This window comes from Thermobia domestica, chromosome 2 (genome assembly GCF_964235325.1).
Source record: "Thermobia domestica chromosome 2, izTheDome1.hap1.1, whole genome shotgun sequence".
Classification (NCBI taxonomy): Eukaryota; Metazoa; Arthropoda; class Insecta; order Zygentoma; family Lepismatidae; genus Thermobia; species Thermobia domestica.
Window position 1 is genome coordinate 276,047,286 of NC_137455.1, and position 72,089 is coordinate 276,119,374.

Here is a 72,089-nt window from a genome sequence, read left to right on the forward strand (position 1 = left end):
CACATAGCTTTTTTTGTGAAGAGATGTGAATTTCATATTGTAAACATAACGATATATACGGTCTGGAAGGAGTAAGATTTTGCTTCTTGCTACCATCAAGATAAGAAATCAGTGATGTTTGGGTGTGAAGACCTCTTGGGAATTATTGCCACTGTATTATAAAGCACCATCCACATCCTCCCGGCAGTTGTCCCTCAAGAGGAAGAAGCAATTAAATGTTTTCTATTGTTGTGAATGATAAATGGAATCATCATTTGTATTGTGGATGACAGCTTTTCCAGACTACAGAGTAATAACCTTCAGACGTTGGTTTCTGTTTCCAATTGTTCTTCCTCTTTGTGGATGTAATAACCACTTGGATAATAGCAATACAACAGGCATTGCCCTCACTCGATTTTGCCTTTAAAAATAAACACAATACTATATATATATATATATATATCAAAACAAATGAGCAGAATTGTAGACTTCTATTGCCTTGAATTAAAGTCCCACATTGGGGCTATAATTATTTATTTCTAGATTATTATTATTATTATTATTATTATTATTATTATTATTATTATTATTATTATTATTATTATTATTATTATTATTATTATTATTGCACACAAATTTCTAAACAAGGTTATGTTCTCCGAGGATGCTTTGATACTTTTTCCTATTATCAGAGTAAATGAAGATAATACATTGCAACCATATTTTCGCCGGGAGTAACTGAATGTTTGTTCACATGGTTCCTGGTTCGATTTGCGTTGGGGAGAAGGACAGAATTTTCGATGTTGACCGTGCATTGTGAGCAACTTAAGGAGCCGACAGGGGCGTACGCAGGGGGAGGGTTCTGGGGTCCGGACCCCGCCCGAAATCCCGACTTTTTTGTAAATGTAGTCTACTTTTAGGGGCACATTTAGAAATTTTCATATAATTTAGGCTCAACTTGTATTTGAACCCCCCCCCCCCCGGAAACGCTTTAGACCCTTCCCGAAATAAATTCCTCCGTACGTCCCTGGGAGCCGATATGCTAACTATGCATTCCCAACTAAAAACTGTCTCACCTACCACTTAATCATAGACTGTACGCGTAAAGCAGCATTACCCAACCTTTTTCAACTTGCGGCACACTACGGGTGTAACTTGAATTCTCGCGGCACACTCATAGATATTATAATTTGTAGGTCTATATATAAAATATCGTGATTTTTTTTCTGTGATTACTGATCTCCTCCTCACAGAAAAGAAAGCTCAATCACGGTTTTTCCCCGTGGTAAATCATTATGCTTATTTTTTATTCTAATTTAAAACCAGAAAACAATTGCAATCAAATATAGGACTCAGACTTCTAAAAATATTTTTTTTTTCGAAAACTTTATCCAATATTTTACTAAGAAGGAACGCCACTAAATAACGAACGAACAAACAAATCTATTGCACTTCTAAAACACAAATGTAGGTAATTTGTATGCATGTTTACTTTGTCGAAAGGATTGAATGATATTTTAAAATTTCAAGTTACGAAATAGTCTGCAACAACAAAGAAACAATAATGGTCATAACAATGACAAGAAATATTTTTTTATTAGCTACACAGCTTTAGCAGCTACACAGTAATGAAGGTACAATAATATATTACAATTACAGTATTTTTTTCCATTGTAGGTATTCATAGTAATGTGAAATACAAATATAAAATTTACAATTTTTTATATTTTCATTTACATTTTTCTTGTCTTGCAATTTGGTTGCTATAGAATTAATAATTTTGTTTCAATTTCCTCGCGGCACACCAGCGGCCCATTCGCATCACCCCGGTTGGGAAACGCTGGCGTAAAGTAAGGAAGTTTTCCTTTTAAACTTTAGGTTAATTTGGAAACGCTACTCCTCTACGGACTGTCATTATCAGGGGAACAACAGACTGCAGAAATGACAATGATGAACCTTTTCCAACTGTATATATATATATATGGTATAGGGTGTTTCTAAACAACACCGACAACGTTTGAGAAATGATTCCTGATACGAAGATAAGACAAAAAGTATAGACCAAGGCTGCACAAATGCATCCTTTCTGAGTTATAGACTGCCGAAAACGTGAAAAAATGAACTTTAAAGGTCAATAGCTTCCATACTGTGGGAACTGCCGTAGTCGGTTCAAGACTTTAATTAGGAACTAGTATGTGCCCCATCCAAATATCCATGTTTCGAAATCTTGCAGTATTTCCGCAACAATCTATATAGAGGTGACTACTTCAAAGTATATGTGAGTAGTCAAACTGCTTCTATAAAAATTGTTGCGTGAGTGCCTTAGGATTCTGAAACATGTATTTTTGGATAGCGCACATATTAGTTCCTAATTAAAGTATTGACTCGACGAAGATAGGTTCCATAGTTCTGGATCTATGGACCTTTGAACTTTATTTTTTTCATATTTTCGTTAGCCTATAACTCCGAAAGGAAGCATTTGTGCACCCAGGTTGGTCTATACTTTTGTGTCTTATCTTGGTGTCAGGAATCACCTCCCAAACGTTGTCGGTGTTGTTTTGAAACACTCTGTACATAGGTGACACATGATATTTAAACACGAATATTGGGGGAGCTACATATACTGGTTAAGCTGATCTTAACATTATATAACAGGTCATTTTTACGTAACAATAGCCTATTCAACTTATTTGATAAAGAAAATGATTCTATGGTTACCATTAATGGCTAATTTTATTGAATTTTAATTAACGAAATTGATTTACTGCAAAGCTAATTTCAGACGAATTAAGCATATTTTAACTCTACCTTAAGGCTGACAGTAAGACTACCCAAACTGAAGAATACCTGCCTGTCTCAGAAATGAAAATGGAACTTCGCCCGCAGCATTACCAAAATATTTTTAAAGCAGTGTTAAGCGTTGACGTTCAGGTAAGTAGATGTTAGGCTTCTTATATAGGATTTTTGTTGAAGCAGATTTATTTCGCTTATGAATGTTTCTTTGTATTATTATATGTGAATGAGGACATCTTGGTTCTTTATATAAAACTAGAAGAACCACTCATTCTTCGCACGGGAAGAATACCACTTAATGAGTATAAAACGAAAATTTGAATATTTGCCAAAATTGTTCCTTTTTTTCTTTAGAAGCGGGATTTTACGAGAATACTTCAACACATATTAGCTTCAACACATTTTAATGAAGATTTTATAGATTAAATTTTACACCAACTCATGAGCATACACTACACACATTGGGTGCTTTATGAATATAAAATCAGAAATTTTAATAATGCAGAAACTGTCCCCGTTTCTTCCTTAAAAGCAAAATTTTCATGAAAGCTGAACCATGTTGCCATTTCTAAAGAATTATTCATCTATTTATTTTTACCTGAGAATTCAAATTTCACACTTACAACGCAAATGAATCCTTACACTGAGCATTTTCTGAATGAATAAGGGGAAATATTATTATTGTACAGTTGAAATTGCTCCCCTTTTCCCTCTTAGGAGCGGAAATTCTGAATTGCCGAAATACGTATTTCCATATTTTTATTTAAGAGCTGAAAATTTAAGCGAACGCTTCAACCTAGCAAATCCTTATAATGCACATTAAAAAAAAAAAAAAGTATATTTTCTCTAAGGAACGATAAAAATACGTGTTCAGTTATTTTTAATGAAAATATTTCATACAGAGCTTAATCTTCCTAATGAAGGGGATTCGCGAGATACATAATTATTCAAGAACTATTCTATACTTCTTAGGATGCGTATCTATTTCCAAAAGTTCTTCCTTGTACTTGCTTTCATGACGAAATGAATTTCTTGTCCAAATTTCACGTTTCTATCTATAGCAATATGCCTTGAACGATGATATGTGAGTCACTTTTGTATAATATTATTGAAGTATAGATATAGACTGGAATCATTTGGCAAAGAAACATTTTGCCCAAAAATATTGTGGACTTTTTGTCTACGACTTTTGGAGGCCTAGTTTCTCGCTTCCTATCTGGGTCCAGTTTCTAGTTTCTCGGTTCCTATCTGGATCCAGTTTATAGTTTCTAGCTTCCAATCAGTAGAGAAATCAAAATTTTCGCATTGCTTTGGATGTATTCTTTATTTTATGAAGATAAAATTGTTGTGGAAACAAATATGAGTTTTACGAATGTAGCGTTCATGGAGCAGCACCTTCTACCCCATCACTGAAGGTCTCTAAATAACAATGACAACTTTTAAGAAATTCGAAAGTGAAAAAATGGAAGAAGGGATTTTGTTGTTGTTTGGAATGATTAAGGTGACTTGGATGGAAGCAATTAGGGTCTACTTCTTGTTGTTAATAACCCATTTGCTCTCTATCTTATACTTTGTAGGACTGTTGCTATCAAAATTAAATCATTAGAGTTAACTTCCTAGTTTTCATTTCTGTTTTTTTGTTAAGTGACACAATATTTTTTCAACGTGCGGTGTCTTCATTATACTTACAAGAGCGACCTTCACGAGCAATATGTACTGCACACACGTACTATTTCTGCTTCCCAATCTTTTGTCTGCCGTCGTATTGAAGTGGAAAGTGTAATTTTCGAAGTGCATGTAGAGTGCAGAGCATTTTTGCACGGAAGGAATGGAGGTGTTATAGAGAATAAGAGTGAACATGTTTTAAATATGTCCTTTGCGTGTGACATGGACTCTGCACGGAGGAGTCCTTGGCCGTCTCACCTGTTGTATTCATACGTTCTTCATGACCTCAAAATCAAAGTATGGAGGCGAGAAATGTTCTGTTATCATGTAATTTGCCTATTTTAATTCTTAACATAAAAAAGATATATATGAGTGTATACGCGGTTATTCAGTGATAACGATTATCTTATTCATGGTCAGAGAGATCTTATTGTATTCTCGTTTGGAAAGGTGTCACGGGAATAAAACTTCTCAATATCATTGTTTCTTAATATGTATATGGTCATACCTATTCCGTTCGGACGTAAAAACGTAAAATGTCAGAATTAAATCACCGGTCTTCAGACAATGTGTTAATAACCAATCAAAATTAAGAAAAGAATGTAGTATTTATTTTAGATTATGTATAGGGTGTTCCAGGCGCGTACCTAGAATTTTTTTATGAGAGAAGTCCAATACTACGATCCACTACTTTTATGTAGTATTAAACAGTTATTATTCTGCATCCGAAAACACGATAAGTAATTGTAAAATACACTACTTCCACCCATGGACGCCCACAGAGGGGGGCAAGAGGGGGCAATTGCTCCTCCCTGGATTTTCGAAAGAATTTAATATTTATAGGCTCTTCTGGTGACAAAAGTTTGCTTTAAAAATCAACATTCAAATAAATGATTAGGAGTAACGAAATTTAGTCCAGCCTATCCACAAGATTTTAACCTACTCCCCTCCCACGTGTGATGTATGGTTATATTCAGTTTGATGAATGTAATGGCAAAGTATTTTAAATGATAGCATCCGTCAGTTGACTTGAAAAGATAATTTCGCTCTTTGTTGTTTCTTTTGCAGACGTGAAGTTATACTACGTGCTAAAATAATTGATCAGTTTGACATGAAGGATTATGTGCACATCTCTCTTAAAGTGATTGTGTGAGAGAAAATGGAATATATATATATATATATATATATATATATATATATATATATATATATATATATATATATAATATGCTTGTGTGTGTCTTGTCCCCCTTGGAAAAAATCCTGCGGGCGCCCATACTTCCACCTAAATTTTTAGGGGGGGTAATGATAGAACTAGATAGTTTTCATAAGAGGAAGAGTACAGATGAAGTGTAAGATGAATGCTTGTCATACTACATCAATCATTTGCCTGTTAAACAGATATAGTTTTATTGAGAAAGTGCACAAATGCATGTTGAGTTAGGAAGTTTGTTTAGGGGGGGAGGGTCTGAACCCGGTGGATCTCCAGTGGGGGGTGTCTCAACCAGTGATGAAATAAATCACTGGTCACTTGGGTTACAACTTCTGTCCAGGTCATCCGGGTACGGACCTTGCTTCTCAAATTTGGTTTGATCATGCGACCTGGACAAACCTGAAGGCCCAGACAGCCTCGGCCACCCGGAAGCAGTCGAAATACCATCTCTGCAGCATTACTGCAGAGAATTTTATAGTTCATTATCGATTTTCATTACTTCAACATTAATTTATTTGATATCTGGTGTAACTTTTCTTAATCAAGGTACATGTTTTGAATATTTCAAATATAATGTCATGTTGATTCGTCTTCCCATTTTGAAAAGTGATGCAGTATTTTTGAACATATAATAGACAAAAGATTTAACAGAACACTGGGCTCAACGGCATCTTTTATACTATATTCTAAAAGACAAGTTTTACAAATTCGCTCAATTAAACTTTGATGAACTCTAACAAGAAAAACAGTATAATTAGTATTTTCTGTGATTCTCCCGAGTTTGTACTCTGATAAACCTTCTTGTAATCTTTCAGTGCAATATTTTGACACACACTAAGACAAATAACAAACAAGGAATAAAATTACAGATTTAATGAGAAGAGAGGAGGACAAGAGACTATCGTGATCTTTAGAATTGCATTAGCAGCCACACACACACTCCCCATATGTATTACGATGTTTCATCGTCTCTAGATTATCCCGGATCTCTCCGAGTCATGGTTCTGTCTGAATCACTCTGAATCCTAGGTCTGTGAGGATCATTGGATTTCATGGGTAGTGTGTGTCTGATTTGTTCTGCGTCTTCCGGTCACGGGTCGCGATCTTAAACTTTTACGACTTTTTGTGGTCTTATTTCAATGATATGGATATTGATCACTTGTGGTTTCAGCACATGAATAATTGCTTTGCTAGGCTAAAAATTTTCGGCCAGAATTCACCTGCAAGGTCATATAATTTCATCCTTTGAGTGTATGTGAAATTTCAGCTTTATGCAAATAACCTCTAAACTTTAATATAGCTGAAGGAGAAAATTTGACCTGTCGTCGGTTAAATCGAGGAACAAACCCATGTAAAAGGCATAACTTTCATCGATAGAGTGACTACAGATCATATCGTGCAGCATACATGTTAGATGTTGTTTTTCATATATAAAATGGAAACATGTAGTTTTTCTAATGTTTTAAAAATATACACAATATCATGGAAATAAAATTATTTATTCATTTTATTAAATATGGTATTCTTCATTTTATTAAATCCTTTATTTAACCGGTATCGTATCGCAGTTTACCACACAAAATACGATGCGTCTGTGATCATGATTTATTACCAAAATGAGTTATTTCTCTCGTGACTGTATGGTTAGAGTACGGTTTGATTCCCGGTGGGAGCTCATGTGTTCGGATCCCATATTAAGCTGTAAGGACATGTCTTATATATCCTCGGTGCTGAACGGGATGTTATACTTCAAATCAACCGACAAAGTGAGGATATATTTATAAGGAAAGGAAGCAGTTTAATATAGTTTTTGCTTATGAGAGAAAGGTTCTCTTTTGATCTTAAATAGTTACGATAAAAACTTTTTCAAAAACCTGACCCCTTTTAGGAGTCTCTTTAGTTCTTAAGAATATATACCAATCCATTACCGATTAGACATCATCCGCCTTATGCAGAGTTGTTTTGACGTATGATTAGCATCATACTAAAAGCCTGACTACTGCAGGAAATATATGTTAGTCGAACTCTTTAGTATGGCACTAGTCACGCTTCAGAACGACTCTGCATAAGACCCATATTACTGGAGACTGGCCATTGAATTAATGACAAAAACATTATGTGTACTTCGGCACTTTATAGCACATAGAAATAAAACACCTTAATGGGCTTTCGAAACGGAAACCTCAGCTTACTTTACGGACATTACAACACTAATTAAAAGGACCGTACCCGTTTACAACTTGGGGTAGGCAATTCATAAATGAGGCATTTCCATAGTTACTTGATAATAATGACCGATAAATGTTATTTTGCTATGTTCTTTTGATTTTCACCAATTTACTGACAAAAAAAACTAGTGTTCGGTTTACAACTTTAAAAAAAATGGAAAGATCTGGGCATTATTTTGCTATAATATAAATTACAAACATAATACTTCTGTAAAATCAAGTTATTGTGCTTACTTCATAAAAAATTAGAGGTTGATTCAGTTACATTGAGCCGAATTTGAATGTGCCTCTTACCTAGTTAATACCGTGTTTTCACCCGGTTTTGTTCAATCTGCAGGAAACGTCTACTGACCACTGCCTGACATCGAAGTTTCCAATGAAGGAGACTGCGTTACAACTGAACCATGAGTATTGCATCTCACTCTTCTTTACAAGCTTTCCACAGTGGGTAGCTGAATTTAAGCGTGGCAGAAACAACATTGAAAATGATCCCCCCAATGGCAGGCCTTCAACATCGACCACTACAAAAATGTCAATAAAATTTGTAACCTGGTTTTGCATGACTGCAGAATCAAAATCCGAGAAATAGCTGAGATTGTTGGTAGTTCCTATGAGCGAGCACAAAACATTATCATAAACGAATTAGAGGTTTCTATGGTGTCCACGAAATGGGTGCCCAAATTGCTTTCAGTCGAACACAAACGCGATCAACTCACCTTTTCCCGTGATTGTTTGAAACTGTTTGAAAGTGATCCAGAGGAGTTTATTGACAGATTTATGACTATGGATGGGGCATGGGTACACCATTATATACTGGAATCAAAACAACAATCGAAGCAATAGAAATAACCTTGATCTCGTGTCCCAAAGAAAGCCAAACAAGTTTTGTCGACAAACAAGGTTATGGCATCAATTTTTTGGGATGCTAGGGGCATTATCCTGATCAATTTCTTGGAAAACGGAAAAACTGTCAATTCGGAATACTACTGCACTCTTCTGCGACGTTTATGTTTGGAAATCATAATTAATAGGAAAGGAATGCTGCTAAGAAAGATGATATTTCACCAAGACAATACGCGCGTTCACATGTCCCTTGCAATCATGGCAGAAATTCATTCCTGTGGGTTCCAACTATTGCCACACCCGCCCTATTCACCTGATCTGGCCCACTTTGACTTTCACTTGTGTTGGGGAGTCAACGATTTTCTTCGGATGCAGAGGTGAAAAGTGCTGTACTAGGATAGGGCTCCAGGAATCATTTTTTTAAGTGGTATAGAAGCGTTACCGGAGAGGCGGCGTAAATGTATCTCGGTCAAGGGGGATTACATGGAAAAATAAAACATAACTTATCCAAATATTTTTTAATTTTGTAGATCAGGCTACGAAATTTCCAATCCATCCTCATACTACAATAATAGGGTTGATAATAAAATATTGATATATGAAATATAAACAAAAATGGATTGTTATACAATATTGTTATAGAATTGTCTTGGAGAAAATCCATGTTCTTTTAATTTTTCACCCTTAAGTAAGCTACTTTTGTTTTTGGGACTAGGAAGATACTTCGTGAAACCCTCCTACAGAATTTTATAAAAACCTTAAGAGGACATTTTCCTGTTTAAGATTTACAATGTTAATGCATTAATCATACTTTGCTCGGAAGAACCATTATATTGGCTGTATTTATTATTACAAGTGATTTTGCACAAAATTCAATAATTAATTACTAAAGAAAATTAATTATGCAGTTTATTTGTTTGTTTTCCACTTCAATCAATAGCCGAAAATAAATAAAACAAAAGTATGCAACTTTCTACACATTTCTCTTTGTCATGAAATGATATTTTACGCTAGTATCGTGAAATATATTTTATTATAATTAGTTAAAGATCGAAATATATAATGCGAGGACTTTACATGTGAAATCCATGGAAGAAATAAACTTTCAATTTTAAGTGTCGTTCTCGTGAAAACTACTTAGCTTTTTTCAGTATATTTTACATTAGAACAAAGCCCACAGGCAGGCACGTAGCCAGGATTTCGTGAAGGGGGGGGGGGTCCGTGACATGAAATACTGTGGTCATCACAAAAGAGGCTCGATCACTCTAAACTATTTTACTGGAACATATATTGGTTCGTTTAGCCAGGATTTCGTAACGGGGGGGGGGGGGGGGGAAGTGACATGAAATTCTGAAGGCCCAGGAGCTCGATCAATCTAAACTACTTTACTTTCAACATATATTGGTTTGTTAGGACAATAAAATGAGGATATGTTGGCAAGTATTTTAATCACAAACCATGAAGAAATTTCGAACAAAATAATAAAAAAAAAAGTATTGAAAAAGATTTTGCAATATTTACATCCTTATCCAGTTTATTCAAATATAACAATTTTCCTTTCGTTATGACCTCAATTATTATAAAAAGTACATACTGAATACTGTTTTGTAAACTATCTTCTAACATAAATAAAATAAAGAGTTGGTTTGTGTGTTTGTCTGTCTGTCTGTCTGTGTGCGGCCTGGCCATCAGACGAGTGGACCGAGAGTTACCAAATTTTGGTCAGGGGTACCTTGGCCCAGGCCTCAGATCAAGACGAAGCGTTTTCTTCAAATTTCGAAACAGTGGGGTCTCAGGGGGGCGTTTACCGAAACCAGCTTGGGAACCAGACAAATTGACAGAGTTACCAAATTTTAGTCACGAATACCTTAGTGCAGGCTCCAGACCAGAGTTAAACGTTTTTGTCGAAATTCGAACCAGGAGGATCTCAGGGGGCGTTTACCGGGACATGTAAAAGTAGTAGAAAATGACCGATATTTATTTATTTATTTATTTATTTAAGAATCACCAGATACAATTCAGAGGCCATTTTACATTGAATATCCAACAACATTAACAATGGAAAGGATTTGGGAAGGTATCGGCCAGGGCCTGTTTAGTAGGTGCCATCCCGGCATTTGCCTGGTAGGACTGAGGGAAACCCTGGAAAACCTCAGTCAGGATGGTAGGCAGCGGGATTCGAAGCCACGACCTCCCGAATGCGAAGCCAACGCTCTACGACTTGAGCTATTAGTGTCGAATTCATATTTTCGGGGTCGCTGAAATCAATGGTGAAACTCCAGTCGCATTAACTTCCAAATTCACTCTATTCGGCTCCGGGCCGGGGGTCACCGGATGGGAGGTGAGATACCAAGACATATAAAAGTAATCCAAAATGACCGATATCAGTGTCAAATCCATAGGTTTCGCGGTCGCTGAAATCAATGGGGACACTTCCATTAGCGATGACTTGCAAGTATGCGGGCCGGGAGTCAGCGGGGGGTGGATACCGAGACATGTAAAACATAGCCCAAAATGACCGATATTAGTATCAAATCCATAGTTTTCGCGGTCGCTGAGATCAATGGTGATACTCCCACAGGGGTTGACTTCCAAACACAGCCTTTGTGCGAAGCATGTGTATATTCAACTAATTTTACAATATATGCGTTCCTTTCTCTGTTGAATCAAATGCTAACAGAACTTCCTTTCAACATAATTTTTTGTTTTTATTATTCTGTCAACTACTGTCGGTTCCAAATGACAGGTTAAAGGAGCAACAGAAAATTGTCCTTGAAATAACATGTTTGATCCCATTACTGCCCCTTGGCAACTTAAGTTGCCACGGCAATTTTTCGTTATAGCGCAGAAATTCATGGATTGACGTTGCAGGTTTTAACCATGAAGTTACTTTGGAGTCTGTTTCGTCATTGCATCGTTGCATTTTCTTTGTATGATATATTGACGTAAGGTTAGCATTGTTTTTGGCTACAATGTGTTTTGAGGAAAAAGACTCAACTGGATTGATTTCAAAGACTCCAGAAGGAAGGATTGAAGGTCTGTAAAGGAAGGATTAACTTGATTTTAATAGTTGTTTTCGCAGTGTATTTTCTCCCTCAAAATTGTAACTTTCCAAAATTTTCCCTTTTTTGAATATGTATGTGCCATTTGGCAACTTAAGTTGCCGGCCTAGAAAACAAGAAAAAATAAATACTTTTCAAAAATATTCTAATTTCTATTTTAGAGTACTATTAAGACCAAATAGGCGAAAAGAAACTTTTCAAAATACCACTGGGGAATTCTGGGCACTAATGGGTTAAAAATGTCCACACTGTTACACAACGGCACTTATGCTTTCGAAAGCTTGAAATCTCCCTGACTAGTAGCAGGAATTCTGAGAATTCCATAACTTTTCTTGAAATTTCAAATTCCCTCACACTTCCACAATACCTCGCTTACCTCGCCACCATATTGCAAGTAATACAAATCTCCTCATAAGAAAGAGTAAGCAAAAGCTTCCTGTAGTTTTCTTTTTAATTTTTAACGCCGATCCTTCTTTTTGTCATTTCATTTTGTTTTATCCTTCCTTAATTTTATTCATTTCTGGTCTCGAAGGGGGGAGTCCGGACCCCCCCTTGGCTACGTGTCTGCCACAGGTTGTTGCCACGTTTTTCTCTGATATGGACATATGAACTTCGAAATTAACAGGAAATTGTGACGCATTTTCTAAAATATGTGTATAGAATTGTAATTCTGTAAAATGAAATGTTGTGTTTACTTTATGAAAATGAAATGAAATCTTTGAGTTTTACGTTCACGTTTATGCCGGTTAGGAGACGGTGATGATGAGAAATGAATTAAAAGGTGGAATGAAGAAAGTGGGAGGAAACAGGAGAACCACGAGAATGCCCACGATCATGGTGTTTGTCCACCACAAAGTCCACACGGCGCGAGCTGGGATCGAACCAGGGACTCCAAGCACCGGAGGTGAACGCTGTATCACTGAGCCACCGCGCCCCCTTATGTTTACTTTACAACGTTCATATATAAATTATTATTATGTAGAAACAACATAAAATACTTTCTTAAAACGTTTTACGATTTCGGAATTTAATAAAACCTTTTTGGATGAATGTGTATTGTTTTTCAAGCACGTGAAAAACGAATGAATATTCCTGAAGTATAATTTAAGTTGATTGTCTGAAATGTTACTGTGAAAACATGCATGCGCAGCAACAGACAAATATTTGCTTCCCTTGTAACTCAAATAACTATAAAACACCAAAATAGACTACGTAAACGAATTTATATTGCTTTTACTGGTCTGAAGGTAAGAATTATCGTGAATTTAGGCCAATTGTCATGTAAGATAGGTTTTAGGCGAGGATCACTCAAGAGGTTCAGTAAAATCAGTTTCCGATAGATTTGCGGAACTTCATGTATAGTTTGGTGTTCCTGTTATACATACAAGGTGTAACAAATGCAGGGGTGCCCATAAGGGGGGGGCTATGACGCAAACTGCGTCATTGAAATATTTGGGGGGGGTTAAAAATCTATATAAATATGTTTGAGGGGGTGTAAAAATTAATCGAAAAGATTTTTTTTTCATGGAAGAACACCTACGGATAGACAATTGAGGGGGGTGCGTCATGGAGTTGAGGGGGGTGGGCACCACTGACAAATGCATGGCCAAAGTGACGAGGTGATTGCGGACATCCAAATAAGTAATATATATATATATATATATATATATATATATATATATATATATATATATATATATATATATATATATATATATATATATATATATATATATATATATATATAAACATGGGTCCGATGACGCTTCGTTTCTGAGATACAGGGTGTTCATATGTCGAGTCCTTCCAATGGCTCACTATGGGAAAGAATGTTCAATATTACAGGAATAATACAATCAAGTGGAATTATGCTTGTACAAATACATTTACACTAACGTACAAAATGAAACTATCACCATTTGAGGTTATTAGGTTGTCAGTGTTGCCAACCTGGTACAAAGTGTTATATTTTCAAATAGCACTTGACGTTCACATGTTAGCATATGATTACTGACATCAAAACGTTCCTAAACATAGAACACTGTCTTCCTCAGTTTATGTGTGGTGTAAACAACCGCTGGCCTCCATCGAATATTTTTCTCAATTACCTATCTTTGGAAACATGCAATAGTTGTAATCTATGAACCGTTGTTTACTATTGTGAGCCCTTAATTGACTGCACACTTGCACGCCTTGTCTTTCGAAAAAGAAGCGGAATCTGCCCCATGTTGAGGAACGTTTTGATATCAGCAATCATATACTAAAGTGTGGACGTCTAATACTGTTTGAAAACTTAACACTTTGTACCAATTGGCAACCCACTAACCTCAAATGTTGATTAGTTTTATTCCCTATGTTAGTATAAATGTATTTGCACAGTCACAATTCCGCTTGATTGTATTATTCCTGTAATATTGAACATTTCCATTCACTTTCCCGTTGTGTGCCATTGGAGGGACTCAACATTTGAACACCCTGTATCTCGGAAATGAAATGGCGTCGGACCCATGTTTATAGGAACCTTTTTACTTATTTGTATCAGCAATCACCTCGTCACTTTTGGCCATGCATTTATGTTACACCCCATATAGTGTTGGCAAACGAGTCTTTGGAATGGGATCCTGCGGTTCAAATCCCGGTAGAAACACATGCGATTGAGGTTCTACGTTAAACAGTAGGTTATGTCTTGGTGTAGAAAATGAATGCAAAAGTGAATTACTCGCTTCAGAAACGATCGAAATCCAACGCACACTTGAATTTCAACGCATTATGAAAATCTTAGTTATCATGTTCTTATTTTATATGTAAGTTAATCAATATCAATATGCACGGTAGTGCATGGCAGCCAAGTTCCGCGAAGAAAATGAAAACTGGCCTGCACTGCCGTAAGCATATTATACACGAACAAGAGTTTTGGGTAAAATAGCCGATTTCGAGGCTCTGTAAAAATGATTCTATTACGGGTAGAAACATGAAATTTAGAATTTAAGGAGATATCCGGGAGATGTACTCATATGCCAAATCTCACATTCCTACCTTCAACCTTATTTGAGTACTGGACCTCTAAAATATGCAGTTTTTAGGCTCACTGACTCACTCATCAAATTGATTAGGTACTTCTCAATGAGATAAAGACGAGAAACTTTGCATAAAGTTACCCTATAATGACTTGAGTATGGAAAAAGTCCGAAATCTGAGGAATGTACTATGGGAAATTTTGTATGGGCAAAAAACTGTCCTTAGCGAAGCAAGAAATCGTTTCACTGACTCACTCATCAAATTGATTAGGTATTTTCCAGTGGGATAGAAACGGGAAACGTTGCATAAAGGTACTCTATGATGACTTGAGTATGGAAAAAGTCCGAAATGTGAGGAATGTGCTATGGGAATTCTTAATAGGAAAAATACTGTCCTTAGCCAAGCAAAAAATCGTTTCATTGACTCACTCGTCAAATTGATTAGGTACTTCGCAACGAGATAGAGACGTGAAATTTTACATAAAGGTACCCTATAATGACTTGAGTATGGAAACGGTCTGAAATGTGAGGAATGTGCCATGATAATTTTTTTATAGGCCAGAAACTGTCCTTAGCGAAGCAAGAAATCGTTTCACTGACTCACTCATCAAATTGATTAGGTATTTTCCAGTGGGATAGAGACGTGAAACTTTGCATAAAGGTACCCTATGATGACTTGAATAGCAAAAAGTCCGAAATGTGAAGAATGTGCTATGGGAATTTTTTGTAGGCAAAAAACAGTCCTTAGCCAAGCAAGTAGTCGTTTCACTGACTCACTCATCAAATTGATAAGGTACTTCTCAATGAGATAGAGACGTGAAGCTCTGCATAAAGGTACCTTATAATGACTAGAGTGTGAAAAAGGTCCGTAATGTGAGGAATGTGCTATGGGAAAATTTTCATGGATGAAAACTGTCCTTAGCAAAGTAGAAATCGGTTCATTCATCCACTCACCACATTGATTTGCTAGTTTCCAATGAGATAGAGACGTGAAGCTCTGCATAAAGGTACCTTATAATGACTTGAGTGTGAAAAAGTCCGTAATGTGAGGAGTGTGCTATGGGAATTTTTTATGGGAAAAAACTGATTTTATCCAAGTACAAATCGGTTCATTCACTCACTCGTCAAATTGGTTAAGTACTTGTTTATGAAATATTGACGTAAAAGTCTGTATATTTGTACCTTATAATGACTTGAGTATGGAAAAGGTCTGAAATTTAAGTAATGTGATAAAGGAAATTTTTTATGGGTAAAATCTGTCCTTAGCCAAGCAGAAATCTGTTTACTCACTGACTGACTCACTCATAGCATTGATTAGGCACTTCCCAATGAGATAGGGGCACGAATATCCGCATAAATGTACCTTATAATAACTTGAGTATGGGAAATGTCCAAAATTTAAAGAATGTGTTATGGAAATTTTTTATGGATGAAAACTGTCCTTAGCCAAGCAGAAATGGGTTCACTCACTCACTCATCTCCTTCATTTGGTACTTCCCAATGAGATAAGATGTGAAACTCTGCTTAAAGGTATCTTATAATGACCTGAGTATGGAATAAGTCCGAAATGTGAGGAATGTGCTATGGGAAATTTCTTATAGGCGAAAAATTGTCCGTAGCCATTAGGTACTTCCTAATGAGATGAAGATGTGAATGTCTACACAAAGGTAGCTTATAATGGCTTTAATATGAAAAATGTCGGAAATTTAAGGAATGTGTTATGGAATTTTCTATGGGCGAAAAACTGTCCTTACTCAAACAGAGATCGGTTCATTTACTCACTCATCATTGATTAGGTGCTTCCAAATAAGATAGAGATTTGAAACTGCATAATGGTACCTACCTTATGTAATGACTTGTCTAAGTAAAAGGTTCCAAACTTAAGTAATGTATTATGGGAATTTTTATGGGCGAAGAACTGTCCATAGCTATTAGGTACTTCTTAATGAGAAAAAGATGCGAAACACTCCATGAAAGTACCCTGTAACGGCTTGAGAATGAAATTTGAAGAATTTGCTATGGAAAACTTTTCATTTGCAAAAGAAACTGTCCTTAAATCAGAAATCGGGAACGATTCCGTTATTCAACACATCGTGTGCATAGTGATAATGTTGCCAATCGTCCGAGTGGTCATATTGGTGCCCTCCTCGCTGGCTATCACGTGCGCCTTTGGAGTATGGGTTCCGGGTTCGATTCCCGGTGGAAGAGCCTTTGGAATCTTAACTCTCCTCGATGTTTCTGTGTTGGTGTCCCTGTCGTTCTAGGTTAATAGAAAAACGAGCTAAGGTCACAGAAAAATCCGTTATCCGGACAGCGGTATATTATACAAATATACGGGATCCTTATGTTTACTACATAAATCAATACTTAACATACGTTATCCACATGATACATACGTACTGCCCTCTTTCCCACTTAGATATTAGACAGTGTCGTTACAGGATGTCTGACATCTAACAGTCTTCCGTACATTACTACGTCAACTATAAGTTACAAACGGCCATCTGTATGTGAGATCCTGACTGCCTACATACAGTTCTTTCCTTCGTGCGGAAAGTACGTTTATTCGGAACACTTATACGGAAAGTATGTTTAAAATATACTTTTCAGGTATAAGTTTAGTGTACGTTAAGTCCAAAAACTACAGGATTTACACATGTAATCAACGTTTTTACGTATGCCACATACATTTTTCTGTGTGCGAGTAAAATAAGTGAAAGCTAGTAATAAATTGTTAAGTAAGTTAATGAGGCACGTTCTGTGAATCAGTTAACTTTTAAAAACGTGAGCTAAGACACGTATATACTGCCGTAAATTTCGTGGCTGGAACCCAGACAAGGAAAGCCAATATTTTTTTCTTTTTTCGATGAAGATTTTTCCTTGTTGCAGTCATTGGTATTAAATAGATATTGAAATTAATTTGATAAGTAAGAGAATGTAGAAGTGAGGGTATTTAGAATTAATGAAATTTCCGAAGAAATGAGAAATTTAATTGTTCGAGTTTATGTGAGACTAGCAACAAAATATAACCGATTTCGTAAATATATTGATACCACGAGTTGTATTATGATTACCACAGTCATTGTGTAAAAATGTTCTTGATGCGTCGTGTCTCTATCTGTGAACAGTGTGCGAATCTCTTACGTATCAGCCTTTTCATCAATTTCGAATTTCGTGCCTGTACTCTTCATATTTCCTGAATTTGCCCACCTCGGGGTTCGCCCCCACACTCCCGCCTTTGCTCGGCCTACTTCCTCACACCTCTTAAGCTCACAATTCTACCGAATTTCAAGTTTCTTTTTCTATTTCAACTATCTAAAACAAAATTTTGTATCCCAGGAAAACGCCTACTTAAATAACATGGGGATTTCTTCATCTCCCTTTAGACTCCTTAAAAATTAAAAATATTCACTTTTAGCAATTTTCCTGTAGGTTAGATCCGGGAGGCTACAATCGTGCCAAATTTCATCATTCTAATCCTGCCGGAAGTGTATAAACATTTTGAGGTGTAGAAGACGTCCAATATAAATAACATGGAAAAGGCATTTCTGCTCCCCATAAAACCACTCTAAAGTTGGAATTATTTATTTTTACTGATTACTTAGGTAATATTAACGAAAACGTAGAAGCATACCGAATTTCAAGTTTCTATTCCAATTCCAAGTTCCTAAAACATAAGATTATAAGTAAAAAAAAAAAAAAAAAAAGACCCATTTAAATAACATGGGAAAAATCTTCACCCCCCTTCATCATTTAACTTTCCACGTCAACCGGAAGCACCCCTTTAATTTATGTCAGTTCATGTAAGTTAGTTTTATATACAGTTAGGATATCTTGGTGGCAAATATAATATTGATTACAAGCTATTTGAAAGGTGTATAAGGTGTATATCATTAGAAGGAAAACTCGAGGCAGTATGAAACTGCGCAACATGCGCGTCATGTAGTGAACTCCGTAATTTCGCAATGTGGAAAGGTAGAGAACAATTAAGTATATTGAAACACCAGTCATGTCTAGTGATGTAGCGAGGATTCAGCATCAAGGGTTTTGGGCCCTATTGATACTCTTCGTATTTATGTAATGAAAAATGAGATGTTAGCGATCGTGATTTTGTAGTTCGGGTAAATGAATTAGAATCTCGTATGGACATAACTCTCTGACAGATATTTAATAGAATAAATCCTCCCCGCTGCTCTAGTGGCTAGCATGTGCGCCTTTCTTGTACGGGGTCCTGGGTTTGATTCCCGATGGGAGAGCCCTTGGGAACTAATGTTGCATGTGACATATTATGACTCCTTTATTAAATGTACAATTTTAAATTTAAATCCAACAGTATGCTTCGATTGAGAACCCCAATATACGATATTAACATGGTGAACTACAAAAAGAAGTGAAATATGAACAAAAACACCTGAGGTGCAAAAAGTGCAGCCAAGTTCGTCAGCCTCAAAAAGTGTTGAGATGAGGATGGATGAGCCAAGTTCCTTAGCCCTGCATCTGAAACGAACACTGGAACTTGGCGTGAGGTGTCAAGGAAAATGATGTTAAGGGACCTTAGGGATAGTGGTGGTGGGCATGGTGGGTTTGGGACTACCACCAACCTTAGGAATATCAACTTAGCTAAGGCGCTAAGGCACATGTACAGTATATTGCAGTAAGATTGGTGGTTTGAAACCCAGACAAGGAAAACTTATATTCCTCCACGAAGTGTCAAGATGAATGATGTTGATGAGCCTTAGGGATGGTGTTTGTGATCGTGATGGATTTGGGGGTCACCACTAGCCTTATGGCTGAAATATCCCGGCCGTGAAACTAGGAACAGACATCTTAATATATTCAAATGTGTTAGACACCTCGCGCCAAGTTTCAGTGTTCGTTTCAGATGCAGGGCCAAGGAACTTGGTTCATCCATGCTCATCTCAACACTTTTTGAGGCTGACTAACTTGGCTGCACTTTTTGCACCTTTGGTGTTTTTGTTCATATAAGGTATTTCAAGATTGGTAGTATTAATATTGACTCCATTAGTGGCAATTAACCTCATTCGAAGCAGTTCAAATCTAAATGCCATATTGTCCAACAGCCCGCAACTTTTGTCAAAATATTCGAACACTTATTAATTTAGACATTAATAAACGTGAATATAATTTTACCCATCAAAACTTTTAATATTATGACTTAAATATTACTCTAACTCAGAACATAAATATGACTTACATATTACTCCAAAAGAGCACGCTTCATCCAGCCACTCCTGACTTTACTCCAAATAAGTATTGACGTCATAGACCCTCCTGTCATCTCATGTCTAAATGTTTCAAATATCAAAAGGTTCACCTTATTTTAGGAATATTTTCTGGAATACTACAAAAATAAATTAATAATGACGACCTGTTTGGGGCCTTGTATGTCCTCATGTACAAGAAGGTTAATGTTCTACTTGCCAATATTCAGTAAAATTGGAATTTGATCCTTATGCCTGAAGTTTTAATTTTTTGTATCATAAATTACGACGTATGAGTATTTCATTTATATTTGTCACTTGTAAGAGTTGAATTTGAGTTTTGCCTGATATGGGCACACTCACGGTTAGGCCCAGCGAATTCCAACAATATTCAATAATGTGAGACCCTACATATATTTATGAGATTTTAAAATAATAATAAATTTAGAAGCCAATAATCTGAGCCAGAAATACCAGTCCTGTTTGAAAATTAGGTATAAAGGAAGTTAACTGATTGAGAGACAATGGTTGACCCCTTGAAACCATATAGATTTCATGCCTAATCTTTTGCGAGCCAAGCACTCTACTCAGACAAAAGATCTTGAAGAAGCAAATTATCTAAAATAAAGGAATAGAAATATTAAGAAGGCAGAAATGTCTTAAATGCCTTTCTATCCCATGTAAACATGAAAATTTTGAGACCGTTTCTAAATTCCATATTCTCCTTTGATACGACTTTGATCTGTAGTAGGGATGGTATCGAGACGAGACGAGACGAGACTCTGTACAGTCTCGGTCTCGTCTCGGTTGATAAATAGCGGTCTCGATCTCGGTCTCGTCTCGAGTAAAAAATCACCGTCTCGGTCTCGGTCTCGTCTCGGTCAACAGATGCTTGTCTCGATCTCGGTCTCGGTCTCGAGTACCAAGTCTCGGTCTCGTCTCGAAAGTCTCGAAAGTCTCGAAATAAATTGTGTGAAATTAAAATAGTGAAAGTATTATTCTCGTACAGTCTGTCGTTTCCGCTTATTTATTCCTTTCATTTTTGACTTAGAATTATGGTATGGTGTACCTCTTCGTAGCTAATTTGCTAGTGCTAATGTTTTCAATGCGTGTATTCCAGGTTCAATGATCAGTGGGTATATTACCCTAAAACCCTAATAGTAACCCATATTTCACTTTCAGCAATAGACTTTGTCTCAGATAGCCTCAATACTGCCTATACGACTTCCATTAAATTTTGGATCCATTTTTACCCTACTTTACCTAGTAAAAGTTTTATATATATATATATATATATATATATATATATATATATATATATATATATATATATATATATATATATATATATATATATATATATATATATATATACAGGGGCGGATCTAGGATATGATCAAGGGAGGGGCTGAACCATATTTTGCCGTTTTATCCAGTGTAAAGCAGGATTGAAGCCCATTTTATCCCGTGTATATCTGAGCGTCAAAGGGGGGCTATAGCCCCTATTGCCCCCCTTGGATCCGTCACTATATATATATATATATATATATATATATATATATATATATATATATATATATATATATATATATATATATCGCAGATCCTTGGGGAGGGCTATAGGGACTATAGTCCCCCTTAACACTTAGGTATACACTGGATAAAATGGGCTTCAATCCTACTTCCTTTACACTGAATAAAGTGGTAAACCATGGTTTAGCTCCTCCCTTGATCATATACTGGATCCGTGGCTGTATATATATATATAGAGAGAAGATGGCCCATTTTAATCTTTCCACGAACATATCTCGAAAACGATTGAACATTAATGAACCGAACAAAAACTCAAATAGAAAATGCAATGGGGCACACCGAACGGTGTTGTCGCGGTGCTTCTCGGGGCCGCCCTTCATGGGGTCCCAGGACCAAACTTTAAAATTTTAAATGGAAACATGGGGCGAGTAATACCTCGTTCCATAGATCTTTAAAAAGTAAAAAGCGTTGTGGCAAAAGATTTTTCATATCGATCACCGTATTCAAGATGGCCGCCGAGACGTGGTGCCCGTATCTGATAAAACGTCCAGTACCACTAATATGAAAGCAGTTGGAGATAAACGAACAATCAAAAAATAAAACAGGAAAGGCATGGGGCGCGTCTAGTAGTGTTCTCGCAGTGCTCCCAGGGATGACTTTCAAGGGGGCCAGACTTAGAAATTTGAAACAGAAATATGGGTTAAGTCATACGTATTTAATAAATCTTGAAACACTAAACAGTGTTGTTGCAAAAGATTTTTCATATGTTTCATCGTTTTCAAAATGGCCGCCAAGACATGGTGCCTGTATCAGATAAAAGTCCAGTACCAGAGTTGGTGTGGGTCAGTGAAAACTTGACCCACGACCCACCATGACCCACCACCCACTCTGACCCACCATCCACCATGACCCACTGTGACCCACCACCAACCGTGACCCACTCTGACTCACCGTGACACACCACCCACTATGAACCACTATCATCCACTGTGACCTACTCTGACTCACCAAAATCCATCGTCATCAACTCTGAACACGACCCACGGCCTCTTCTGTACTGACTAAAGAGTTTACACTTGTAATAAAACAAGAATGTGAAATTATCACTAATCAGAGTTTGAATTTCTAGTCAACCACTCAAGCACCACTCTGTTACAATAACGGTGGATCTAATCTTTACAATATCAAATGGTAAATTGTTTGTCAGTGAGGAAATTGAAGCACTTCGAGATGAAGGGAAATTAGTGTGTGCCTAAAATATACTTGTACTAAGAGAGTATTCTTGCAATTGTTAATTTCTGAACACGTTCCAAAAGAAACTTCTATTCGCAGGAAAATACCCCTGTACAATATGGAAAAGGTTATGGTTTCTCAGTTCACAGTATTTTTCACACAAAAGACTTGAACAATCAGTTTTTCATAGTGCATAAAGGTGCTCGGGTGCCCTCTGTGAGAGCATCTCCATAAAGTATACTCATAATTGTAATTTGTGTAATCATTAAAACACCACATTAAATTTAACAAATATGCATAATTGCAATTATTATGAATATTTATTCAAAGTAGTTTACCTAAAGCAAAGAAGAGACTTACTAAAAATTAGGTACAAAGTTGAATAACACAAATAAGCCATTAGTAATACAAGTATACATATTCCATAACTCGTAATTATCCTCCTTAAAACGAATCTGAAATCGGGTTTATTTCCTGTTGGTAACTTTTTCGTGGTAAATCATCTGTAGCAAAATGATGTCCATCCTTCAGCCAAGAAATAACTAGCTCGTCTACTTTGAGCTTGTCTAGCGGTAAGCCATTAACATTGATGAACAACAAGTTAGACAATGTTTGAGCACTTAGTGTATTTCTAATTGCAGTCACCTGTAAATTCATAAGGGAAAATCCCCGTTCGCACTCTCTCGTGGAAATTGATAATACTTCTACCCGATTTCTGCAACTCCTCATCGACAATCTACTTGTTAGACTTAAGTCTGACAACGAGTTTTCTTGGTCAGTTTTGAAATACTCAGCAAGAAGTATCTACTCTATCACTACACAACATCTTTTCCATATTGACCATATCAGTTGGCAATGTCAACTCATGGAGAACAAAAACTTCATCTACCACGCCTTCGATAGGGAATCTTGTGAATAAATAATCAATTAAAGCCTGATAAACTGATGATTTCTTATTTGTTTATAAATTTAATTTTTATAATTACACATGAAGGTTTGATGCCATTACCAAGTTCCCTCCCCCGTCTAGAAAGCGAAAGGGAACGAGGTTCCTGGAAAGTGTTCAGAAGTGAATGGGAATTTCCCTCCTTCTTCCCCTTCAATTACCACACTGATGTTTGCCATGTGCCAAATTACGATGAATTTCAATTAAATATCATAGTATAATTATTTCCTTGTTCCATTATCGATACTTTTCGGTGGGAAAAGGACGAAATTTGAAAGTTCCAAATCAAGGTAAGTAGTCCAACATAAAGGGAAAAAGGTGTAAAATTTTCCATAGAATTGTGCGTACAATCCAAACTTAAAATTTCCGTGTAATTAAACTTACAGTACAAATTTTATGCCCATTTTTCTCACAACTTTATGGGTAGATTGTTCTGTGCTGTAAGCGCCCCATATAATAAACATAAGCTTCAGCAATTATTATAGTAGAAAGCAATGGATATATGAAGCCAAGCACTGTATTTTTTGTTTCTGATTTTTTTCTTAAATAACATCGATCGTTTTCGATCATTTTTACAAACCAACTTACTACCAATTTTCCATATATAGAAAGTGCCCCGCAGCCCCCCTTAAAGGAGAATTTTAAAAATGCTAGGACACATTCTGTTTATTTTCAATAAAGAGTTAATACACTGAATTTCAGCTCCGTAAGTTTAACGGCGTGCGAGATACTAATTTTTTTTCCCGCAAAAATTCGGATCCTCACTACATCCTTAGGATATTATGCATTATAATGAAAGCAATATAACATCCCAGTTTGGATTAAGGCCTAAAATATATACCAAAAGTAATTTCATTTGACTTTGCAATTTGACCGTGCTGATACATTCACATAGTTACATTCAATTTTTATATAATAATTTATATATTATAGTGATTCAAAAATGTATTTTTTTCAGTAGTTAGCTCCTCTAAAAACTCACAGGTCTCGAAAGCCAAGTAGTAGTATAAGTCCTATGCTATTATTATAATTACAAATATCAATATCCAAAAGTGCCTGAAGTTTTTTTTTTTTTTTTTTCACTTGGTTAGATATACTCACCTCAGGTAAGTAGACAGAAACAAGTGGAAAAGAAAGGGAAATGAAGGTCTTGAAAGTAAAACGAAGACAAATTTACCAGTCTTCAGAAGATACTGTCTATGCAAATGAAATGAAATCTTTGAGTTTTACGTCCCACGGTTATGCCAGTTAGGCTAAAGGAGACGGTGATAATGAGAGATGAATGAAAATGGTGGAATGAAGAAAGTGGGAGGAAACGGGAGAACCCCGAGAAAACCCACGAGAACGGTGTTTGTCCACCACAAAGTTCACTTGGCGGGGGCTGGGATCGAACCCGGAACCCCAGGCACCAGAGGTGAACGCTCTACCACTGAGCCACCGCGCCCCCTGTCTACAATGCAGTGAGCAGAGTGGGTTTGTAGATCACAATGAGTCGGTGGGTCGCAGTTGGTCATGGTGGGTGGTGGGTCGCAGTGGGTCATGGTGGGTGGTGGGTCACAGTGGATCACATACTGTTGACCCACGACCCACTGTCCCACTCAGAAAACTTGACCCACTTCACCCACTGACCCACTCCATCTCTGTCCAGTACCACTAGACCCCTAATATGAAAATAGTTGGAGATAAATGAACAGAATAAAACTCGTATAGGAAAGCACAAAGTGTATTTATCATTCCACAGCTCAAGTTAAATGCAACGGAGAAAAAGATTATTAAAGTATAATTGACATGATGCAAAAGAGGAAATGATAGAAAATTATCTTTCCGATCTCTGTCCGTAAGTAGGTGAAGCGGGAATGAATGGTAAAATCTCAAATGAGAACCTCACTTTTATTTGCAATAGATATGGTTTGTCTGAAACACTTGTGTGTACAAATGACTGGTACTATAATGAATAAAAATAAAGTGAAATAAGGTGAATAAAAATAAGGTGAAATTCAAGTTTAACAACATTTTGCCCGCCCCTTCGCCCCTGATAATTTAACGCAATGCGTGCAAGATTTTTGTCGTTACTAAGGATCACAACTGAAATTACCAAGTTATTCGGAATGTAACTGTGGACAACATCTCAGTGAAACTCATATTCTATCACATGCAAGAAGACATAGAAGGAAAAGAAGCGAACCAATATCATGCAGATGACTGTTGAAGAAAACCAACGTTTGTAAATATTGTTCTAAAATTGTATTGTTCGACAAATTTTTTTCGCATTTCAGTTGATTCATTTTTGCATCAAACCTTTGCCTGCTATCAAAATGGAAGGTACCATTTAACAAGAATTTTACATACTTTATCGCATTACAGACATATTTATTTCTTATAAAAACATATTTCAAATAACTTTGTTTCGTAGATACAATTTGCAAAAACTAAGGCTCTCATCTGCAATTCTACGGATCCTTCCCGCTTCACTCACTTACAGAGTGAGGTTGGAGCAACAATTTTCTAGGAGTTAGATTTCTTCCTTTCTATTATGGTACTTTCACTCTAATCATTTTTTTGATTGTTGCAACATTCCCGAGATATAGAATGATAAATACCCTCTGTGATTTCCTATTCGAATATTTGTTCTGGTGTTTTCATATTAGTGATACTGGACGTTTTATCTGATGCAGGTACCATGTCTTGGTCATTTTGAAAACGGTGACCCATATGAACAATCTTTTATAACAGCACTCTTTAGTTTTTAAAGATATGTCGGACGAGGTATCACTCACCCCATGTTTCCAGTTACAATTTTGAAGTTGAGCCCTTGGCCCCCATGAAGGGTGGCCCTGGGAGCCTCCGCGACAATATCAATCGATGTGCCACATGACATTTTCTATTTGAGTTGTTGTTAGGTTCATTTATGTTCAATCGTTTTCGTATTAGTGGTACTGCATGTTTTACTGTATCTGGTAGAGGCAACATGTCTTGGCGGCCATTTTAAATACAGTGCCCGATATGAGAGATCTTTTGCCAGAACGCTTTTTAGTTTTTAAAGATGTATCGAACGAGGTACCACTCACCCCTTGCTTCCATTGAAAATTAAAGTTTGGCCCCGGGAACCCATGTAGGGCGGCCCTGGATGGCACCGCGACCATATATATATATATATATATATATATATATATATATATATATATATATATATATATATATATATATATATAGAAAAAGAGAGAGAGAGAATTCTATTTGCATCAGCAATGGATTTTGTTTCGGGAGAGGCTTGAGGAACGAGTAAGAAACATTTGCGTTGTACGTGCAATGCAAAAAAATTATCACAAATTTATTTCGGGAGGGGTTTGAGCCTGATAACCACCCCCTAAATACGCCACTGTACATCAGTCAACCGTTCTCATATTACCTAACACAGCAAAGAAACAAATTTTAAGTGAAGGCATTTTAGTATATATCAATATCAATATTCGAGTAGAGACCGAGAATTTCGAGACTGACCTAAGTTTCGTCTCGGTCTCGTCTCGATTTATAGAGGCCTGTCTTGGTCTCGGTCTCGTCTCGGTATTTAGAAGTCCGTCTCGGTCTCGGTCTCGTCTCGGTATAGAAAAGTCCGTCTCGGTCTCGGTACCATCCCTAATCTGTAGCTACTGCATTTCGGTAGCTTACCGTATAGTTATTGTAAATAGATGTATCTTCTCATTCTGTTTGTTCACTTCGGAAATTGAGGCTTTAATTTTAAAATTTGCTCACGTGATTTGCATTTTAAGTAATTTTCGCCTCACTTCCGATATCTCTCTCTCTTCAACTACCATTTCACTTTTCTTTTCCAAAAGGATAACAATTTAAACTAAAAAAAATCTAAACTAAAACTAAAACTAAAACTTCCGAAACTAAAAAATAAATAAATAAATAAATAAATAAATAAATAAATCTTTGTGCGTATCTGCGCTTGACTAGCCCGAACCTTTTCAGCTTGGGAACCTGGTGCGTGAACTTAGATTAATCTGTTAACCACGTATTTGACTTGAGTCGAACTCCTATAAAATAATGAGTTTACTCAACCCTGATATAAAGTAATAAACGTTAAATGTATACAGAGGAGAATTAGAAAATATCGTTTAATTTCCAGATCTCATTGTGCTTTTCATGATCTGTTATTTTGATTGTGTTGAGTAATATGAGTTAAAGCCATTTGAAGCGTGCATTCCTTCATTTGAGGCATGCATATATAGCTACACAGCCAGGCATTCACACCCACATATTTATGAAGCCTAAAACAAAAAGAGGAAATGTCTCCTTAATTAGTTCACATGGGGGTTACATTTGAATGAGCACTTCACAGGGGAATGTTCTCATACAAGCACTATTTGCTCTTTTTTCTTTTGTGTGGTTTAATATGGAAATTCAAAATTAAAAGAAACAACAAAAGAAAAATTACTGAAAAGGGAGGTCTACTGACCGAGCACAAAACTTAAATTTCTGGAATATTTTTTCTTTAACTTAGTAAATAAAAAAGATGTTGGCATTTCGGTTGTAATAAATATATGTAATTTTTGTGAATAAATAATTGTATTTTTTACTGTTGTCTTTCTTGTAGAAAGAATGCGATTTGACACGCTTCGTTGCTGCCAGGAAAACGCCTCAGCCTTACTTTTGCAGATATATAGTACGTACAAGAGAATGTATATTTAAAATGAATGAAATCTATGCATATTATGGGCAGTTTGAGTTCAAGACTGTTTCATAATTAATTGCTTTTGTATACTATAAATTAATTTATTGATCATGGCTAATGAAAGTGTTGTGTTCCTAATGCCATTTTTCACTCTAATGGCAGATACATTTTCAACACAATTCACTTGTAATTGCTTGTCATTGCGTAAAAATTGTTTTTCATCCATCCAAACAGGAAAAACAGTGGAAAATAAATTTTAGTAGTTTTGCACGATATATTTATTAATCACTAACTATTAAAATATCTCTTTTTTAAATTTTATTTACAAAGGATTCAAAAGATCAAAAACATACATATATCAGAAATCGGAAAGTGAAGTTTTTGAACTTTAGTACTGACAAGTAAACCTTACGTTTGGGTGAATCGAGTTGCTGACTGAGACACATATGAGAAAGTAGTACTAAATGTTGTCAGTATTTCAGTGAAGTTGTAGGTGCGAAGCTCCAGGGGTTTAGGAGATACAGCTACCAGAACATCACATGGAAGTACAGAATAGTCTTCATACAGTTGGAGGTAAAAGCCCTGTAAGACCTCTTGTAACGATAAAAGGTGAATAACAAATATATGGGCACATATTAGGACTAGGGAGAAGTCATATAGTAAGGGTATACCTGACGGCGGCCATCTTGAAATCCGCCATTTTGAATTAAGGTTAAGTTTTTAAAATAGGAATAGGGTCATGTGATACATTATTTAAGGCGCAAATTTAATCAGAAGAACAATGGTGACGTTAATTTTGATTTACTCGCAATTGGTAAAAAGTTACAGGGAAATTAAATATTGTTGCAGCATATGTATTAGTCCTTTACCCCACCTTGTAAATTTTGTGTTAATGATAATAATTAAATAAAAAGCAGATGGATAAATATTAGGTCTATGGTAAGAGTGTCCTTGACGGTGGCCATGTTCAAATCCGCCATTTTGAATCAGACGAAAGTCTTTACCAGAACGCATAACAGTGACAGCTTATTAATAGCAAATTTTACCATAAATCCAACGGTATAGCCATTTCTGCTTTATCATTAATCAGCGCAAAATTAAATGGAAATAGAGTAATGCAATAGATGACTTCGGGCTAGAAGTTAATCAGAAATACAATAGTGTCGTTACAATGTTAGTTGTTTGATGAGCAAAAATGGTTATACCGTTAGATTTATGGTAAAATTTTGCTATTAATAAGGTGTCAATGTTAAAACTTTTGTCTGATTCAAAATGGCGGATTTGAACATGGCCGCCGTCAAGGCAACTCTTACCATAGACCTTATATTTATCCACCTGCTTTTTATTTAATTATTATCATTAACAGAAAATTTACAAGGTGGGGTAAAGGACTAATACATATGCTGCAACAATATTTAATTTCCCTGTAACTTTTTACCAATTGCGCGTAAATCAAAATTAAAGTCACCATTGTTCTTCTTATTAAATTTGCGCCTTAAATCATGTATCACATGACTCTATTCCTATTTTAAAAACTAAACCTTAATTCAAAATGGCGGATTTCAAGATGGCCGCCGTCAGGTATACCCTTACTATATGACTTCCCCCTAGTCCTAATATGTGCCCATATATTTGTTATTCACCTTTTGTCGTTACAAGAGGTCTTACAGGGCTTTTACCTTCAACTGTATGAAGACTATTCTGTACTTCCATGTGATGTTCTGGTAGCTGTATCTCCTAAACCCCTGGAGCTTCGCACCTATAACTTCACTGAAATACTGACTACATTTAGTACTACTTTCTCATATGTGTCTCAGTCAGCAACTCGATTCACCCAAACGTAAGGTTTACTTGTGAGAACAACTTACCAGGCAAAATCCTCTCGAGGCGATACTGTATAGAACTGGGTATCAGCACCAAAGTTGCAAATTTCATTTTCCACTTTTTGGATTCGAATACAATTTAACATCATTTCAGATTTTTTTCTATGGTATTTACTAACTCAGTTTGAAGTTAATCGTAGCTCAAGCCCTCCTTTATATTTTCCTTGACACAATTGAAAGCGTTTTGTGTGAGTATTCTGAAACTATGCCAAGTGCTAATGAAATGTGAAAATTGGGAAATGAAATTTACAACTTTAGTTCTGTTAATAAGTTTTAAGAGCGCACCCACGGGGTTGGGGTCCACTGGGTCCGGAACCCTTCCCAAAAGAAATTCCTAACTCAACACACAGTTCCTTTCTCAATAAAACTATATTTGTTTAATAGGGAAATGATCGAAGTAGCATGAAAATTTGATCTTATACTTCAAACCAGTTCTGTCATTTTGCCTGCTTCAACCGTAAACTCTCTATTCAAAGCGGAAGTGGTAAATATAAACCCTTCCTGATTTCAACGATGATCGCCATAGAACAAAAACGGTATAGATAGCGACAAACTTTTTTTTTTTTGTATCGATTCACCGTCTCGAGAAAACATATCGTAACTACCCACAACACTCTGTGAAAATTAGGAGAAATTAAAATTTGTTAAGATATCAAGAAATCTTTTTGGAATCGATTCAGCGTCCCAAGAATAGGGTCCATCTCTTCTGTTAACTCTATTTAAATCGGAAATGATAGAAATCAACTGTTTTTGGTTTCAGTGTTGATGGGCCGTAATGATAAACTCAACTTTCATCCTGGGGGTGCGGTGGCTCAGTGGTAGAGCATTCACCTCTGGTGCCTGGGGTCCCGGGTTCGATCCCAGCCCCCGCCAAGTGAACTTTGTGGTGGACAAACACCGTGCTCGTGGGTTTTCTCTGGGTTCTTCCGTTTCCTCCCACTTTCTTCATTCACCACTTCACTCATCTCTCGTCATCATCGTCTCCTTTGGCATAACCGTGGGACGTAAAACTCAAAGATTTCATTTCATTTTTTTCATCCATTGTCAGTTGTATGCCGCATTACATTTTTTATAATCTACACACGCAAAATTTAAATGATACTCCTACGCATTTAATGTAGGAGCAGGGTGATATAAATATAAATTCATTAAGCATTTCATTGTAGGTACAGTACGTTGCGGAGTAATTTATTTATTTATTTCAGAAAACAACAGGTGGATGATGTCTAATTACAGTTTTCCATCATGACAATACAGTTTAAAATACACGTATGATAACATAATAATAAGATAGCAAAATGCTTTAAAATACATCTAATATGATATACACCTTATTTATTTAGAATAAAATTTTGTCTATAACTAAAAATGTCTATCTCTGAGTGCCCTTCAGAAATCTTATTATACAATAACAAATTTTTCTGATAAGAGATACATCCAATGCAATAGTCCTTTGCGCTGAGAGATGGAATATGCTATTATGGGGTCTCGTTACTCTATGTGGGACGTGAAGTTTGATTTCTGATAATAAATATTCTGAATCTATCGTACTATGAATTATTTTATGTAAAAAAGGATAAAATAAAATGAGTCCTCCTGCTTTCAAGTGTTTGTAATGAATATTTGCTTCGAAGAGCTTCATACTTCTCAAATTTCGGATATATCCCTGTTTCTTTATATGTTAAAAGCGCACAAATTTATTTTGAATATTTTCGATTTTGTTTATATATTTCTTACTATCAGAACCCCATATTATCGCTGCATATTCCACCTTAGACCTTACATAGGCAATCTATAGTGTTTTGAGGACATTGGTGTTTGAAAAATCACTTCCTGATCTCATCACAAAGCCAAAGTTCCTAAAGGCCTCACCAGCTCTGTTGACGTGAATATCGAATGATAGGTTTGACTGCAGAGTGACCCCAAGATCAGTTGGTGTTTGATTAATAGTATACACATTGCACACATAGTTCATTTTACTGGTGTATTATACTTCACATTTTTTTAAATATTTAACAGTAATTTGTTTGATTCACACCATTGGAAAATAGAATTTATGTCGCTTTGCAAAGAAATAGTGTCTAATTCCGTGTAGATACTGAGATAGATCTCTAAATCGTCATCAAATAATAGTTTGTGAGAGGATATTAACAAACAATTAACAATTAATATAAATAATAGAGGTCCTAAGTTCGATCCCTGAGGCACACCAGAGTCTACGACATATTCCTCAGTTAAAATATTCTTGTATCGAACGCGATGTTTGCGTTGGCAAAGATAGGACGCTATAAGTTGTTGAAGGTTTTGTGAAAAATTGAATGTCACAAGTTGGCTGAGAAGTATATCATGATTAATTACGTGGAACGCTTCGGATAAATATGTATAAATTACATCTACTTGATCCTTTTTATCAATTTGATTAGCTATAAAATGTGTGAGTTCAGAGAGATTAGTTACAGTTGACCTCTTTGGCATGAAACCATGTTGAAAGAGAGATATTACTGACCGTACATGTGAGTAAATTTTTTGCGTATATAATAATTTCAAATGCCTTAGATGGGGCAGATAGCAGTGTTACCGGTAGATATTTTTTTTATTTGGTCAGTAGGACAATCCGTTTTGGGAATGGGACAGACGTCATCAATCTTCCATTTCGTAGGAAATGTAGAAGAAGCTATTGACTTGTTATAAATAACTGTAGGGGATGTTTCAGTATTTCTGAGCAGCATTTAATGATATATGGTGGTATTTTATCCGGCCCACAAGACGACCGTGGTTTAAGTTTTTAAACAGCATTCTCAACATATTCGATGTCTATAAAGTTAATGTTTAATTTATCCAGGATTTCCGAATTATTGTGTTGCTCCATAGGATTAAGATTGTATCTCGATTTATTGTCTGCCACTTGAAAATTTGCCATCAATTATCTTCAAGAATAATAAAATATTTTCAAGAGAACTGCTATATCTAACAAAATGTATGTTTGACTCTGAACGCAGCAGCTCACATTCTCTTGTACTTGTTTTGCCAGTCGAGCTCCCTCGGTTAGCGTACGCGTCTTTGGCGTAAGAAACCGAGATTCAATTCTCGGCGAGAGCTCATGTGGTTCGGATTCCATGTTAAGCAGTTGGTCCACGTCTCATACAGCCTCGCTGCTGAAAGGGACTTTAAACTCAACTCAAAATCAAATTGTTTTACCAGCAAATTTCAGTCCAAAGACCGTGTAACACAGGCAAAATTTGGGTAATTTATGAAAAGCACGTCATTTTTCAAAATGGCACCCAGCACCACACGAAACACATTTAGAACCTGTTTCTCGATATTTCTTGTTCGTATATTGCATTAAACATTTAGATCAAGTTTCCTACTGGTAACCGGAAACGCACGATATTTATAAATTAGTACACTTATCGACACCACTATTAACACACATGTGTTGTAATTTTCGTTTAATAATCGAAATTTCGTTTAATTCAAACCGATTTAAGATTTGAAATAATCTGACGTAGTACCATTTGAAAAAATAAAACTTTATTTGGGCTGGCAACACTGTTGATTTGGTACATGGTACAAAATTTCGTTAATATACATGAAATTAAAGTTCATATATAACGACTATTAGAACACTTAAAGAAACTAAATCATCTTACATTTTCGTGATAGATGTATATATTAAGGGAGTATTGGTGAAGCTTTTTTAATGCCTAAGCGCAATCATGTTGAAAACAATAATATTTTCTGTTAAGGAGAAATTTCAATAAAAAAAAATCCTTTGATATATATTTGATATACACATAAATCCTTTAATATACATAAATATATATTTGATTGTATTGAATTAATGAAGAAAACTATTTAATGGCCTTGATTTGAGTACATTTATTTTCTTTATGACTGTAAGTACGAGATTCCTGTCCACTGTCTGTTTACTTCTAAGTTAAGCTCTTAGGTCAATAGGAAATATGCACTTTCACTAAAAATAAATAAATAAATAAATAAATAAAAATAACATTACAAAATGCATTAGAATTAGTATCGTCATTTCAGAGTTTGCTCGGGGGAGAGGGGAAACATTCTCCACCGACATAGGAGTTTAAAAATTTCACTTTTTTTAAAAAAAATAGTAAATTATATTAGTATACAATTGATTAAAATATACGTATTACTGAAACCCATGGAGGGTGGGGGAGTAATTGCTGAGTATTTTTTTGAATTTTAACGAACGAACCATAAGTGTAGCTCAGACATTAGTTTCTCAGATACCTTAGGCGATTGGTGGTCGGTTCTCTGTCTGTAGAAAACTTATTTGAGCTTGCACCCAAAAGAATACGTTATTTGCATCACATATTGCGATGGAATTTTGAAGATCTTGTGTGCTAAAAACTGTTGTTACTTTCGTTGTTTTGCGGTATTTCGCTAACATAAATGAATCTGTCGTTCTAAGTTCGTTTGACTATTTTTGTTTTGTTTTGTTTTTTGTAGTAGTACATGAATGAATGTAAATGGACGAGGAGCAGATAGCGAACATTGCAGCTGTTTCATCATCCAATGACAGCAATAATAATGATAAAAAGCTTTACACCTTTTCCACATTGTTTTTATTGTAAAAAAAGTTTGATGTGTAATTCAAATAACATTTATTTGAGGTAATATTGCAGCAATACCAGCGATCAATTCCAATAGATGTTGTATTTATCTTAAAATAGATTGTTCAAAGATTCGTTTACCATGTATTTCGCATGCTTACTTTTTCTTCTTAATATTTGATACTCACCAAACTAACAGGAACCTGGAATTTGCAAAAACACATAAGGCCAGGAGCGAAAATGTCAAAATTATGTTGCAGCGTGTATAATAGAGAAGATAGTTGCGATTACGTGTTAACAAGTTTGACATAGTAGCTACTCACCTCAAGAAATGCCATGTCAACACCAATGATGGTATTTGATTTACACAACACCATTCTGAGCAATTCCTTACCGTCGTAATTTCCATTCCTCTCTCTATTCTCTCCGGAAATCACGAATAGTTCTAATACACCGATGCCTGAGATGTCGTTGTAGGGGCCCACGGGCACAAAAATGGAGCAGATTATCATCGGAACTTTTTACTGGAATGTTAATCAGTGGATTAACTTGGATGGCTGTTCCTCCTTCCTTTATTAGAAAATAGGGAGATGTGACTTGATACGATGTCTATATGAATGTAGAGTAATTCGGGGGAGGGAGTGACCATAGGGGTCAAGTGAATAGAGTTAAGGTTAATGATATGTGGTAACAAAGTACGATCGGCTTTGACCTTGCAAAGCTCCTGTATATGCAGTATTAAGTCTGAGGCTCACGAAGAAGGTAGTGTATAGAGGAAAGAAGCGAACTATTGAATGCAGCGAGCACGAACAGCAGGGAAGGTGAGAAGATTTGAAACTTTTTTTTTAAATTGCTATTGTAATAGGGATGAGTAAGAAATTAGGGCAATTCATTCCTAAAGTAATCGTGTTGTACCTAAGACTTCCACAGCAGCATGAAGCGATTATTAAGTACACATGTATATAGATATGCCTAAATATATTGCGAACATGAAGATACAAAACATGTTTTGAAAAAAAGACGACGAGGTGGGGTGAAATGACTAACATATTTTGGAGTGATGTGACTAGTTCTGTTCATCATTCCATTAATCATTCCATGTATCCAATATGGACCAAAGAACATATTTACATCTAACTATTTCTTGTCTGTCCTTCAAACCACAATCTCGTATAAGAGAAACCTGGGTTTAAGACCTATTGGGCACTCAAATATTGTGCTCTTTCTTGTAAGGTCAACAACTCAATGCTCCCGAGCAGTGGCGGCGGTTGGACGTTAAAAGTGAGGGGGCAAGACATGATCTGAATATTTTATATAAATGTTAGTTTTCCTGGTTCTTTCTAACATTTTGTTTGACGAAAGGTTGTATAAGTAATAGGATACTATATTTTCAGTTAAAATATCGTATATCGTATATAATAGTTTATTAAGTAAATTGAGAAGAACAACGCAAGTAGATACTAGCCCTTTGTACTCTTAAACAACGAAAGTGTAAGAAGAGATTTGATTCCTTGCTCATGAACATCTTAAAATTCTGTCTGGAAAATTGTGTGATCAGATTATTTAATAAATTTGCAAAACAAATAAATAGAAAGGATAATATTAATCATAGTAATGAATAATGATGCTTGTTTTGCAAAAGTTATATTGAAACTGAGGATTAATGAAAAACTTAATATTTAATTCCAAACATGATATTAAATGTGTGTTATTACTCTTAGAAAATGAAAGACAGTAAATACTACAAGCATATGCTACGACATTTAAAGAAATATTTGCTTTTGCAACTTCTTGAAATATGTTCGTTGCCATTAGGTGCAGATTTCACTTTCTTGGAACACATCAAAACACAACAATACTTACAATCCACACTTCAGTTATACAAAATAAACTTAAAACCTAGAATTATGTTCAATTTACTAAATTTTATTGTATATACACTCGTACATCCTTAAACACAACACTTCACTCGTATATTACACTACAAAACAATGGAAAAGGTAGAAGTTGTTTCTTATCACGCTCTTTTTAATCGATATTCCTTACTTTAGAAAGAAGAAAAGACATTTTAAGAACTGTCAATTTTTGTGCAATTAAAGAATAACTTGTGAAATAGGCCCTACTTTTTTGCATAATGTTCTTTCGATTAGCTTCAAAGCGGCTCACTAACATATCGAGCCCTTGTAAGAAGAAATGAAAATATGCTGAAATTGTGCTCCAATAGGTTATTTTTTGGGGTTATTTTCTGTGGCGATTAAAACGCAATTACTGTAGCTTTCTTTACTCCACGGGAAGACAACCAATACGTATTCACGCAACAGCAAATATTATATGGCAGCATTTTTTCCTATTAATCAGTAACACATACAAAATCGATATATTTCCAAATGAAACTATATACATTAATTGGTTACTTAAAAAAAGTGCGGGGGCAACTGCCCCCTTTGCCCCCCTAATCGCCGCCCATGCTCCCGAGACAGTACTTTGGACATGATTTCGGGTTGGTATGTCTATTTGCTTCTTTAGCATTTCTACAACAATAGCTTATATACCTTTATATCATGTAGATGTCCTTTATTAGCTGTATACTCATTATGTAGCAGTTTGTATCTTGTTATTTACATTATGTCAAGGGCACTTCTTCTTACCACTTCACCCCATATGTATATTCACTTCACCCCCTCGTGTGGGGTGAAGTGAATAATTTACCTTGTACGATTCATTTCTTTCTGTACACTTACTTCAGACACGATATAACCATATTTGTATTTTCAGAAAGCAGAAGGTATATGCTATTCATATATAACTGTCCATCAGCCGTGCTACACTCTAAATACAGTACCCACTATTTCAGAGGTACAAAACAGTCGTTTTGTACCCATGAGTTTAGCAGGTACATGGTACCCAAGAGGTAGCAGGTACAATGTACCTGTGACTTCTTAGGTACAAATATTTTTCATGGGTACTAAAGTTCCTAATTTCATGGGTACAAAACCTAATTTCATGGGTACATGTACAGTCAGAAACAATATTAAGTATAGGTTGGAGCTATAATTTCATATACCTTCAGCCTATACTTAAGTTAATATTGTTTCTGACTGTGCCTATTACATGGAGCTGCAGTGGCTCAGTGGTAGAGCGTTCACCTCTGGTGCATGGGTCCCTGGTTCGACTCCAGCTCGCGCCAAGTGAACTTTGTGGTGGACAAACACCGTGTGCGTGGGTTTCCTCGGGGTTCTCCAATTTTCTCCCACTTTCTTCATTCTACCATTTCATTCATTTATCATAATCGCCGTCTTCTTTAGCCTAGCCAGCATAACCGTGAAACGTAAAACTCAAAGATTTCATTTCATTTTGCACGGTACCTGTTTTATTGATAAACACAAGGTGACTCAGTCAATATCTAGATTACAACACTTAACAACATTAGCTATTATAGGTTGTAATCTAAGCATTTTCCAGTCAACATTAAGTCGCAATCACTCTGATTAATGTAAATATGCTAAAACAAATGTGATGGTTCTGTATATGTGATGGTATACCATTTCTGAGTAAGATTTTTTTCCCCACTTTCATGCTTACTATGTTCACTTCCCCCCGAATGGACTATACTTTTGGATGTCCTGTCCTTAGAAACATGAGACATCTCTGAGGATAGGTCATTAATTTAAATATGGTATGCAGCACTCACCTTTATATCTTTGTCAACCTAATTAATAACCAACTTCCCAGAACGCCCGATCCTTTTTGGAAAAGTTATCTTCCAATAACAGTTTCTCTTTTTGTTTTCAATAAGTCGCCCAGTTTCAAAACGGCTCTTGTCCATTTATATCAAATAAAAAACAGGAAATAGAAAAGCTGTGGGATCGATGCATTTTGCAGAACTGCAAGTGTTTCAAGATGTTCAAGTTTTTTACATGAACATGTTGAAGTATTCCCAATCCTACAAAACATGCAGATCCTATATTTTTTCTAAGTTTTCTGGGATTTACTGTACACGGACAAGAGCCGTTTTGGAACTGGACGACTCAATTATTTTCTCTTTCATACTATTTCCAACAACCTCTCATTCGTTCCCCCTCAAATCAGCTAATTCTCTTTATTCTTCTTCACACCCACATTTCGGAAGCTTCCAGTTGTTTTTAATGATTTTTTACATAATGTTCATATTTCTATCCCGTACTTTAAATACTCCACACGAAGCATTTTATTAGTATTTTTCTCAATTACTTATGCAAGGTCCCACAAAATAGACTTTTCTCTCTCTTAAAGGTTTCATTGGTCATTCCTATCCGTGCTTTAATTTCACGTTCGCACTTCATATCATCACTAATAATACTGCCCAGGGAACAAAACTAGTCACCTATTCTAATTTCTCCCCTCCTACTTCTATGTTTGACACCAACCGGTCCGTTCCAATCATCAAGGTCTCTGTCTTTCTAACATTTATCTTCAACCAATATTCCGTACAGCCCTTCAAATTTTCTAACATCTTATTTATTTTATTTCTAAATTTACCCACAAGTACCATATCATATGCAAACCGTTTACACCTAATCATTCTACCTCTTACCGAAGTGCTATCTTCATTACATAGGCTCTTTTCCAATATCTCTTCTTGATACATAAAAAATAATGTTGATGAGAATGTTCCTGTCGAACTTCCCTTCGGATTGCACTCTCCTCTGTCATTTCCTCTCCTTTTCTAAAACTTACTTGTTGGTTTGTGTATAAAATGTTTCTTATCTGTCTTTGATCTTTCCATTCCAACCCAACCTTGTTTAAAACTTTCAACAACAATTCTCAATTCAAACGGTCAAAAGCTTTTTCTACATCAATAAATTCAACACACGTCTCTTTCCCCCTTTTCCATAAATTTTTCACTGATTATCCTTAATAATCCATTTATATTCCTTGTGCCCTTACCTCTCCTAAACCCGAACGGTTACTCCTTATTTTTCATTTGTTCTTCCATACAAACTTGTATTCAGAATTCGAAGCAAATTTTTTGCTGCATGAGATATGAGACTAATAGTTCTATAATCCTCACATCTTTCTGGGTTCGATTTCTTAGCCATTGGTATCATGATCGTCTTCAGGATATATTTTGGAAACACATTGCAAAGTCGGAAGAATTCTTCGTTGCCCTTGTCTCTCGTGTTCTTAATGAATTCAATTGGTATATTATTTAACCAGTTGCCTTTCTATTCCTAATATCGGATATAGCTTTTTCAAATTCATTCCGAAGAATACTAACCCCTTTATCACCCTCGTGTACTTCATTTTCTACTTCAGCATCTAGACCACATAGTCTATCCTCATGTTTTTGTTTTCACACTTATCCCACCGTTTCAGATTCATACGAGTGGCCACAGACTTTCAAATGAAGATTGTATTGATATTTAACCCACCGCTATTTTGCACAGGCTTATTGTAGAGAGTCGAGACTTGATTTATCTTCTTTGATTTAACAGCAACTTTCATACGATAAGCAAGTTGATCCCCTTTTCATTTTAAAAAAAATGAGTTGGACCCCGTCTGGGACCCTGCGGGAGACCCTGGGACAATGTATTTTACTTTGATATGTTGTACTTTTGAAAAGATGACAGACATGTTTTTCTGTTTTCATATCGGTCTCACCGTTTCAGATTTTTCATGGTTGCAACGGACTTTGTAGACAGGCTTAAAGATCTTAATAAAAATGAGTAAAGTGCTGCCCCAAGCGGAATGTATGAGACCTCCCCAATTTTGGTAACCGGTTTTGATCTTACCTTGATCCAGGCTTGTAGGAAATATATCATATAAATCAACCCCACTTTCTGGGTTCAGGTTCGAGTATATCCCTAGTGAGTGCGATAAATTTCTTACTTAAGCCAAGGGTCACAGACAGAAGTCACCAAGAGTGTAACGTCAAGACTTCGTGCTGCCATTCATGAGGACCAGAATGACGTAGTCAATGTTCTGGAACAGGTTCACCAAGCCAGGTAGGGGTGTCAAAAGCAGCATAAGATAGAACACCAACTTAGATCAATATTGGAGCGTGGATGTTAACCAAAGAAGATACAATAAACCATATCTAATTTTCCAGAATTGTGAAGTGCCATTTTTGGGTTCATCTGTCACTCAGAATAAACTGACCCAAAACCTGGTCCTCGAAACAGATGGTTTAATATGTCGCTTGAAATAATACTTGTTCGCTCTGAAATTTAACTTAAGCTTTCAACAGAAAACACAGATCAATTTGATCACTGAGCTAGTACGTGGGAACTCGAGCCCTGATCACTCGTTCGGCGACGCCATTTTTCTGTTTTTCAATTTATTCTATGAAAGGGACTGCACCGAGAGGAATATTGGAAGCCAGAAGTCCTCCTCAGATTTCTTCTCTTTAAAATTTGAACTAATCTAAACATATTGCACAAAATAGCGTTTTAAGTCATTTTCAAGCCTTTGGGATCCCGGGTTCGATCCCAGCCCCCGCCAAGTGAACTTTGTGGTGGACAAACACCGTGTGCGTGGATTTCCTCGGGGCTCTCCCGTTTCCTCCCACTTTCTTCATTCCACCATTTCATTCATTACTCATCATCACCGTCTCCTTTAGCCTAACCGGCATAACCGTGGGACATAATACTCAAAGATTTCATTTCATTTTTCATATTCAAGCCTCTTCAAAATAGGTGTTCTTTCTCTTTTCTCTTTTTATAAGAGACAAGCGTGACAATGATCCCCAAATTATTTTATTTATTTCCTGTTTATGGCCGTGGTTCCAGACTCACTGATGTCTTCTGAAAATAAACAAAATAATAAATAAGTAAATAAAATTATCACATATTTATTGTATCTAAACCTTAAGGATCGAGATCTGCTGATCAATTTGTTATTCGGAAGCTATACTTAATTAAGTTTATATTTTATAGATCTGTACATTACGTAAATATTATTTTTTATAAGCAAATATTCTTTTTGCACTAGAATTCAAGTATTAACAAATCATTAGTATACAGAAATAATGCATGAAGAGTGACAGAAACGTGATTTAAAGCATGCGAATATTTTGCATTTTTTATACCTTATGCGCTACTGTAATATTATTATTTTCACTAGCGAAAGAAATGATGCGCAAACAATATGCTACCAATAATATTTATTACTTTCTTTGATTATTCATAGCGCATTTTAAAATAAGGTTATCACTTTCTATATAGGTGCTACTTACAGATATATATATATATATATATATATATATATTTTTGTAACTAGGTGTTAGTGGAAATAGTGCGGTGCAACTGCATATAGATATTACAAAATTCTTTGCATAATCGTATGTGTGACCGTTATTCTGCTTGTTTCCAGGTCATAATATTTTCTTTATCAAAGCCACAATGCAAAAATTGCTTATATAACAAATGACACTCTTAACGACTATAACAAGCACGTTTCAGGAATCATAATAATATAAATATAAAAAATGAATTATGTCACAAACAGAATAGTGGTTAAAATATGATCAAAATATCTCGTATCATGAGAGAAAAGTCAATATATTTGATTTATTAACTTTCTTGACGTAATGAGGCTTAAAATAATTGCAGTGAATATTTAATTATTCGCATTTAGGTGCTAATAATTTATTGTTTCCAACTTTCTGTTAAACTTTCTACCAAGGTTCAGATTAATTATTTTTGTTGTCAACAGACTTAAAGACGAAAGCATATGAGAGATAAATCTAATGTGTTTCTTGTTATAGTTTTTTTTTCCTGCAAAACACACTTTTTTGCACTTTTTTTTTTTTGCTTTCCAGCAAGAATAGGAGAGAACAACGTTTAGTAATCGTGACGAACACCAAATTCGAAATTTGAACGATACACGTTTCATAACCCCACATACCCCCCCCCCCCGAAAAAAAGTTATTTCGTCTGTTTCTCCGTATGTCTGATGCACACTCGCGTAGAGGCCCTGAGACCGAATTTTAAACTTAAGGATTTTCACTACAGCGAAATTAAACTACCGCTAATTTTAGAGTTTTTTCTGTAACATCTTCAAAACAAATTTTAAAAAATCGAAAAGCAGAAACATATTGAAGTAGACAATACAATTTTTCATGTGATACCGTTATCACAAATAATCTACCTCCTTTCGATTTGCAACTGTAGATAGATTTAACATTTTTTGCGGGTTCTGTAAATAGTGGCATACCAAAAGCAATTGTGGTAAAGGCATCACATGCAAAATCGTATTATCTAGTTCACTATGTTTCTGCTTTTCGAATATTTTTATTTGTTTTGTAGATATTACAGAAAAACTCTAAAATTAGCGGTAGTTTAATTTCGCTGTAGTAAAGACCATTAAGGCTTTTATACGATTCTCTTGGGAGGAGTCAAATTTACTTCCTAGTCCCAGAAATAAGGATAGATTACTGGAATGAAAATTTAAAAAGAAATGCTATTTTGTCGAAAACGGCTTAACATTCCTTTTCACTTTCCATAAATCAATCTTTCATTAAGAACTATATATTGTACTATAAGTAGATTCTCTAGGAAGAATCCAGAAGGGGCAATTTACTCTTGTGCTGTTTTTTTAGGGGGGTGAATTTTCTCAAAAACGACTCAGAAAATTTGGTTAATATTTCATAAACAAATGTTTCATTAAGAAACCTATAACATGGTGTAGATCATTTTTCGTTTTAAAAAATAATAAGAGCTAATTTACATTCGGGGGTGAGCTTTTCCTTGATTTTTTTTTTCAAAACGTTTCAGGCAATTTGCTTCATACGGTGTATTTCGTAAATAAGTGTTCCACTAATTAATATACAATATATTATAAATAACTTTTCTTTTAAAATTTTGGTAATTTACTCTTGGGGGTGTATTTTTGCGGATTATTTTTCCAAAACCGACTAAGAGAATTTTGTTCGTATTCCATTAGTAAATGTTACATTAAGAAACCTTCAATATGGTATAAATCATTTTTGATTAGAAAAATTCTCAAAGAGTAGTTTACTCTTGGGATGAGTATTTTCGGACAATTTGCTCAAAAACTGTTTACTTCTTTGGTATTGTTTCATTAATAACCACAGCTTAAATAATTTTGCATGAAAAAGTCCACACGTGGTCGCATACTCTTGGGGATATACTTTACGGTTTTCTCAAAACTATCTTAGACGTCCATATTTTACAAATAAACATTTCTCTAACTTCCTTATAATATGGCACGAATAATTTTTCATGGAAAGATCCACAAGGGGTAGATTGTCCTTGGAGGTGTTTTCTTCAAAAGAATTTTTCGCAATTGCCTATTATATTTTGTTCATATTTCGTAAGTAAGCGTTTCCGTAATAACTACAGCATACTATGAGTCAATTTAAGAAGTTTAGTGCGGTGACCCATACCTTTTATTTAATTATTCTTGATATAACAATTCAGGATATTGTATATCAGAGGAATATTACTTGACGTACGTGACTATTTTTCTGTGATGAAACTATCCGTCATTACTTAATTCCTGTGCTCATTATATCCCTAATGCTAACTCTTAATTTATTGCTTCACTTCAGTTTCTAGGGTTTTATTTATCACAAGAGGAAGAAACTAGGCACTTATCTCTCATCTATTCTCGTACTCTGAAATGTCCTAGCCTTCCTCGTTGGTCTAGCGACTAGCGCACGCACCTTTAGTGGAAGAACTTTAAACATTTTTAACATATTACGGTGATTCCGATTCTACCTTAAGCTATAGAACCACGTCTTATGTAGTCTCGGTGCTGGAAGTAGTTACTGAATTTCATCAAAAAGAAATAAAAAAAATGTCTAAACTATGTAAGCTGGAACCCTATAAATGTGTAAAGAGGCAATACCCAAGTCCGAGTGAGTGCGAGTGCTAATGAGTGTTGTGAGCGAGCAAGTACGAATCCCATTGAGGACATAGAAAATAGTGATCGTACGGAGTCGTGAAGCTTGATCTAGATCTACCAATTTCACCATCCAATAGAACGCGAAGTTGTGTTCCAATCACGAAATTTTGCCACACCCATGACATTTCGACCGTGTCGTCTTTCACATTAGAAAAAGAACATCTCCCAAGACTACACGCCTCTCAACGGTGTTGTCAGATCTATTTTGTTGATTCTGAAGGTAAACGCTAAGACTGCATTCATAGTAAAGATAAACCTCTCCGTGCCTTAAGATTTTCACTCACTTTAAAAACTCTCTGCTACATATTATCGGAAAATATTCTTACTCCTATAGATTATAATCCTGTTAACATTGACTTTACTAATGGAAAATAGTACTTCCATTCTAATGTATAGAAATAAATCCAATAAACATTTATCAATCCAATAAACATTTGCTACTATTTGTGAGATTAAAACGTGCTTACAAGGTCTTAAGTATTGTCTATAAAGAACCTACCAATACCATTATGAAGCAATTGAGCAGATTCATCTCATTACGATAAAAGTACAATATACAATACTACCTATAAATTAGTCTTCAGTAGAAGCTTCGCACAAAATTTGAACACCTTTTATGGATATCTTGGTGAACTACCTTCACCTTCTTTGACTCCCTTCTAGATCAAATATCAAATGCCACTGAAACGATACCACTGTGTTAAATTAGAGTACACATACCAAATTCCATGTTTTTAAACTTCATTTATCTTGAGATATAGAATAAATTGAAATAATTGCAATCCTTACCCGGTTTCTTCTCACCTCTTGTCTTCCCTTTAAGTTCAAATGCCAAATGACTTTCAGTGAGTTCAAATGAGCTTCGTTTCATAATTGTGAAACTACAGCAGAGTTCCAAACTGTCCAAAATCCATATTGAAATAGGTCAATAACTTCCCGGATGCAATAGAGGGATAATGAGAGATGAAACTTCTTAAATAGTAAATTTCTATCACTTCGATCTTAATAGATAGAAATAATTTTCAGAAATGGGAATATAGAGTCTTTTCAGATACAGGAGAATATAGAGTCTTTTATTAAAACCTTGAATTAATCCCTCAAAATCGCTTATCGCTATTTATTGCCGTTTTTATTATATCACGATCAACGTTCAAAACTGGAACTACTAGTAATTTTTTTTACCACTTGCGGATTTAATATAATAGTACGAGTGGTGATGATATCGTATAACGTTGAAACTGAAAACGGTTTATTTCTACAACTTCTGGTTTTAATAGTACATTAATGCAGTAAACTGAGTGCATTCTTAGGACATCGAATCGATTAAAAAAAAAAATCTGGTTTTACTAGAGTAATATGGGTGGAGATAGTACCATTTCTTCAATCGTATTTTAGAATAAGTTCCAGAAAGGCTCTTGTCGCTATTTTGTTCTATGGTGATCAACATTGAAACCGGAAATGATTAATTTCTACCACTTCCTGTTTGAATAGAGGGTTAATGGAGGAGATGGAACCTCCTCTTGGGATGCTCAATTCATTGCAAGGAACTATTTATCGATGTCTTTAACTGTTTTTTTTTCTCTGATACGTGTCTGCAGATGGACAAAAGCCGCTCTGTAAGACTTTCGACACTTATGCATAGCATAGTTTGGAAGTCTTAAAAAAGCGCTGAAACACGTGATTAGTATATGAAACGTTTAAAGGCCAAATATCATGTCTCGAACCTTAGAGGATTCCGAAATATGGACATGTTATAATAATTGTAACACCTACTCTCCCATTTCACATCGAGTTCTTCCTTAGTGGTACCTTAAGTCATAAATTCTGTGTACTATCCAAATTCCAAGCTTATAGCTTAAACTGTTTGGCCTTGACATTGATCAATCAGTCAGGATTTATTCTTTTATATAGAGAGATTAACAGTTTCCTGTGTTCATGTTTTAAAACTATGATGTTTTTATTTGCATGGACGTTGGTTGATTTCTCAGACTGTTAGTTGGTTACACGTCTGGGAACCAACTTCTGTGTTCCACTTTAAGAAAATCCCGCTCATGTTACCCGAAGATACCACTTCAAAGTTCAGGTCATAGTTTAATTTCGAAACTAAGTGTAATGTTTGAGGGAAAAACAAAAATGGGATTTTTAAACACGGGTAGAAAAGCAATTGTGAGTAGTGATGTATTTATGTAGGTTATACGTAAAGAAAAATGGAAACAATTGAAGGGTTTACATGAAAAACTGTCAAGTCTACAACTCAAATTCAGATGTAAAACATGTATAGATAGTTTTTCAGTTCAAAAGTTCGTTTTTTCCCATTTCTGAAAATTGAAAATAATAATAATAATTTGGAAACGTTGTTTTTTCAGTACCAACTCTTGAATTATTAACTTGAATTAAAATTTGTCGTCATAATCATAATCACTTGAACATTCAGAAGGTGGTCTACTTGACAATGTGGGGTAATTTTAATCTCAAATTATGCAATGTCAGCTTCCAAACTATGTGCTTTTTAGTTTTTTTTTTTTTTTTTTTTTTGGTGGAGGAGAGGGATGTTTGTTTACTTTTGAGATTTTCACCCGTTAAATGGTTGGTCTGCGGTGAACACTGGTAAGGACTCATGATTATACGCAATGTCAAGCGCAATTACTTGTGAGCAAATACGCTAATTTCTACGTAACTTGGAGGCTGTTCAAGCAGTAATTATTTCAAAGGGAAATTACTCTTCAGAGCTACGAAATTCCCTGAGAACGTCTTAATTTGTTCTCAATGTGGGGTACAGTAATTTCGCAATGCTACTTTCATCCCTCATGTATTGCAAATCTCACCCCCCACCCCCCACTCGCTGGGGAAAATTCCAATGACCACTGTGTTCAGATATGTCCCCTAGGATCCAGTATCGGGGCCCATGTTTATGAGGAAAAAGTGCATATCACTTCCCAAGATTTTGAGGACCCCCCAAATGATTTCAGTACAGGTGCGTACAACATATGCACGTGAAATGCGCGGGGTAATATTTTGTTAGTTTTCTTCGGGTTTAGTATTTCCCTTGGTTAAGAATATGGGATCTGAATCGCATGAGTTCCCAAAAGGAATCAAACTCGACTCATCAGCACGTAAAGTTAAAATACTAACTAACCACTTAGTAACGGCAGTAAACATTTAAACTTTTTTTTTTCTTACTCAACATCAGCTTACTAGAAATCATATGACGATACGGATATTTCCTCGCAACCTATATACGGAAAAGGAGTACTGGTTCATCGTTTCAACACCTTTTGACCTTTTTTCTCAACTACTTCTCTTTACAATGATGTTCCTTCTAATGCTTTGATACTTGCAACAGGAACTCTGATAAAGGAAAGGTAACAGTACCTTCTAACATGCTTCGTTGCGTAACATTCACTTGTCCCCTAGGTGAGGAGAATCGCTAGTGGGTGTTCTTCGGACAATGTGACACTGAACTTCCTTCGCAGCAGGCAGACGATTACATTTCCGACTGATACAATAGAGAAGACCCAAAACTACTGTACCGTTCGCTTAACGGGTTGTAAGGAGCTTGTAATCAAACTAAATGTGAGATCACATATGTTTGACAATTCTCACCACTACACGTGTGGATTGTTCAAATGTGTAATATATAAGAGTGTGAGTTACTTCAGTTCAAGGATGCTGTTAAATAAAATTGTAAAGATTATTGAAGGACTCGAGCTTTAATTAGCATTATAATCAGTGGCGTATTTAGGGGGAGGCTTCCGGGCTTAAGCCCCCCGAAATCTTTCTTACTATAGTAAAGTATATGGAATATCTTGCAGAATTTTCACATTTTCAGGCAAAGCTCCCCCGAAACATAGCAAAACCCCTCACGAAACAAAATGGTAAATACGCCACTGATTATAATGTTAATATTCATAGGTTAAACTGCAAAGTGGATTTGTTGGAAGTTGCTGTACTTATAGAAAAATAGTTTTCCTTTTGGAAAGCTAGATCCTTAGCCAAACAATTGTCTAGTTTAGGATTTTAAGATTTTAGATTTCTGGGCTCTCGGCTTCTAAGGCCATTTAGCTCGTCACGTTTTTGAAGGATGACGTCCCTCGGTGAGCACACTATCCGGGGAATGGAAAGGAAGAAAGGATTGCGGAAGGAAGGAAGCGGCCTGGGACCTATAAGTTAGGTACCACCCCGGTATTTGCCTGGTGGGAATGAGGAAAACTCAGGGAAACCTCATTCAGGGTGGCTGGCCTGAAAAAACGTTTTACATGCACTTTTTCGACCGAGTGGCTCCACCGGGAATCGAAACGGGTGCTCCCATCGGGTTAGCGACTACGCTACGCGGGGCCGCAGTTGTCTAGTTTAATCTCTATGTCAGTTATGTATGATACAATTGACGATGATAATTTATATGATAACGATGATGGTTATTGTGATAATTGTTTACAGGTATAAATTAAAGCTGTCAAATTATTCGAATTTTATTGCAATAACGAATATCGAAGAATCCATCATTCAAATCTTTCTTAACACACACACACACACACACACACACACACATATATATATATATATATATATATATATATATATATATATATATATCGGGTGTTGCAAAATAAGTGTTACAACTCTTGGGAGGTGACTCCTACCACTGAGACAAGAAAAAAACTTCTCTTGAACTTTCGGCTATCGGACATAGTTTCAGATCTACGAGGCGCCGAAAGCGTGCGAAAATGACTTTCGGACGCCAATAGTTCGGAAACTATCCAACGTAAAGAGGACGGGTAAAAAAATCACTGAAGGAGTCATACCTGCTCTATTGAATTTTGCATGTTTCACAATCCTACCATGCACGCGCAAGGGATTCCCCAAAGGAACGTAGGGAGTCCCGGATAATCTGCCAAATGAAAATTGGTCTAAATGATATGAATTGATAGGGTTTCTACCAGGTAACAATAATTCGTTTGTATTAAATCGATATCTGGAACAAATACAAAATGGCGGACACCTTCATGCCTGTTGTGTGTGGTTGCATAATCACCAGGTACGGATGCTGGCCAACAGTGACGTTCTGAGTATTGAGAGTAGCAAATTTGTACTCAAATGCCCTACAAAGACATCTGGAGTGTCGGTAGAGCACAACAGATGAAGCAGGGTTATTCACATGTGTCTAAACACGTAACAAAAAATGCCCAGAGATGCACTCATGCTCAGTAAACGTGAGTTCAAAGCGCGGGAAATGTAAGGATTAACGTCAAGAACATGAAAACCATTGCCAATTCACCAATAATATTCCATCAATCCGATGCAATATGATGTGCACGGTTGCATACCAATAAGGATACAACAACTGAGGCCTAGCTGAAATTATGCAAGGGGCTCACTAAGAAACTGGGTAAACTAAATGAATGTCACTAGTGGGATCGCATGCTCGATATTGAAATGTGGCCAATGTGTGTGTTGATATCGACATGTAGCTAATGGACAAATGTCAACATGTGACACTACTTCTCCTGGAACACCGTTACTCCTACTTTGGAAAAATAGGAAAATAACTACTCGGGTCTTGAATCTGAGGCCTTGAGGTCCCTATAGGATTGGAAACTGCGACCACGCGAGCGAAAGCGAGCGCTCTAGCCCTGAGGCTCGAGGGAGCCTCGCTTTCTCTGTATTCATTTCTTTGAGGAGCACCCACTTTGTTTGGCAAGCGCTCTTGCACAACCTCCCGATATGCTTGTGTGTTTTATTTTGTTACTCCTACTGCACAGTTGTAAACAATCAGAGCTTTAAGACGTTTCTTCCTATTTCTCATGTTGTTTTATTTTCCATATGTATGGTGTTCCAACTGTAGCGTTGGTTCATCTTCGTCTTTGTCTTGGCATGTGCACTGTGTGTTAGATACGAATTTCTGGAGGTATTTTCCTATATTTCGAGTACGACATTTGTCCCAAAAGACGTGGGACATGATACAAGTTTGTTATTTTAACGCTCTATCTAAATTTGAACCATGGATTAAAAGATTTATTTTCATATGTATCGACTGTGGGACAGTGTCCCAAACAGAGGGGCATTGATACAATCGTGTTCTAGTTATGTACTACCAAAAAGTGCACCAGTTTTAATAGCAGAATGTACAACTTTAGTTTCCTTGTTTTCGTACGTGAGACGGTGTCCCAACAGTAGTGGGACATGTTGACATTTGTCCATTAGCTACATGTTGATATCAACACACACATTGGCTACATTTCAATATCGATCATGCGATCCCACTAGTGACATTCAGTTAGTTTACTCAGTTTCTTAGTGAGTCCCCTTGCATAATTTCAACTTAGCCTCAGTTGTTGCATCCTTATTAGTATGCAACGATGCACATCATATTGCATTGGATTGATGGAATATTATTGGTAAATTGGCAATGGCTTTCATGTTCTTGATGCTATTCCTTACATTTCCGACGGTTTGAACTCACGTTTATTTAATATGAGTGTATTTTTTCTGGGCATTTTTTGTTACGTTTCCACACATGTAAATCACCCTGCTTCATCTGTTGTGCCCTACCGACACTCCAGATGCCTTTCTAAAGCATTTGAGTACAAATTCGCTACTCTCAATACTGAGAACGTCACTGTTGGCCAGCATCCGTACCTGGCGATTATGCAACCACACACAACAGGCATGAAGGTGTCCGCCATTTTGTATTTGTTCCAGATATCGACTTAACACAAACGGATTATTGTTACCTGGTAGAAACCCTATCAATTCATATCCATTTAGACCAATTTTCATTTGGCAGATTATCCGGGACTCCCTACGTTCCTTTGGGGAATCCCTTGCGCGTGCATGGTAGGATTGTGAAACATGCAAAATTCAATAGAGCAGGTATGACTTCTTCAGTGAATTTTTTACCCGCCCCTTTACGTTGGATAGTTTCCAAACTATTGGCGTCCGAAAGTCATTTTCCCACGCTTTCGGCGCCTTGCAGATCTGAAACTATGTCCGATAGCCGAAAGTTCAAGAGAAGTTTTTTTCTTGTCTCAGTGGTAGGAGTCACCTCCCAAGAGTTGTAACACTTATTTTGCAACACCCGATATATATATATATATATATATATATATATATATATATATATATATATATATATATATATATATATGCATCATCATAAATATCTTACTGTCACTTTCAAGTTTGCTTGTCGCTAACTGAAAAAAAAAAAAAGAATTTTATTCCTTACATTACGTTCGTACACTAATCTATTCCTTTCAATATAAGAATTACCCTTTCAAAATTGTTTTTCAATTGTAATCATCTTCATTTCCTCCTTTTATCTTTTACAATACTATTTATCTTCTACAATTTTTGTATGATATTTTTTTCTGAAACAATGTTCCAACCAGTTTTTCTTCTTTTAACTACATATATCAGGCCCATAGTCAGGTAGGGGCTGAGGGGAAACTGCTCCTAAATTCTATTTAGGTTCCTCTGAAAAAATAACGCCAAAGAGAGTTTTCAAGCTGACTCAAAACCTGTGAAATTCTTGCATTATATTTACCAAATTAAATTCAACTTTGAAAGAATCTACTCATTTCTTGTAAAATTATATGTTTCTTGCTAGATGGGCCAAACATGTTCCATTGGCTTTATCCATCTCAAGAATTTCAAACCGTACCCTACTATTGTAACCATGACAAGCATTTAAGGATACTAGCTGCACTTCCAAACAACAGTATCATAGTCCACAACGTTAGTTATGAATATAAATAAACCGTAATGTCTCACCCATTTTGGAAGATAGAAAATTGAGTGCAAACGTTGAATAAAATATATACTTCTATTTAGTATTTATATAATCTAAAATTGCTGTAATATAATTTTGTTCTAATGTTTAAAAATAAATACTTCAATTTTAATTATTAATATGAAACAAAGTACCTCACAAAGTCCTTGTATTAAGCACACAAAAATGATACAAAAGTTTAAGGTTTCGATAATTCAAAAATAAATACAGATTCTGTAAGTAATAAATAAATGTACAATTTTATAGTGTTCCTTGATGTCTTTGTCATTTCCCCCTTAGTCTTCATTTCTTCCCCCCCTATAAATCAGGCTGGCTACGAGCCTGACGTATATTCATCATTACCCTAGGTTTACATTTTTTGTAAATATGTCCTCATTTATTATTCTTTCCATCTCTCTAATTTTTTCAGTTCTTTTCCATATCCACACTTCGAATGTTTTTACTTTTTAATTGTTTTCTCGTGTTTCTACGTTTCTACTCTTCAGAGGAGAATACTTCTACACGAAACATTTTAACACTATGTAACGACCACAAGATTTGCTCTTCTTCTTTCCTTCACCCCTTCATTTCTAGTTTTGTTGTTATTTTCCATCAGAGTTTTAAGAACAATCCTACCAAAGTGCCATAATCTAGCTATATTTTCTCCCCTTGAACTTTTGTATTCACACTTCCCTTCGTTCCAATCATCTACATTTATTAGTTTAATATCTTTCTAAAAATATCTCTCTTTATAAATGTATTTGAACAAAAGGTGCGTTTACAAAAGATCAGTTAGATTGCATATAATTAATTTTCACATTATTGTCTCACCTTTTTCGGTCAACGTGGATGCGTTGTTTCTTATGCAAGAATTTGGCATATGAAGAAATTTGTGTTTCATATAGATAAAAAAAAAGTGCAATTTCTAAGCCTCCCCAGCTTGTTTGGCCAGAGACAGTGGCATATTTAGGGGTTATCGTTCTTAAGCCCCCCCCCCCGAAATGAATTTGTTAGTTTTTCGAATTCCACGTACAACAATAATCCTTCTTACCATTTCTAAGAATTTCATTGTCTTCCATTTTCTTATGGTCTTTGTTCAGAAACAATGCTGTATTTGTCAAATTTCATTCCATTCAGTTACGTCTACCCCCTCCCCACTCTCTCACTCAATGTTTTCATTCCTCATACCTCGAAGTGTCATTATACAAATATTAAAGGAAGGAAAATGAACTTCATGAAAATGTCAAGGAAAATGCCAGTCACATCTTTACCAACGGAGAGTGGTACTTTGTGCTCACCAACTTAAAATAGCATTTTTAGGAAATACACTAACGTTCAATTTGTACCACAATAAGTTATATGCTTTAGCTAAACATGTTGAGCAGTAATATATTCTTTGTTTTTTATATATAATTTTAAAGAAACGATTAGAAGGGTAATCACAAAAAAAAAAAAAAAAAATACTGTGCTGGGCACAAAGTACACCTCCCCTCTGTTGATAGTGGAAGGGTTGAAAGTCCTAACTCTGATGATTACTCAAATATAGGCTGAGCACATAGTCGCTTTCACAAACATGTGAAAAAAATATGTGTTTTGGGAAAAGTGACTTTATACCCATCTTGTATATTAGTTGCAACATAAGTGTATGCATGTGTATCATGATGTGTTGTATTCATTTAAACATAAGTTTCAAAGTAATTGATTCATAGTTTGAACGCTGGTATCCTATAACATAGTAGTGGTTCACCTTAAGTATGAAAGGTTCTTTTCATTTTAGAAATTACTGGTGATCTATCTCTTCACTAGTTTGCCAAAGGAAATCATAAAAAATAATAATGATGGATAGAAACAGTATGGCACAGACTACCAGGGGCTACGGTACCTCTCACGACTTGCTTATCGACTAGTAGACCGTGGTTGACTGTTTAGCCACGTCTGTTATAACATATTTTGTCTATGTTCACGCATAACTTCGACATAAGTGCTCCGACTCTTTGGTCATGTCTGTATATTGTATCTGTGTTCACGCATAACTTCGACATATGATGATTCTTTTTTGTTTGAAAGATCATACTTTCCGAATGGAAACTATGATACTTCTTGACAAGTACAATGTCAAAACCGTAATTAACCGACTTTATGCGTATGTTTACGCATAACTTCGATATAGATGTACAGATTTTGATTACTATTTTTTTTTACTTGTTTGTAAGAGTATTCTTTTCGGTTGGTGTCATATAAACTTTACGAGGATCTAACAATAGTCTTCGAAACTAAACCATGAAATTCCTTAACGACTGGTAGTGTTTATACTATAATTGTGTGTATTATCACGCATAATTTCGACAAAGTTGCACCAATTTTGTTCACTTACGTTTTCTTTAAAAGGATATACCTTCTTGGTAGTTTAATATAAATTTCATTAGAATCTGATGATATTCCCCGGAACTAAACTATAAAATCTTTCAACGGCTGACAGTATTAACATCGTAATTAACCGACTTCATTGTGTGCATGTTCACTCATATCTTCAAAATAGGTCTAGATGTATCGATTTTGATTATTCCTTTTCTTTTAGATTCAAAATGTATACTTTCTCGTAGATTCCATATAAATTTTTATTAGGATTCGGTTACAGTCTTTGCGGATAGAGGATGAAACTTTTCAACAGATGATAGTTTTAATACTATGTGTATGTTCCCTTATAATTCCGTAACGCGTAGACCAATACAGGGTCTCCCAGGAGGAAGGGGCAATATTTTGGGAAATGGTAGCATGGGTGATTCTAAGCAAAAAGTTTCATATGAACATTGGACCTAATCTTAACTGTTTGAGAGCTACAGGTTGTGAACCATTTTTGATTTTATATTGGGTATTTTTAACCTAATAATTTTTCTAGAGAGATGGGACATAGCAGATTTGAAAGGTGATGGAATGGCCTTTCCAACGATATGCGACATGTGGAAGTGGTGTCTTTGAAAAGGGGATTATTGAAAGTTCAGATTATGAAAGGAAATTGGACGGCAACGCTGATTTCCAAATTTCCCTCAATAGCTTCCCTTCCAAAGACACCACTGTCACATGTTGCATACCGTTGTAAAGGGAATTCAATCCCCTTTCAAATCCGCTATGTCTCAAATCTGTAGAGTAAATAGAGGGGAGTAATAAGCAACATTAAGTCAAAAATGGTTCACAACCTGTAGCTCTCAAACCATTAAGCTTAGGACCCATGTTCATATTAACTTTTTTTTTGCTTAGAATCACCCATACTACCATTTTCCGAAGTAGTGCCTCTTCCTCCTGGGCACCCTATATATATATATATATATATATATATATATATATATACAGGGCAGGATTTGGGGGGGCTCACCAGTGCTCGTGCACCTCCTTTTCGTTGTAAATGTACACTATCTAAAATGAAAAGCTAGCAGTGCAGTGAAAATAGCAACACTTTCCGAAACTTTCTGCCATTATTTTTCCGTTTGGGACTTAAGAGAAAGCAGAGCTTTGCAAAAGCAATAGTTTAAGTCGATTTTCTGAAGGTTGAAGGAAAGGGATTCACCAAACAAAACAATATGACATTTGTTAAGTAGGCAAGAAAACAACATCCAGGAGGAGAGAGGAACATATTTTTCGTACATATCATTTGTGACCCTCTTTACGATACTCCCTCCCCCTCGTTCTATGTATCAGCGTTGTCAGAGGTAAAGAATACTGTCGCATGCCACTTTCAAGAGATTCAGTGTGATTAGTTATTTTGGTAGTTATTGGTGCACTTCCTCAGAAAATCCTGGATCCGACCCTATAGTTAGTTTAGGTATCTAACTAAATTATTGGGTCGACGAAAAACTAAAAATAAATAAACTGAAAAGGAAAATAGCCGACTAAACAGCAGAGAAAAACTGGACAAAACTACAATTTCTTGACGATAGAAATAGGAAAAAATCTTTTTTAAAGAAACGATATTAACAGACTTCAAGGAAATCGCTAACAAGTAGATAATAATAATATTAAAGCGTTTAAAAGCAGAAAACAATTCATTACTGTTATCATCAATGTGTAAAAAAATGACCTGTCCTAAGACAAACAAATTAATGTGTCATAAAATTACCATACAAAATAATTTATATTAAGCTTTTTAATATGTTTAACTTGGCAGAGTTCAAAATTTTTTATAGATAATAGTGATGAATTCTTTTCTATTTTTATTATTATTATCTACTTTTAGCGCTATTATTGAAGTCAGTTAATATTGTTTCTTTAAAAAAGATATTTCTCTGTTTTTATCGTCAAGAAACAATCATTTTTTAAGGAGAAGAGGGATATGTGATTTCCTATATGAATTAACCATTTACATACGTAACTTGTCCTTTCATTTCCCAGGAAGTTCATATCGCTTCGTTGCTGTTGAAATATGCAGGACTACCAGCTATTGTTTCACTATCAAATTCTAAAGAAACAGACACACTCCGATCATATAATCTTAAAATGCCATCCAAGGTAACTCATTTCGTTATTGCCACGCAAGAATTATTTCACTTGTAATTGTTATGCATCATTGTTATTCATTTTTCTGTGAAATCTTTCATTTTTGTCTTATAATGGAAGTTAAGGTTTCTTCCTTCTGTTCTTGATTATAACAATGGTTCTAATGACCTCCTTTGCAGTCATGACGACAACGCAGCATAGTGAAAGGACGAGTATCTTCGTTGTCAATTATTGAGAGAAAGATATAACATTGATGATTGAACCTGCACTATCATTCGAGAACTCCCGTTTGCAAGATTGCTTAATTGCAACTTTATTATCATTTCACTAATTATTTATTTAGTCATTATTTCTTTGCATCACGTGTACACAGTTTTAATTGGGAGCTGTAGCGCAGCTGGAATTATGTGGAATAATCTTGAGGGATAGTCAAATTATATTCTATAATCATATGTGTAGGTTGACAATAGATAAAGTAAGCATCGCTTACAACAGGATTATTAGAGAAAATTTCTTAATTTAGAAGTGAACTAGGCAGAACAGAAATGTATTTGTGAGTGAGCCACATAAAGAAATTGCAAAATTGCACTCACTCCTTTGGCAAAACAAAAGGTAAATTTTATGGCATTAATCCAAATGTGGCTCAGTGCTTAACTCTGGTATGTAGAATCCCTGGTTCGATCCCGGCCAAATAAAGTTTGTGGTGGACAACATAAAGTCCGTGGGTTTTCTCAGGATACTCCCGTTTTCTCCTACCTTAATTCAACAAATTCTTCCATCATTCACTTGCCCTAATCAACGTCTCTCTTAACCTAAAGGGCATAATCGTGAGACGTTAAACTGAAATATTTCATTTCATTTTCATTTTTCTTTCTCTATACTCTAGAATTAACTTAGAGGACAACAGACCGATAGCCAGCCCAAAAATTTAGGAAGGGTCCGGTAGAAGTTAGGTGGAGCCCGATCCAACCATATTATAGTTCATTTGCAAGGCTACCGTGAAAATTTTAGGGGGCCTGGCTCCCTACAGCCCCCGTGGATACAGGCCTGGAGGACAGCTGACCGACCTTCACTTACTCTTTACTAGAGCAATCAAATAGCACTCAGCAAAACCTCGCAGATTTGTAAAAGAAAGAAAAACTTGTTGATTCAATCCCTACCAGCAAGTTATCAGATGAAAATACATTAAAAGTAGAGATACAAAAAAGCCGGCTTTTTTGAATCGATGGTTTTTTCACATAAAAAGCCGGCTTTTTGGGGGAAAAATCGAGAATTTTGGAAATTTTGGCTTTTTTCATTTTCATGATTTTTCTATCTAAATAGCTTTCTTATAGTATATTCTATAGTTAGATAAGAATTCCATGACCTAAATGCTATATTTCGCTCTAAAATTCACCATCAAGATGGATGGAGCACATGTTTTACGAATTAAAGCTAACATGAAGAATGTAGTATTTGAGAGCAATTTTAGAGGCTGTTTAACTTTATTTTAACTTTTGAGTTATCGACATTTTTTTCTTCTCGGGATCATTTCAGTTTGTCATCTGTATTTCATTTCTAAGAGCTTAGTACTCTAGCTTCTAGCGCAAAAGTTAAACTTACGTTTTTCTATATATCCGTCAAAGCGTACATTTTTCAATATATCCGTCTAACCGTACTTCCACATTTCTGTTATACTGTAGCTGTGCAACGATTTAGCAATAATTTTCCGGATACAACCTTGAATACTAATTTATACAAATAATCCGTAGTGGATTTAGAAACGCACTTTGGGGTGGGTTTCTCTGATTGTTTCGTTTTCTAAAATGTCCTAATTTTATTTGAGAGGAGCTTGAAGTTTATGAGTACAGGCATAACTAGTACTGTATTTCGTTTCGTTTATAAATTTAGAGATAATCTTCCGGATACAACCTTGAAGATCATTTTATACTGAGAATCAGTGGCGGATTGTGAAAAGTATTTGGTTTTTCTTACTAATGTTTAGTTTTTGTAAATATTCGTAATTTTTATTTGACGGAAACTTAAAGTTTATGAGTAAAGGCAGAACTAATAGATATTTCGTTTGTTTTAGATATTCCGTAATTTTGGGGAACAGGCTTCAGTCCGAAAGACCGTCCCCCTAACCTTCGCAAAACCGTCACTGCTGGTAATTAGTAATAATAACGATTTAAAAACAATAAGAAAGGAAGTCGGCCAACTCACAGTACACGCACTATTTCTACTTCATAGATGAAGAAAAGTTTTGTCAGAATGGTCGAATGCTGAGTTGAATCCCGGACTTCCCGATAGAAGCGCAAAAGCTCCACTCAGTCATGTTTGTTGTGCAGTTATATTTATCTTAAATATATTCCGTAGTCTTTTTCTTTTTTGGTGGTGGTGGGGTGGGGAGAGTTCCATAAAGATATGAAGGGTGTGAGGAGCCAAGAACATGGTAACTAACAAATTTTCAATTGCTGAGTTATGCAGCACCAGATAGACAGCAACGCATACCGCTTCGTTTAATCCTTCATGTATAGTCTTATGCCAAAAATCAGCTTTACGACTTTCAAAATGGATTGTGCAGCAGAAAATTTCTAATTTCTTAAAATAGTAAAATTGTGAGTTACCACGTTCTTACCTCACACCCTTCATACGTTGAATCCCTCTTGTTAAAAATATAGCAAACTTGAGGACTGAGTAAACCGTGATGGTGCTTAAATAAAACAGTAGAATTTCAATATACAAAACCAAAAGCTCTAGATGTGCAGCCTTAAAGTGTATCATATAAATCAAGTATTTTTCTTATGTTTTATTTTAATTTTATTTTGTTCCAAAAAGAGGGTATGGAATATTTTGAAGTAAAAATACTACATAGAATTTTGCTACTTATTTGAGTATTTTTTAAAGAAGTATTTACTTTTAGGGTTGGCTGGTTTACACCAGCTGTTTTTTTTAAATAAACAACTGGTTTAAACCAAAAAATAAAATAAAAATAAAAAGAACGAAAAATGCGAATCGTGTGAACTTCATGGTGACGTTTCCACACATCAAACCATCTGCATTAGTTTTATTTCTTTTTCACCTTTTAATCAAGGTGTCCCATGTTCAATTCTCGGTCGACCCACAACCCTTCTTTCATGCGTAAACAAAGTAGCGGTTCGGATGTAACTTTAAGCGAAAGTCTTCTTGATAGCCTCGGTATTACGTAAGGATGTTAAGCCTGAACATACGAAACGAAACTAAATTGTATATTTCCGTATGCCTGAATGCCTGTTGTTTTATAAAGAAGCCAAGGTTGCTTAAATATATTGATATAATTTGGCAAAACTTATCGATTGCCTACGTAGCTTCCAACATTAGCTTGGATTATACTTTCAATAATATGTAGGTACTAAATTTGTAATTTAATACCTCAGTTTTAGCGTACTGATTATGATACGTTGACCTTTAAATTTTACATGCAAAGCAATAACAGGATTTTTCCGTTATTGTTTTACATTTAGAGTAATGACGGGATTTTCCCGATGGCTAGGGCGGGAGTTTCTCAATTTAAGAAATTTACTGACCGGACTTCTTTAAGCTTATGTGACCTCTTCCAGCATAACCCCGTTGTTGCATAATAACACCAAGGCAAAACAAACTTATTTATGTTAATATGTAATATAAATACATAAAGCAAAATATCTAAATCAAAAAACCTGGTTTAAACAAAAAAAAAAAAAAAACTAGTTTAAACTCCCCCCAAAAAACGGGGCTTTGTCATTTTCAAAAACAACCACAGTTCTTACCAACCCTGCTTACTTTTGTATGTAGGAGGTTAAAAAAATCTTATTATATACATTGGTTAATAATTTGGAATTCATAATGTAAATATGTTGAGAAGTAAAACTGTTTGAAATATCTTTTCGAAATTCATGGTTTATTTTCGAGGTTTTATATTATTATCGGCATCAACCATTAATTAAATGACTTCTTGTGTTATAGAGAAGCGAAACAAAATCTGTTTTATCAATTTAAAGCAGAATTTTCCAAAAAAGCCGGTTTTTTTTCGAGCCCTTGCATCTCTAATTAAAAGTAATTAATTATTAATACAGATTTACCATTTTTGTTCACGAACGCGAATATTTACGGTAGCTACCATCGAAACGTATCAAGGTGCACACGTTGATATTAAGCACAAACATACACATAATAATCATAATGTTTCCAATATTCATTCTCTACTCCGCTAGTACTACTGAAAGTTCACCCTGAAATGTTAGAAAAGAAAACATTTAAGTGTGATGAAGTTGTTAGCACAATGAAGTTACTTTTTTAAATTTTAAATTGTCCAAGGCTAAGGAATATTTCTGACTTCTTTGTTTTTTTAAAGTTATTCAAGTGTGAATGCAAGTACTTACAAAACAATTCAAATTTGCTAGGCTTATTACTGGACATTATTAGATTATTTTAGTAAGGTCTCGATTATTTCCAAAACATTCGGAAAATTCCCAAAATATAACACTTTTTCAGACGTAACGCTTAAGTTATTAGAATGAAATCTGTACGTAACGAAATCTGTCGTTAGCGAAAACCCGCACTTAACGAAGAAATTCTACTAATTCGTGAATATTTGCATATGCTTTTATATAATTCAACATGTCTTATTATGAAGTTGTTTTCTAAGAACGTCCACCTTTCCTACCGTGAAACATGATGGCAACTCTGTGACCATCAATTTCTTAGTATTCCATGATTATGCTCACAGGACAGGGTACAATACTGCCAATAATTTTGTGGATATATTAGGTAGCCTATGGTCAAAATGGATGGATTTGGATAAAAATAACTTCACTAAGAAAAGTCTAATAAGGGAAAAATTCCGGGACAGGGCTTTATGAAAAAAGTCATCAGAATCGCCGACTTTACATAAGTGGGAAAAGATTAAGAATTAGGTAGCTATATTTTCCCAGCGTACGACATAAATTGAAAAGAATGTAATAGACCAATTTACCTTGCTTAAGCTATTGAGGAGTAGTTTCATGAACATCTTTATGTTCTAAACACCGCCTTCTACTCAATCCCCAGACTTTACCATTACCTATGGCTAGTTCTGGAGTTCAGACTCCGAAGCAAACATCCTCCTCCATCCTCGTTTACGAAACTGATTGCTGCTCTGAGAACTATTAATGACATAATCTGTCTTTATTGCATGATGAATGAATCTGAGATGTTGTGCAGACTAATGACAGTTCCATAGGTGTTTCCATTATTTTGAAAACCATTCAATGACGAGGCGAGTTCAAGGAAACAGGGTGGTTTCAAGCAAAACTAAAAACAAAAATAATAATTTAAGAAGTAAATGTTTACCTTAAAGTACTGTTATGGTTCAATCAAAAGTATAATGTATACCAGAGGCGGTTATCCCGCTATATATCACATGCCATTTTTTATATTATGAGTCTTCAATATGTCATTCAAGAACTTTTCCAGGCTTTTTATTTTTACACATGCCTTTTCTTTAGCGAATTTGTTCGTTGCATTAGTTGACCTCCTGGCTTCTCCACACGATATATATATAAACACTCTTTTAAATAACATTATTATTCAGTTTTAATAACTGTATGTAGTTAAAAATAGTTAACAGGAAACCAAAAGAACATGGTACGTAACCAAATGAAGTTGAGTTTGTTCCTCTACTCACTGCCTCAACTTAGATTTTAGGGGCGCTGTTATTCTGGCAACACTGTAATTTCTATGGATGGGTCTATAAATTATTATTTTTGTTTTCTGTTGTAGAATAACATAATCCATGATTGTGGTAAGTTACATTTCATTATCTCACTTCACTTATGAAAAACAAGCAAAAGGAAAATGGTAAATGTTGTATTATTTTTAGTAAGGCAGGCTCTTAAGGTTGCACATCGATTTGAATTTAGTAAATGTTACTGGAGATTGTGTTCCAAGGAACACTGAGTTCGAACAACGCACGGCAAATAATTCAGTGAGAAATTTGGTAATAATTAATTCTTCACTCTAGATACTTACTTTCTAAAGTAATCGAGGCAATTTGACTTTTACAGAGAAATAAAAATTACATTTTTATCCCACGAATTTTGTGACATTTTTCAGAGAACATAGTATTTTTAATAATCCTCCTATTCTTGCGTTGTAATCAAGTTCCAAGCCTGGAATCAAGCTTCCATCATGAGCAGTTTCCAGTTCCCTTAAATAACTATCATATGCTCTTAAGTTTGCTCCAGTATGTGAACAATACATTCTCTTGGTTTCCGGAACAAAGTAAAAAGAGGACGAGACAAGCAAACTTGTCAATGGGATGTTACCCAGCGTTTTTTTTTTTTTTAATAATTTAAATCTATAAAGCTAAAGAAATAAAATACTAGGCAAGAAATTCCATAAAGTACACCGTATCTTAGAGACTTACAACAAGATTCGTCACTGCTAATATGTATGGACCATTTCATGCTTTGTCGCTAAGAAAGCCGCTTTTAAATTAAACTCTCATCAGAAGAAAGAGCATATATTTGTATACCGATATAATTTTGGCCCACATGCTAAAGCTAAGCAAATTCTGTAATGATGCTATTGATCTCTTACTATCTTCACAATGAAAGAGATTATCTATAACAGGTGGGTAGAAAATGAGCGACATTATCCAATGATAGTCTTAGATGGTTTTCACGTAACTAAAAATTACTGCCTTCATTCATTTTATATCAACGACGCAGCCTCATAATTCTAGATGAACACAATTTTAATCTTAATAGGAAGTCGAAAGTTGAAAACTTTTGAGTGTAAGATTATTGTGTTATATTCGTGTTTGTTAAGGATCTTTATAAGAACATTTGTTGTGCTGTTATTTAAAAATAAAGTATTAATTACTGTTCAATTTGGGACCATTGACCGACTTCGCCTAACGTTCACCACCTACATCGCCGCTGTGCATTTTTTTTTTTTTTTTTTTTTTAGGGCAGGTTCTAGCTGTGTATGGGAGTGGAACGAGCGTATCACGCATGAACACAGATTCACATATGAGAGTAAACACAGATATACACGTGAGTATCAATTTTATCTGCGTTTGATGCTGAAATCAAGAGGTATCGTTTAAAGGAAGAGTTGAAAGCGATAAACAAAATTTTAACGGCCTTGACCTTGTTAGAACGGAAGTGATCCAAATGGAGGTCGGACGGAGAGACGAAATGTAAAAGGGAAAAGGTATCCATCCGGATTTGAAAGGCTCGTTCAAATGAGAAGGAAAAGGTGCTTGCATCGATCGCTACATTCCATTGATGGATCAACAACAGGTCTCGAGCAACGGGAATTTCACTTTGATTTAATAGCGTCTTTCTCCTTCCTCGTTAGCAGGATCAGTCTCACACATCGAGACGCACGTCTCAACAAATAGGTTGTTTAGGTATAGAAAGACTCAAGCTCTCCATGTACACATGAATTGTGAAAGTTTGCACTTTCAAGGATCTTGTTTCTGTACAAATACACTAATACATCTATTTATTTACAAACACTCTTATACTGAAAGGATTGAGAAAAAAAGAATATATATAGAATATGGTTAGTGTAAGGAATATACGCCTTTGGCAACTATCCAGGGTAGTGTAATGGTTGAAGAAATCGCTGTTCTTCTAGTTCTGCCCATTTAATATCCAAACCACAGCGGAAGTTACTTGCAACGTTTACTTTATACTGTAGTTTCCAGATGTAATTCTTCTGAGTAATACAGTATAATGTAATATCCGTTTCAGGAATCGTGCCTGAATCTATACTCCGATGGCAAATATACGATTAGCTATAGACATAATACAAGCCAAAATACTGGACTGATTCTTTCGTGGCCGAGTGCGCTTTCTGTGCATGTGCTTCTCGGTTTGATCTCAAGAGTAGGTTTCCTGAGGGTTATACTTGACTTTGGTACAAACTTGAGTAGTGGTTTGAATCACACTTCAAACAACAGGTTCTATCCTCATGTAGTCTTGTACTGAAAACAGATAATTCCAATCAGTCAGGGGGCTGCGGTGGCTCAGTAGTAGAGCGTTCACCTCTGGTGCATGGGGTCCCTGGTTCGATCCTATCTCGCGCCAATGAACTTTGTGGTGAGCAAACACCGTGTGCGTGGGCTTCCTCGGGGTTCTCCTATTTCCTCCCAGTTGCTCCATTCCACCATTTCATCCATTTCTCATCACCACCGTCAACTTTAGTCTATCTGGCAAAACCGTCGGACATAAAACTTAAGATTTCATTTCATTTCTTTTCAACCAGTCAATTAATGACTGAAATTGAATCTTTAACATCTTGTCAATTGAAGCAAAGTGCTACATTTTTTCATCAATTACATCCGACTAACCAAAACTTCTTAACAGGCTTTCACACGATTTCACCAAAATTCTTTTCATAGATTAATTATTTAACTAGCAGCTCTATAAACCATTTATAAATAGTGATAATAGGATTGGTAAAAGTATGTTATTTTTATAAAATATAAGGTAATATTTAACAGTATGTTAATTTTTATGGTAATTGCTAAACCGGTACTGTTAATACTACTACCACTATTATTATTATTATTATTATTATTATTATTATTATTATTATTATTATTATTATTATTATTTCGTCGTCTCAGTGCTAGTTGTAACTAAAGTATTTGAGGTGGTCTAGACTTAAGGTTGCAACCACCATCACCTAAGGTGAGTAGGGTAAATTAATGAGAGTTCGCTCAGAATTAAAAAAAGAAAAACTTGCATAAAATAGCCAATATTAAAGCAATATTATTAAGAATGATGCAGTATCTAGTAAGATATCTTACGCACAATTTCAGACACCCCCAATCATTGTCGAAAGTGATTGTGCTATTAGTGGTGATCATTTCCTAAAACCCCTATTTTTCACGATCTATCCTACAGGGAGAATTAAAAAACGAAGAACTTGCATAAAATAGTCAATATTAAAGCAATATTATTAGTGATGAGCGCAAGAGTCTTGGTCTTGCAGTTTTAGCAAGAGTCTTGTATGCGAGACCAAGACCAAGACCAGGAATACCGATGCAAGACCAAACCAAGACCAAGGGATGCAAGATCAAGACCAATACTCTTGCGCAAGAGTCTTGCACGTCTACTGATAGTACTTGATTTTTTTATAGAATGTAAAAAAGAAGAAAAATCATTATATCTTTTACTTGAATTTTTTGGCTTCAGTAAAAATGCCACTGGAGTGAATCTGTTCCCAGTAGTTTTATGCAATCCGTGTGAGTCGATCTGCCCGTAGCATATAGCTACAGTATATCGTTTCCTGAATTGGTTGTTCAAGCCACACAGGTGTCATCTTGCGCCATGTAAGCTATTTTGGTGGACAAACATCGTGTGCGTGGGTTTTCTCAGCTTTTTTCTGTTTCCTCCTAGTTTCTTCATTCCACCATTTCAGTCATTTTTCATCATCAACGTCTCCCTTAGCCTTGGTGCATAACTGTGGGATGTTAAACTAGATACTTCATTTCATTTCAAAGCATACTAGTGGTGTTCTTCTTCCAAAACTGAAGAGAAATGTAGTATTGAACATCAGTAATTTCGTACACCATAGGTGCTAAACACGGTACACACCATAGGTGCTCATCGCCTTGGCTCCGAGACTCAAGCATTCGTTGGAAATTTTTAATGTGTACTCATAAAATTAATATCGAAATAACATTTTCATGACATTGACAAAAACTTAGTGCATCTGACCGCAAGTTTTATTTCATGAGCGGATGCTTATACGTTGAATAATTGTTTATCAATATAACTTTTAGCCTCCTTAGGTATACGGCATATCGAGGATTGAGCGATATAACATTACTGTATATAAATCTATATTATAAAATTGAAAGTGACTATGTTTGTGACTCCTAATCTCTTGAACCACCCACTCGAGATCGATCAAATATTCAATATAGATCAAGTTTGGGCATGGAATGTTATTGGTCAGTTCACTTTGAAGGAGCAACATAGGGGAGGAGAAGGAGGGGAGGTATACAAAAATCAAAATAAATAAAAATAAAAATGATAAAGTTTGTGACTTAATAATTCTTGAACCACCACACCGATCCTAATCAAATTTTTAACATGTATGAGTTTCGGAACTGGAAAGTTTTTTTTTATAGTTTCACTTTGATGGTAGAGCCTAGGGGAGAGGAGGGGAGGGGGATATATATATAAAAATAAATAAAAGTTAATAACTCTTGAAACACCCGACCGATCTCGATCAAATTTTCAACATAGAGGAAGCTCAGGCCTGGCACGATTTTTATCATTTTACTTTGACGGTGCAACATAGAGGATGGGGAGGAGGGAGATATATGTAAAAAAATAAAAGTATAAGTGACAGTCTTTATGACTTCATCACTCTTGAACCAGCCAATCGATCTTAATGAAATTTTCAACATAGATGAGGTTCGGACTTGGGGTATTTTCTATCACATCACTTTGACGGTAGAACTTAGGAGAGGAGGAGCGGAGGGGAAGTGTACAAAAATAAATAAAACTTAATATCTCTTGAACCACCCATCCGATCTCGATCACATTTTCAACATAGATGAGGTTCGGACCTGAGGTGGTTTCTGTCATATCACTTTGACGGTGGGGCTTAGGGGACGGGAAGAGGAGAGATATTTAAAAATGATCGAAAATTACCGATATTAGAGTGGAGTCTATAGTTTGGGGGGTCGCTGAGATAAACAGTGACACTTCCGATGCTGTTTAAATCCAAATTCAGCCCCGTAGCTTGGCGGTGGGAGGGGAGATATCTAAAAATGATCGAAAATTATTATTAGTATCGAATTCATAGTTTTTGGGGTCGCTAAAGTGAACAGTGGTACTTCCGATCCCATTTAAATGCAAATTCAGCATCGCAACTTGGGAAAGGGGAAGAAGGAGATATATAAAATTATCGAAAATGATCATTGTTATCAAGGTCAAATTTATAATTTTCGAGGTCATTGAGATGAACAGTGACACTTCCGATGCCGTGCCTTGCAACATGGGGAGGAGGAGATATATAAATTTATTGAAAATGACCAATATTAGTGCCGAATCCATAGTTTTCGGTGTCGTTGATGAACCGTGACGTTTCTGATGCCTTTTAAACCCAAATTAATCCCCGCAACGCGGGGAGGAGGGAAAGAAATTAAAAATAATCGAAAATGACCGATATCAGAAAGCGCTCTAGTAATAATAAAAAGTGGCTGATTAACGAAATATATTATTATTTTTTAAAAATTTAAGCGAATAACGTGGGTAATTGATGCTAGTAATCCATATTCACAAGTGAGATTGATTTTGTAGTTATTTTAAATAACTTGTAGTTTGATGTCGTTATTTTGTATTTCTAGTATAGGTCAAAAGTATTTATACAAATTGACTTTACAGATAAGACATAAACAGTTGAGTCGTTTTAGTTTTCACTCAAATTATTCTAAAATATTGTTTCGATTATAATAATTATTTTAATTTTTTCTCTCTTTTTTGGTCGATATGCTAAACATATCATCATAATCATCATCAAAGCTATTCTGCCATTATTGGCAGGTTGCTTGCTGCAACTGAGAAACCTCGACGTACGGTGGTCCTCAGCTAGTCTCTTCGTCTTAATGTAGCAATTTTCTGTTTTAATACCTTCCTTCAACTACAATCTCCTTTGCTTCCTCTCTCTCTTTCCTTTCACCATACCCTCTAGGGTCATTCCATGTCAAATCACCTAGAGCACAGTGCTTTAATGTCTCAGATTCTCTTCAATTTTTTTTCATACATAAATACCAATGAAATTATGCTAAATTAATTTTTTTACGATTTTTTGGATGAGAAATAAGCCGGGGAGAAATTTTTGAAAAATGAGAATTTTGCTTAATTTCACTTTTTGGCACTCAGCATTATGGATCTAAATTACCATAACTTCCTCATTTTTGAAGTTATTGGGCTCGTCTAGGTGTCAAATGAAAGCTGAATTTGTGCTCTTTCAGTTGATTTTAACTAATCTTACAAAAGGCTATATTGTCAAACATTAATGGGCATACAAACATTTTTTTTTTTTTTTTTTTTGCAAATTGTGCCATTGCTCAAAAGTTACAACTACGAAACTTTTGAAACTTTTTTGTACATTCATCTTAACATGTACATGATATAGTTAAAAAATAAAGAGGGTGTTTTTGTATTTTTGTAATTATTTTTTGTACGGTAATATGCAGTTTTAAGTTTTGTTACAAATTGTGTCATTGCTCGCAAATTACAACTGTGAAACTCTTGAAACCTATTTTATAGGATCATCTTAGCACATACATGATATGTTTAAAATATAAAAATCGTGCTTTTGGTATTTTTGTAATTATTATTTTTGTACATCAGAGTGCAATTCATGAATCGCTCTGGGCCTTCTATATTCTACTGACCGGAAAATGAAGACTTTTGTTGGATATCTTTTGAAAATATCATCTGGGAAATTCCTGTTCCATCTCTTACAAGCCAATCAGCCCGGACTTACGTAACTGAAAGCAAAATTAAAAGAAGACATCATATCATCAATGAAAAGAATGAGCTGTAAAATATAGGACACATTTTGTATGTAAATCTATGTAATTCTAAGAAGTATTACTGGTATGTGTGTTTATTGTTTTCATCTATGTACATTAGTCTATTATTTCTTATTTCCGTTGATAGGCTTTGTAATAATCACTCAACCCCTTACATTGCTAGGCCTATATTTTCCATCACAAAACCGCAAGATTATTCCAAAAAAAAGTATCCCTTTTTGTTATTTAATCATACCTAGTAAATGCAAACTATACCTATAAAAAGTTACAAAAGTTTGGTGGTTGTAGGCGATGGTACAATTGGAAAAAAGTTGAAAGTCATACTTAAAGTACAAAAAAATATTATTATGGTAATACCAAAACTACATATCACACCAGTTCTATTTTTAAGCATATCCAATATTTACTAAGATGATTATTTGAAAAAGTTTTAAAGTGTGACAGTTGTAACTTCAGAGTAAGGATGGCCAAAATTTTCCGGAATGGGAAATTTCACTTTCCGGAATTTTTCCGAATTCCAGATTTTTTCAAAATCGGAATTTTTTCGAATTCCGAAATTTTTCCGATTTTACTTTCCGGAGTCCGGAAAATAAAAAATCCGGAATTAGCCATCACTACTTCAGAGGAAAGGCATAATCTGATAACAACAGTAAAACTGTGTATTTCTGTACATCTAAAACACAAATAATAATAATAATAATAATAGTTGCAAAAATGCCAAAAGCACCTTTTTATATTTTTAAATCATATCATGTATGTGATAAAATGACTCTATAATAAAGAAGCTTCAAAAGTGTCATAGTTCTAACTTATGAACAACGACACACTTTGTAACAAAACTTAAAACTGTATATTACAGTACATAAAAATAATAATTACAAAAGTACAAAAACACCCTCTTTATTTTTTAACTATACTATGTACGTGTTAAAATGAATGTACAAAAAAAAAAAAAACTTTCAAAAGTTTCATAGTTGTAACTTTTGAGCAATGGCAGAATTTGAAAAAAAAAAAACAACTTAAATTTGTTTGTATGCTTATTAATGTTTGACAGTGTATCCTTTGCAAGATTACTTAAGATCAACTGAAAGAACAAAAATTAAGCTTTTCATTTGACACCTGGATGAGCCCAATAACTTCAAAAATGAGGAAGTTATGGTAATTTAGATCCATGATGCTGAGTGCAAAAAAGTGAAATTGAAGCAAAATTCATATTTTTTCAAAAATTTTTCCCCGGCCCATTTCTCATCCAAAAATCGGGAAAAAAATTTAGATTAATTTCATTGGTACTTATGTATGAAAAATTTTTGAAAAGAGACATTGAAGCACGTTCATGTTTTAAAATTGGGTGATTTGACATGGAATGACCCTCTAGCACGTCCTATACAGCCAATATCCCAACCAGTTCCTCTTTCTCCTCTTATCAATATCAAAAATTCTTCTTTCTTCTACTACTGCTAATATTTCTAACACCTTCTCATTCGTTTTCCGTTCAACACAGCTAATTCTATCCTTTTTTCTTCATGTCCAGGTTTCGAAAGTCTGCAATTATTTCTATCGCTTTTGCGTACTGCCAATGTTTCTGCCCCATTGGAATCAGTAAAACAAAATCTTAATATTTAATTATAAGTTTTTAAATACATTGATTAGCTAATCATGGTTGAAAAGAAAAATCTGACGCCTTTAGAGTGTAAAAGTAATTTTTCAGTCCATGATATTTCAATAATCTGTACCGTTTTGATTTTCTTTCATTCGTCTCAGGGGTAGTCTCTTCAGTTTGGGAACCAGTGGAGTGTTGGATTTGTTAAACAATATAAAAAGATTACGAAACGTCGTGATTTATCTTATAAGTAGCGAAGCGTGGGCACCCAATAAAAAATAAAGGTCATCACTTATGTTGTACACTATTATCATACACGAAGATAAACTATGTTACATTTAGAAACATACATTGTACGATGGGCATTCAATAAGTAAAGAGACAAATTGCTATAGCTCAATAAAGATTTATTTCAATCTTTCAAAACTAAGGCTATTTTTCAATATAATCACCCTTTACAGTTATGCATTTGTCCCATCTTTCTTGCAGCTTCATAATTCCCTTGGCGAAAAAATCTTTCGATTTACCCCGAAGCCACCTTTGCACCGCTGCCTTAACTTTCTCATTGTTAGCAAATCTTGTTCCACGTAGGGCGTCTTTGAGTGGTCCAAACAGGTAAAAATCAGATGGGGCGAGGTCTGGGCTGTAGGCAGGATGAGGTAAGACCTCCCAACCCAATTTTTGAACCTTATCTCGGGTCAGCTGGGCTGTATGAGGGCGGGCGTTATCGTCCTGAAGAATGACTCCTTTTGACAAGAGTCCACGGCGTTTGCTCCTGATAGCTGGTTTAACTTTGTGTTCTAGCATCTCAGAATAGTATAGGCTATTGATAGTTCGCTGTTCTTCAAGGAAATCGCAATAGATTGGACCCTGTGAGTCCCAAAAGATGGTCA

At 35.4% G+C, this 72,089-nt stretch overlaps 1 long non-coding RNA gene across 1 annotated transcript; it reads left to right on the top strand.

The window, feature by feature from the left end:
- The first annotated feature begins 2,735 nt into the window (after positions 1 to 2,735).
- On the top strand, positions 2,736 to 28,638 carry LOC145679814 (uncharacterized). Its single transcript, XR_014130568.1, has 2 exons — positions 2,736 to 2,910; positions 28,335 to 28,638. It is a non-coding gene; the product is annotated as an uncharacterized LOC145679814 (long non-coding RNA).
- The last annotated feature ends 43,451 nt before the right edge of the window (positions 28,639 to 72,089 follow it).